Source organism: Haliotis asinina, chromosome 5, assembly GCF_037392515.1.
Source record: "Haliotis asinina isolate JCU_RB_2024 chromosome 5, JCU_Hal_asi_v2, whole genome shotgun sequence".
In the NCBI taxonomy this organism is placed as follows: Eukaryota; Metazoa; Mollusca; class Gastropoda; order Lepetellida; family Haliotidae; genus Haliotis; species Haliotis asinina.
The window spans coordinates 50,004,774-50,075,113 of record NC_090284.1 but is presented as its reverse complement, the minus strand read 5'-3'; the positions used below and the strand labels follow the sequence as shown (position 1 = coordinate 50,075,113).

The 70,340-nt window shown below is 38.5% G+C and overlaps 1 protein-coding gene across 5 annotated transcripts; it reads left to right on the top strand.

The window, feature by feature from the left end:
• The first annotated feature begins 9,622 nt into the window (after positions 1 to 9,622).
• LOC137284302 (diencephalon/mesencephalon homeobox protein 1-A-like) lies at positions 9,623 to 41,899 on the top strand. 5 transcript variants are annotated; one of them, XM_067816062.1, is made up of 6 exons: positions 9,623 to 9,786; positions 34,979 to 35,160; positions 35,841 to 36,016; positions 37,414 to 37,744; positions 38,346 to 38,501; positions 39,835 to 41,899. In XM_067816062.1, the coding sequence occupies exons 2-6, from the start codon at positions 34,983 to 34,985 to the stop codon at positions 40,242 to 40,244; spliced, it is 1,251 nt and encodes a 416-aa protein (XP_067672163.1). In that variant the 5' UTR covers positions 9,623 to 9,786; positions 34,979 to 34,982; the 3' UTR covers positions 40,245 to 41,899. The 5 variants fall into 5 exon arrangements, with proteins under 5 accessions (XP_067672163.1, XP_067672164.1, XP_067672166.1 ...); XM_067816063.1 differs by having other exon boundaries at positions 9,699 to 9,786; positions 34,979 to 35,100; XM_067816065.1 differs by lacking the exon at positions 9,623 to 9,786 and adding an exon at positions 27,713 to 28,413 and having other exon boundaries at positions 34,979 to 35,100.
• The last annotated feature ends 28,441 nt before the right edge of the window (positions 41,900 to 70,340 follow it).

The window sequence follows — 70,340 nt, the reverse complement described above, 5'->3', positions numbered from 1 at the left end:
GGATTTGTAGATCTAACGTTAGGCTCTGTTTGAAAATTGGGCACATAAAACTTTGTGTTTAAGCACGTCGATCTCATCGACTGCAGTGAATTCACACATACAAATGAATTCTCATAAAGTAATAACTCGCGGTTCAAATGTCATTTCATAGTTTCCTTAGCATTACCATAAAGGTTCAAGTAAACTTTTCAACGAAATCTCCAATCTCTAATGATCATGATCATGATCATGATCACGTTGAATCATGTATTTGTCGCTTTTATTGGAGGTACATATGAAATGAGTGAGTTAAATTCGACGTCATATCGGACATATTTCGGCCATATGGTGATGAGAAACATATGAAATTAATTATGTCAAAAATGACACAATAGTGTACCATACTGCGTGCATAAAAGTGTTATGCAGAATTTAACATTCTAAATTAACTTCTAGAGTGTTTTAGAAATATATAAGAATTTTAGCGTTGTAAAAAATAGTGTACACTTCAAAGGAACATTTTCAAACAAATATATTAGCGTAGCTTAGCAGTATTAAGCATCAGGATCATGGTACTTAGGGTGGCGCGAAGGCCTGGGGCTGTGGGCTGGGTTGGGGGTAGGACAGATTGTCGGTAGTGGTTGAAATACTGAATAGTATGTTTTCCGGAAAACAAACCAACAAAAACAAACGTAAACAGGTATGTGTTAACTGTGAAAGTGAATGGACGGTCACATGATACTCAATAGATATGTAATTTGTCTGAGAATGTCTGGGAAAAATTCACGACCCTCATCCAAATGAAACTGATCCACCGTTAGCATATACTATAAACCTCGAGTTAATGGTGTACTATCTTATGTCTATTGCTTCTTGTTTCATTTCAGTAAGATAAAGACACACATGTATGCTGTTGTGAAAAAATAACCTTCTCTATGCTCTGTTGGTGATGATCGTAGGCATTCATTTAGTATCCTTTATTTTAAATTACGAAATGAAAACAAACCCCGTCAATTAAACATTTGGCTCATCATCGCACATCTGCTGCCGATTGTAACATCAGGCTGAGCCCTAACGTGGAACACGACACTCACCTACCAACAGCTTACCAAAGTTTGAAAAGTTTCTTGTATCTTCTGAAGCACATGCAGAAGATATCAGGATACTTGGAAATCTCTGCAACAGCGTCTTTGAACGTCGCTCTGGAACTACGAAAAAATGAAAAGAAAACATTTAAGTGGCGCGGTTGGCCGCCATTGTTTAGTTTACATTATTCTGAGTAGTCTTCACCAGACTTAGGCGTGCTAAGCGCTTCACCAATACCCTTCTAAGCCTGGAAGAAATTAATTCAAAACGAAATTTGCTTCCAAATCATCTTACTGGCCTTTGTAATCGTTTTCATCCCCTGCTGGCGCACTCTCGATCCCTTTATCTAATCGACTATTGTGGAACCATAAATGTTTTCCCATTTCAAAAGAGCCATCTCCAATACACCACACCGACTATGTTTGTTTCTGATGGAAAATGAGTGTGCTTTGTTTAGGAATATCGGAAATTAGCGGCGTGATTTTCCCTAGCAGATCAAATATTTTGCAACCAACGATTTTTAACGTAAGCTGTTGACGTACGAATGTATTTGTGTCTTAAACGTGTCTTAACGTGTTATTAAAGCCTGTGATCATGGAGAATCTTAAATGAGAAAACTGAACCAACTTCATTGAAGTTAGTAAAGTGTGCAGAATCAATGGCGAGCAAAGTTGGTAACGGAAAGCGCAATCAAACGCCGCAGTCTGCCGCTGTAAGCGCCGTTTGTGCGTTATTAAGCGGCCCTAATATCATTAGCTTAAAGATAAACGTTTGTACAGGGCTCGTGTGGGATAAGTCCCGAGTTTGCACATGGCTCGTTAAAGGATTTACCATTACACGAGCAGATTTGTGACGAAAGCGGTTTCGGACTGATCACGGATAATTCTTAGTTTCACTCCATGTTTAGATCCGTTCGCAGGGACAGTGACGTCTAACGTTACATGGAAGCCATAAACTTTATATAGAATGGATTAGACGTTCGATGTTTAGATAATATCTAAGGCAATGGAAAGTTGGTAAGCGGGGAATATGTTAAATTAAGTAATTAATATGTTAAATTAAGTATTGCCTTTTATTTACCTTGCTCCTATGTGAGAGGAATGTGTAGCACCCTGACAGGTCCTGGTATAATTATATGATGTATTGATTCCACGAAATTGATAGCACAGAAAAAAATATTAACTAAAACTGGGTATGCCTGCAGTGTTGAGTTTGGATCGCTTTAATAAAGCAAAACAAGTAATACGAACGCAAGTGTATTAGTGACTTTGACGTTGTTCCACGACAGTGCTTGTAAAATACTCTGGAGTAAAAACCATTAATGAAGTTACAGGTTGAAGCAAAATGTTTATGGAATTGAAACGGGACTCGGGAATATTGGCGTTCAAGTAATTTAAACCCTATTCTTCTCCTCCTCAAAGCCTGTTACGATTCTTTAAACCCAGCATAAACCCGCCGCGCTACGACATTACCGTACTTTGACAAGTGTCCCGTATCACAGAATCTGGACCCGTGTTAAATAAGCTAGCAGTGAAGCAGTGGAGTTATATCGCCATAGCGCTAAGATCGCTTAGTGAAAGGGTGCCTGGGTCTGCTTCACAATGCAAACTTCGCGTTGAACGTCCTCGGTAAATTATTCAGATTTTATACTCCTGCTACTGTCCTGCTACTTACACAGAGTGCTATTGGGCAAAGATCATGCTCAACTATAATGAAAAAATTCAGGTAATCAGACCAGTCGCTCCTTGCCTCGATCTCTGTAGTCCATAAATCTATAATTCTTTAAAAAATGAGCAAAACCTCTTTTACGTTAGAACACTCCTTTCCATTTCGTTAAACGGTGCGATTTAAATCGTATTATACTTCATCGTGGTGAAGCTTTGTCAATATTTCCGTCATTTTCACATACAGAAATATAATTCACAGAGAGAATGTACCATGTTCCTAAATCAGTTAATCTCGCTGCACTATCAAATTCTCAGTTACGAAATCTGTATAGGAAGAATACACGCGGTGTACATTTGGACCCCTACCTACCTTCAGCTCTGTTGAGGGGATGGGAAGTCTAGTGGTTAAAGCGTCGTTCGCTCGTTACGCCGATGATCTGGTTCGATTCCTCACATCTGTGCATGTGTGAAGTCCATCCGTGATACTCCCTGAATATTGCTAAACCCCGCGTGAAGGCAAAGCCCAACTCATTCACTATTCACCAGTTGGGATTTTCTGTCATAACAGGTCCCACTGGTTTTAGTACAAAACTATAAACTGTAAAGAACTAATGAAAATATTCCAACCTACGAACAAATATTTCTAAGTGACCAGTTTGTGGAAGTGGAGTAGCACTTGCGTATGATGACTGAAGGTTATCGTAAGCCTCTCTGATCAATGGCAGCTATGGCTGGTCTGTGAAGCCCAGGCCATTCAGTCCCTCCACCAAGGAACTGTCGCCCCATTATGATAGGTAAGAACACTTCTGCTTGGTAACTAAGATGGTAACATACACGAGATGTATCATTTTTAAAATGCCAGATGCTTAGCTACGTCTTGATGTTAACGATGTATTGTCATTGGGCTATGACATAAATCGACAGATCGATCACAAAGCTGCACGAGAGTTTATAATACTGATTGTACTGGTGCAACTATCTGTTGATATTTCAGTCATTGCCTCAACTTTGCATGTGTTTACGGTGGTATTCCTCAAGATCTCAATTTCTGTGAAAGAGCTGGTATCAGCAATACTTAAAAGGCATTTGTAAATATATAGCGGCTGTGGGGTAGCCTAATGGTTAAAGTGTCTGCTCATCTCACTGACGATTCCCTTAACTATAATGTGAACAGAATGCGAAACCCGTCATATTGCTGAACTATTGCTAAGCCATACTCACACTCGTGTAAACATGTGCTTATGATACACTCGGCTCAACGTTCAGCTTTTTCAGCACAGGCTATTGAGGCTTTTATTTCGAACATTTTACGATACTCTCATATTCGTATGTCCCAGTTATACCTCAGAGGAAATAGTGTTTAATTTGTAAAGATATTGTGACTATTGTGAATGGATTAAACAACATAACTTGATTGTCTAATTTCAGACATTTATGAACCAAGTTAGATTATACGTATTATTATGATAAGCAGGCATTCCCAACTGACGATTAGAATTACTGCAATTCGTGGATGGAAATATCAGCGAGACCTAACGCATATGGCGAAGGGTAGGACGCTAGTAATACCGCTTGAACATCTATTAAGTATTGTCAGTTTCAACATTGTGCAATCTACACGTTTAACCCAACATCAGGTAAAATATTACATAAACATGTCAGGCTGGATGTTGTTTTGGGGTTTTTTTTGTAATAGTGACCAGTTATCAAAAGATATACGCACTGCAATATCTAAAATGTAAATCTAAATACTGTATTCCCACTCACCACTGTGCCACTTTTGGTGAATTTATGAATGAATTAATAAATGCATCTGTTGTCCAAAAATTAGAAACTGCACTAACAGTTTCGTACAGCTTAATCACCAGCCAAGCTATAATCAATCTAATGAATCAGGGATGCAAATTAATCCGGGAAATATTGACGTTACGTTGTTAATAGTCGTCCAGGAACGACATTATGCACATAAAATGTGTATTACAGGTGTCGACTACAAATTGATGCAAGCAGTGTGATGGCTTACACAGAAGTTGAGCAAATGCCTCAAAAAGGAACATCTTTTTCTCCCGCCTGAGAAATGTAAGTAGAAACACTATGCAAGATTTCCGAATTTGAGAGTTCTGGACATTTTAAGAGGGCGTGAAAGCGCCAGTAGGTTCACGTGTTTGGTTTTTTGTCTATTTAAGGATATAAAACATATTCTGACCTTTTTACGAACCTTTATAGAAACACGTGTACAGTCGGTTTGCTTACTGCTTTGATTTGAGTTTCGGTTTGAATATCCATGTAAGTGCTTGAATCAGAGTGTTCCTTTTCTTTAAGTGTGGCTATCTATAGTACAGTTGATAGATGGTATAAACAATATTACCACGTTTATGTTAGTTAAATTGTTTACACCGTAAGAGGAACACAAGATATAACAGTGGGGTGAACATTTGTTGATCACAATTTAAATAGTATATTGGTTGAACATTCTATAAGTATTACATTGGTTAGGATCAAAATATTGCATTGGTTGATCATACAATAAACAATACATTGGTGGATCATGCGATAAATATTACACTGATGGATCATGCTGAAACATTATATTTGTTGATCATACTAAAAACACTACATTCGCAAATCATGCTGTCTTCATTGATTTGGCTGGTCATGCTGTGAACATTACATTGATTGATCATGCTATAAACATTACATTGTCGATCATGCTGTAAACAACACACTGGCGTATTATGTAACGAATATTAACTTCTTTGAGCATTCTATAAACATTACATTGTTTGATTATGTAATTGGCTGATTATGTACCGAATATTAACTTCTTTGAGCATTCTATAAACATTACATTGTTTGATCAAGCTGTAAACAATACATTGTTTTATCATTCTAAGAACGTTACAAAGTGTCATCATACTTCAAACATCAGAATGAGTGACTATGCTTATGGCATAACCTTATAAACATTAAAAGAATATAAAAGACGTCTGAAACATACATTCCTAGAAGGAAACATACATACCTAGAAGTGTTTTTCGAGCATGCTCACTAGTCTGAAATCGCGAACCAAAGATATGACATACTAGTTATGTGAGATACCATCCATTGGCAGAGTTGGAATTACATATTGTTTCATATACATAATGAATTTAATCAAAAGGTAAAATATATTGTGTCATGAAAGGTTTTGGCAAATGTTCAAAGAACAAGAAAAATGTTCAGTTTCTGAGACAAACTGTACATGTCGGTGCGAACAATCACGAAGCTAATACCTCAGTTTTGACTTCACATATAGCGTAAGATCAAATACATTTCTTCAGTAATACGCATAAACTAGAGAAGATTTAACAAAACTCACAGTCCCAAAGCCAAATGATACGTATAACTGGACGAACCTTCGAGAACAATAGCCTTAATGTTGGTTGGAATGCCCAAATATAAAGTCTACAGACCAAGTGTTAACACAAGAGATCACTTGGGTACGTAGAAGCCGGCAAATGTTCTTGGAGGATCACAAAACTTACGAGCTGGGATTGTGGTAATATGGACAATACAAAACAAATGTGGACGTGTCACTGAAATACTTGCCGAGGTTTGAGGTGTCTGGTGATCCGACCCCTAACGGGTTATCGTGTATAATATTCATAACATGGAATCTTTCCAAACAGTTTTAACAAAGACCTCTTTGAGCCGATCATCTCTGCTTAACAATTTGCGCCCTAACAGAAAATTCCACATATTCTTGGAGCAAATACAGGCAGGGATGCCTTGATTTTGAGTAGAAATTATCAATATTACCTTGCAAAGCCTGACAAAGGCGATTTTTTTCTCTGACGGGATCATTGTTTAATGCTTTTGTTTGACAACGGAAGCCTCAACGCCCGTTTTGTACATTGACTTGTCGCTTCTCCAAGTAGAGGACCATGTTTGCCATTTTTCTTCACACCTTTAGCATTTGCCAGAACCCGAGAGACGCAGAGAATGAGAACCTAGAAGGGTTCTGAAGGGGACCCAGTGAACTAAGAACTATTCTATGTTGGGTGTGAAATTGAAACTTTAAAACTAATCCATACCGATAAATCTGATTAAAATTCGGAAACCATTTTCTTCTCGTCTACGAAATTGTTAAAGTGTTGTTGGAATAATCCAACGACTGTCTGCAATATGTGTTTCTGGAGTAATACCTGAATAACCTGACGTCAAAATCAAGACCTTCCTTTGATTAAACAGATTTCGAAAGTTTAAGATATATCTTAAACAATATTCATTCTTCGCATCTTTGAGAAGGACTGCTTTATCACGTTTTATGCCTAAAAAACATGTGTTAAGCGTGAAGGCAAATGAAACTCTAAATAACTTCTAGATTGGAATATATCATTTGTCATATAAGCTGCACATATTCAACTCCCCCTGATTTTTTTATTATCTCTTGTGTTACAGTATAGCAGATGCAAGATTGAAACCATTAACCAAACTCCAAAAAATGCAGAATAAACAACGATTGACTTTCTAATTTGACCACATCGTTGTCTGATCGACTGATCGATACCTCCTTGTGATTGGCAGAGATCGAACCTCATATGATCGAATCTAACACGTGTAATTATCAAAGCTGTATGTCGATCCGAGCACTTGTAATGTCCTGCACTGAACTTGGTGTTTTATCAAGGATTTGAAATGGGGCTTTGACATTATTTCGCTCATATGGCGATGTGCATTCGTGTGTATGTGTTGCTGCTATCCAGTAATTCCGAGCTCCAGACAGAGACTAACAAGTGCCATATTTTAACGTCTTTTGGTATGACGCGGCCGGTCCTTCCTCACCGGGAACCATTCCATCAACGCCCTAACTATTTCATCAAGAACCAGTTGTAATGTTCAGTTTATACTTGTACCTGTGTTGTCCTTCTGGTACTTTCACACAAACTGCATTTAATATCATGCTCTCAATACGTCACTGAAATGTCTACAAAATATTGGTTTGCACAACACCCATCTGAGTCTGAAACCATTTTCTGATTGGGCGCAATGTATTGTAAAAATAATACCATTGTTAAAGTTAAGCATTAAATACACATACAACACAAAGAATTCAAAATTGAATCATAAGTTTTATACTGAAACAAATTTCTCTACATGGGTAAAAATTACACATATTCCTCATGATAATAAATTCATTGTAATACACACCCCTTACGTTTTGCATAACTTATGGATTAAAGGAATAAAATAATAAAACAGCATTAAAAAGGTACTTCTTGGATAAAAATAATAACGGAACCTGGTATTGTGATAAAAAAGTAATGTCTATATATATATATATATATATATATCAGCGTATATTTTAAACGTATTATCTTTACTTAGCTATTTTGCAAAGCACTAGGACGCATAAGCCCATACTGAAGTTGTGTTTTATGACAATATATATTCCTGTCAATTATTCTGTGGTATTTTCGAAATACGACAATACTGGGCATTTTTATATCTTGAAACTTTGAAAATAATACTATGGCGAATGAGCACAAACAATATTTGATTAGGAGGTAAGATTGACCATACTAAAATCAAAACGTCAACAGAATGTCCAGTTACGAATACATGAAAACATCATAGAAACCATGAAAGACGAACTAGGAATATGAATGAAAAGCGGCGATGTTAAGGATAAGCATCCACCACTCACTGAAGTCTGTAAATTGCTGAAAAGAAGCTCACCTCCATGTTCGTCTTGCTTATTGTTTACCTGGGAATTCTGAAGGTAGAAATTCTTTGATTGATACTAGAAAAGTTAGATCATTTCAAGTAATGTATTTTAAACATTTACAGAGTTCATGAATACATATGATGTAATTAAAGCGACATGCTTTTTCATGAGAAGACATCACGTCTCATATATGTGTGAATATAACACGTTCAGAGTTAAGAAAGTGAATTGATATTCACATTGTTCCGACACATTCATGCTCAAAGTTTAGTATATCAACTGGTGTGATTTGTATACATAGTGTGAAATGGAAGATATAAAATGCAGGAAAAAATGTTCCTTTGAGGCCCTGTTTCGGGAAAGATTCCTTTCAGACTAAAGGAGCAACTGAAAAATAAAATATAAAAGAAAAAAGTAAATGAAAAAGGTAATTCCTTCATTCAGCAATAAAAAACACTTGGCAGTCGTTATGACTGCATTTGTTGTTCTTCAGTTGACGGGACGAATAAAGATTCTCAAAATTGTACTCAGCGTTAAACTGGATTAAAACCACACAAGTAGCCTAAAAATTCCTTACCCGATCTGTATTTGTTCACCTTGCGTTGTTTTCGTCTTGCATTCCACTGACAAAAGCGAAGCGAAGAGACGAGGGCCAATATTAGGCTAATAAACGGGAGCGGACGATGTAAAAAGTCTTGTTTAAGAGAGGTGGCAGTTGTGTTGATTCAACTAACAGCCATTGCACACAAGGTACAATAATATGATTTAGTCACTCGACAGGACAGCAAGCAGATTAACTAGAAACAAAACATTCCATCCAACTTAGAAAGCTGACTAGGCCTTCAAGCTAAGAACCGTTTGACGACATTAAACCATCAGCTGACTGAGGGTAAACTAACATGGGAGTCAGTGACACCCCCATTGTGGCGCTCGTGTGGGTGGAAGGAAGCCGGACATTTAAACTAATATAGCGGTTTGGACAGAAAGGCACTTGACCACGATTACTGGACGGGGTTAGATGGACAAGCCTTGTCTTTAATTGAATTAGTTTGTTCCGACGAATCTTCGAACACACAGTCTCCAACCAGACAAAATCGCAGTGAAAAGTTTCAAGTTATAGTTGCCCTCGTCTTCTGATTATGCCTGGGTCTGCGCATGCGCAGCGTTGTTGAAAACTTGAAGCGTGCGCTTCAGGTTTTCGTGAAGTGACACCTCGCTTAACACTCCCTCTAACCTGAAGAGGTAGTATCGAGTTGAAAGAGATTAAAGAAGTTACAAATCGGTCTGCTACAATCCACGGAAGAATCCTTTTGAAACGAGATCAGCTGTCACCCCTAAATACCACAGGTATGTTGTTAATTTTCTCACTATTATCCTTTTATCAAAGCAGATAGGAAATAAAGCCCTATATGAGAAGCCGCCTATAGCATTAACGGTGGCATTTGGATTAATAGCTTTAATCTCAAACTGAGTGTGCTCTGAAATCATGTCATATACAAGGGTCGGGATAACAAGTAATATAACTGATTTTCGTCAAGATATTGGACTATACACATCACTGTTATACATTCATTGCTATGGTTGTTAAAATTATATAATGCACTTTTAATGCATATGCTTGCCTTATGTTTTGTATACTTTTGATGTTCATGTGTCTATTAATGTCTTCTGTGTAACATATTATCCTTCTATGAAATATCAGGAGATCTCTATGCATGGTTATGCATTGTAGTGAGACATGATACACTCCAAGATACACTCAAAACAAAACATTGCAACATTCCACTAGTTCGTTTCAAGAAAGTGGGTGTTGTCAAGGAGTAGGTACACTGGAAAGAAATTATGATGCTTTCTTCCATTTGAGTTCAGTAAGAAAGAAAACATGGTTCATTTAGTTTTGATCCACTGTGTGAACAAAACTCACTACAAAGTCCTTTTTAGAACTAAAAAGATTTGTGCATTTGTGCAAATGTTTGAAGTGTTTATATTCTTCTTGCCTGTTGGTCCGTTTATATTCAGTCACACACGCTGTTGTAAAAGTACACATCGTAGCTGAATAAAATCGTATGTACGTCTTCCAGAAGAGATGATGAATTTAAGCTCTGATAAGAAGTTTATAAGGAACATTTGTCCTTTCACGTTGTCACAAAGCAGTACAATGTATTCAACATGACACTTCAGCGTTCATAGGTCCAGCACATGCCCATATTTTCTAGCTCATTTGTAGCAGGTCTGTTTGACCTGTTTTACATGCATTGTCAACACATTTATAATTTTATTTTATTAAAATGGCTCTTTGATGTTCTCATATCTGTAAATGTAAACACCTTTTCTTGTGTCCATGACAAAATATCAGTGGTCTTCATATCCAGTTGTCATACTCCTTGAAATGTACATATAGGTTTATTAATGGAATCAACTCAGTGTTCCTAATCATACAAACATGTATTGTATTTTCAATGCATTCACCTTAATATCCACTGATCGTGTTAAAAGGGTACACGCGCCCCGCCCCATAGATACACACACACAAACACAAACACACACACACATAAACACAACACACATACATGTACAAGTGTGTAGATGTGTGCACGTGTGTGCGTGTGCGTGTGCGTGTGCGTGTGCGTGTGCGTGTGTGTTAACTCCACATCCAAGGTAAAACCCGCAGTTATGATATGTACGTGTAGTGTCTATGTGATTATGCAAAAGCTGAGGTACAAAAGAGTTTGTTGGTATAACAAATAAATCCAATATTGACTGTTCACAAATTTAGACGACGATATTTAAAAGAACGGCAGTTCCAATTATCAAAAGTAGAAAAAGGATTTGCACTTTATAGTAAGATATTTGATGCACAACACATTCATGTTTTCTTGTGCACATAACTGCGTTAACAAACGTAAGTTATGTAAAATGTAAATAAGTTGACAACGTATGGCATGTTTATACTCTGCTTGACGTGAGTGTTTGTGTCATGAACCAAGACTACAAATATTAATCTAATTAACAAACAATAACCCTTGACTTTCACAAACATCATAAGGTACACGTGGTTCATAAGCATGGTTTTGCAAAATGTCTACTTCGGAAAGAAATGTAAGTTAAAAACACCTAGTCAAACTTCTAATGAAGGACTCAACGAAAGAGCATACAGACTATAGCTAGTGAACAATACGATTCAATGATGGATACGATCAACATTGAAGTTATAGGGAGACTGTTATTTATATGTACATGCATGCATTCAGAAATACATACAAACACACACACACACACACACACACACATATATATATATATATATATATATATATATATATATATATATATATATATATATATATATATATATATATATATATATATATATATATATATATATATATTATATATACATGTCATATAATCAATTATTTATAAATATGTATCAGATTTTAGAATGAGATGTATGCACGCACTCAATAGAGCAATATTAACGAAATCGAGTCAACAAATCGAATGGCGAGCAGTACCCGCGTTTCTGAAGTCGTAAAATTGTTGGAGAAATGCTATAATCTGCAAAAATTCTCAAAAAAGTGAAATGTTGCATTTCGATAAATACTTTTTCATGCGTAAACAATACTTACATTTCGATTCCCTCGTTGTGAAACCGGTATTTTTATTGTATATATGTTTAAATAGAAGCGACAAAGACCAGTTTTCGTTATTGTCTCAGTTCTAACGATAATATTCGCAACGGCACTGATAATACTGTAAGAGCTTTTAATACAGTTCGCTTAGAACTGTCATAATTACCCAAATTCGTTTCGGTCAGTCGTCTTGGATTGTCAATCAAAAGTGACATCGTGGAGGACAACAGAGCAAATGTGAGTATATTTTATCCTAGCTTTAATCTGAAACTGAGTGTGCTCTGAAATCATGTCATATACGGGGGTCGGGATAACAAGTAATATAACTGATTTTCATCAAGGTATTGGACTATACACATCACTTATACATTCATTGCTATGGTTGTTAAAATAATAATAAAAAAAAAAACTCTCACTAAAAGCGAGAACGACTTTCGAGGTTACCAATTTTAAAATAAGGTGTTCAAATCATAGTTTCGTAGTTTTAATTATTGATACTATTATAATAGTTTTGACATAGAAGAAAATGTAACCATAATTTTAAACTTAAATTTAAAAATGTGTCATTACTTTGACCTAAGTATCAATAACATGAAGCAAGAAATTTAACATATGAATTTTCCAGTATCCATTTCCAGTATCTACTTGTTTAAACGCATCATTAAAGTTGTATTTTTAAGTTATAAGTTGAAAATCTATTTTCAAAAGTGAAAGATATTTAGCACACAGAATTTCAACGTGCAGTGAACAGTTAGGTATTTATATCGTTTTTAATGATTCCATACCAAACCCTTCCTACTTGGATGAATTAATTATTAATTATGTTCATACATATAATAGACGTACAAAATAATACTTGTAAACTGTAAATATATTGTGTTTTGTGTTGACTATTTCGCTTAGCGTTATGACTGGGTGGTACAGGTCAGGTTATCATTAGCAATTGGCATTGTCATTGATGGTCCAAACGAAATTGACGTTGGTGGTCCAAATGGCAATCCCATTGTTGGTCCAAATGAAACTGACGCTGGTGGTACAAATACAATTGCCATTATTGGAACAAATGAAATCGTCATTAGTGGTACAAGTGATAGAATGAAGTTACATGCTAAATGGGAATACGGGTCAACCCACGTAAGTATGTTCCACATCTGAATGACATGCACACGACGAGCGTCCATGATAATACAGTACATGTACGTTGAAGATAAGCATGACAATCACTAATGGGTGTGAGTATGTCAATATATATACCCCCTCTCTGACAATGATACCAGCATGCTATATGTTTCATAATGCCATATATCCCTCTATAAACGTGTGTTTTATAACATCCAGTAAATTTAATCGTCCAGCAAAAGCAGTGTGTTTACGGGAATTATTATGTTTGCCGCCTTTGGCCAGTCGTACGCAATCTACGGGCCGAATACTGCAGTTTAGTCATTAAAACTAAAAAGTATGTAAATGTAAAGTGCTTTTTTAAGTATTTCCGAATGCTTTAATAGTTATGGTTATATATGGGATATTTTATCCAACTGATATATTATAGAAGATGTTGAATTCCCCCAATATACAATGTATTTGAAAAACGAAATTAAGCTTTTCACTCTGAATGGTATATGCACTGAAACAAAAACTGAAAACAAAGTCTACACTTAAAGACTGGTCATGAGCGAAAGCTTAAATACGGTAAGTTTTACGAATATGCCCACCCAAGAAAAAACCGTATATCCTAATTACCCTACCATGCCCGCATCGAATACAATACTGTCGACTAACCATGCCCTTTTTCATTTTATGCCACCATCAAACTTATATGTTTACCTTATTCTGCCCATCAATTTAACAAAGCCTTGTGACATTATTTAAAACTTTAAAATTAACCGCTACTTGCTGAATCCGAAATTGCATAAAGTAATCAAAGTCCTGTATGTTTATATATTCACTAACTTAATATGGCAATATCGCAACAATACATTTGATCTGTTGTTTTACTTGTCCAAATTTGATTTTTTATCTATAATGTAAAACGAGCTTGAATTGGTGAATTTTTTATCATTGGATATCATCTTTTGTTATGATAATTGAATACCAGCACCTATCATATAATCTTAGGGATTTGGATATCAATGGTCACGTGTAGACATGTCGCCATCTATCGGCGCTGATCAGACGTCTGATTATCTACTCTTGGAATGGACCCGGATCATCGTCATATAAGCGGCCATTATTATGGTATATAAGGTTACGCATTAATTAAAACTCTCCAACTTAAAACTAATCTCCGGATCAGAAAGGATGCGCGAAGCCTAATCGGGACCTCTCATGTAGAAATAACATGAAATATTCATGAGCAGAAAGAGCTTTCATGGGATAATTTTCAAATTTATTGAATAATCCTATCTTCAATTACTCTGGCACATAATGTTTTTTATCCAACCCAAAGCCTCTTTGGAAAGATTAGAATATCCCGTATTTACTCGTGTGTTAAGTTAATGGTATAGGAATGTTTATTTAAAGGGATTTTATTCTCAAGTAAAAAGTATTCCTGTGTATTTAAATATTTTGTTTAAGACATCAAAAGACTATGGGAATAGATCGGGAATTATTAGGGCATTCGTAAACAATCATCTTATTTAGATCAAGAACTTGAACCTGAACATATTTTACTTAGGGTCCATTACCAATGAATACATCAAACAGAGTTTACTTGTCATGAATTGAGGAGGTAGAATTCGGGAGCGTTTCACTGATTTGTTTTACCTTTTCAGTTTCATATTGCGTTTGTTTGTTTGTGAAAAAAGTCGACTTGTGTGGCAGGAGATTCTTATCGAAGATATCAGTACTTATCAGTGATGTCAAGACACTTCAAAATGTAGTGAAATTCTGTTGGCGGGACAGTGGCGAGTGAAATGCCTTCTGTTGAATGCTATTGACAGGTTAACGAGTTCTGGAAACTTTGACCTGTGGCGTTAACTGTATGTTCCGAAAGCCTTTGTCCAGATTAGTACAGTTTGGATTAAAGGGGTCTGTCTCTGTGTATGATAAACAGCACACATTGTTAGTACAAACGGAATGGGAGTATTATCTTTCTGGTTCATCTCCTAAAGTTGTTTTTTCTCCAGTGGGAACTACCGAAATACAGCCCATCTGGTCTCCGTTAATACATTGTCGCTCAAATATTAACATTTTTACCATGCAATATCTTATTATGATCGCAATGATCGCCAAACACGTAAACTAGGTATAATCACGTTTCCATTTATTGCGAGACATGACATTAATTGATACGTAGAGCGCTGCTTGCCAATCCTTTTCAAGGCCACATAACACCCAATATTGCGATTCATAAAATAATATTTTCATCTTATAATTATCCCAAATACCAATTTTTCAACAGGTCAGAATATTTGACAGTGATATGCTAGATTCATCGTCTTCTTTATTTAAATATTGATTTGTACAAACTCCGCCAAATTGTGAGAAACATGAGAAATATGACGTTTATATTGATTTCCCTCGTTGTCTCATTTCCCTGTATTATTCTCGAGCTAATATTATGAATACCGCATACAGCAAGAGCCTACCAACCACGGAATGATATCATCGCCAATGTCAACTGGTATTGGGGACGGGGGCCACTTAGAACCCAATGCTAAGACAAGTGTTTTCCTTTCATTGTCGACAAGTGGTCTGGCGGTCTCTTAGCGTTTAGCTGACGGTAAAACCACTAATATGGCGTCAAATTGCCCCAAACCGTCACTGCATGGATACCCTGCTTTGTTTTACGAGAGCGTACACAAAATCCCTCAGACGGATTCTAGTGATGTGTAAACAGGATTAGGCATATTAGGGCGAGGCACTCGCTGTTTGGGTCCAATGTCAAAATCTCTTGAATATATAGTGCCACACTGGGCGATCTTCGAACACAAGGTGCCTTTGTACACCTGCAGTTGAAAATTTGAATATACAATCAAACACCGTTGTGTCGAAATTGAAGGCACTTACGAAAATACTTCGAGTTATCCGAAGTTCGACACAATGATATCGAAATATTGGATACGGAAGGGTCAAGCTTTTACTTCGAGAAAACCGTTAGTTCGACATATCAAACTTCGACACAGCGATGTTTAAATATTACTGTACGGGAAAGGATATACAGTGTCATGTGAGTATTACTGGAAGGGGTAACAGTGTTCTATGGGTAAGTAAACCTATGAAGGTCGTCACGTTGTGTTGCAAACACGATTAAAGACAAATGAATAGTTTCGGGTGAATCGTTATTTACATTTGTTGTAATATCAATAGTCCTATGTATTCCAGATTCGCTACTAATCACAGGAAGGCACGATCAAAACTGACCTGTTCGAGACTGGGTGCGTTTTCTGTCTGTCATTGAAACTGATCGTTCTTTCTCTGTTTTCCCATGATGTGAAGTTTCTGTACATTGGTACCTAGGCGGTGAATACCAACACCCTATCCCTACCCCTTTCTATTTAAGTGCACACTGCATCACTGCTTCACCCACCAGCTGTGTCTCTCTCTCGCCCACCAGATGTGTCAGTCAGCCACTCACCCACCTACTGTGTTACTCGATTTCACTCTGCATCACTCACTCACCCACCCATTGCTTCACTTATTTACACACTTCATCACTCACCCACCCACTGTGTCATTCACTCACCCGCCCACTGTATCACCCACTCACTCACTCACTCACCCACTGTGTCACGCACGCACCCACTGTTTCACTTACACAATGCATCACTCACTCACTCACTCACTCACTCACCCATCCACTGTGTCATGCACTCACCCGCCCACTGTGTCACTCACTCACTCACTCACCCGCTGTGTCACGCACACACCCACTGTTTCACTTACGCAATGCATCGCTCACTCACCCACCCACTGTGTCACTCACTCACCCACCCACTGCGTCACTCATTCACCCACCAACTGACACTTACACACTGTAGGACTCACCTACATACCGTGTCACTCACTCAGTTATCTTCTGTGATATATACTTACACACTTCCTCAATGAACTCACCCACCCACAGTGTCACTCATTCACCCACTCACTGTGTCACTCACTCACCCATCCAGTTACGTTCGGCTATATATATTGATGATGAAATTCATTCATAATGCGTGCTTGCACTATCTACCTAATAAAGACAATGCTTCAAAATATACCCTGAATCAAAGTCCCTAGGGACTTGAGATTGATAATACGATATGCCGTTGGAGCTGAATACTGCTAATATTCGAATATTAGCATAATAAGAAAAATAAATTTATAATATAAAAACATCCAAAAACAAATAAAGCCCACTGTCATCTATGCATTAACATCAAGTGTCTGATATTACGTGTTGCACTGTCCGGTTCAGTGACATGCATTTATCCACTCAGCAGCCGGGTACACCATTCAGACAAGGTGTTGTTTCACCCACTGGTCCAGCAACTGACGCTAGGTATAGCGTTTTCGATGACAAAAAAGTTCACCTTAAACCGATATCTCTATAGAATGTGGGATATTTTATTTAAGTGTTCAGATAACTCACAGGTACAAATTCAAAGATTCAAATATATCAGCAGGACCTGTTATTGATTAAAGCATATGATTGTGCAATATAAAAATGTCGTTCGTAACATCAATAAAAAAATAATATATATCCTTTAACATTTGGTCTCCTGGTCGATTTTTACTGGGCCTTAATAATATTATTATTTGAGAAGACATGGAAACAGTTGGCGAAATATATCATGTAAAACGGCGTATCGATTTTTACCGAGAATACCCAGTACCGAACAGTCACCAAAACAGAATAGATTAAGTTGATTGCACATTTTTTGTAAATTCGTATATTCAGCAATGACACCGGATGTTGTGAAATGGGTAAGCACAGCCTGGAAGACCAGTCACTCACACGTGGTCCATGATAAACTACAACCGGCACCACACAGAGCCACACTATAAGTATATTCATTACCATCTTTCAGACATGCACTTTATACAATAAAACTGCTGCTCTGTTGCATGAACTATTTTCGAGCGTTTTATTAGCAGATGAAATTAGCATATAAATCCGCTATATACGACAGAAAAAAATGTAAATTACATTTTTACAGAATCCTATGCTACTACAATGAAAGCGGCATGACAGTAATGTACGTACATAAACATCTGGAAATTTATGACTGTTGCCAGAACAAAGCGTGTTCCTAAATCTAACCTTGTGACAAGTTTTATCATTTATATTTTGAGGGCTAGATTTTACCCTCTTCTACTTTCCTAATGTAGCAATGTTCAGCAATTATATTCAGAATAGATCGTTAAGGATCTACACAGGGAAAATGTTACGTGTAGCTTTTTCCGAACCTTTCCCGTTGAATAAGTTTTCAGTCGTGATGGGCATATTTCTGAAAACGCTTGTGGGGTGACGTTTGTTTGATGTGCTACATCCGGTCTGGTGTAATCCTCGCACTGTACTGTTGCTTAAAATGCATGTCGCATATGCATGCAGCAATTAAAGGATTAGTCTGTCTTAACTTTAATGCATAGCTATCATATAAGCTTAAGATAACGGATTATATTTATTCGCGGTGCGCTGATTCCACTCATAAAATTGCTGTTGTCTTCCCTCGCCATATGCGCCTAAAACATTCAGTGTGGTCCTTCACACTAAGAGAGTGGGTGTGAATCTATGAGTGGAGACAAATAAAAATAACTACACTAATTTGTACTTTTCTGAAATGTGTAACCCCAAATAGTCTGTATGTTACATATGAGTACTTTCTAAACGGTAAAGCCTCAGCCTCAGCCTCAGCCTCCCCTGGTCTGTGGAGAGGCTCTAACATAAACAATACGAGTTGCAGAACATACGGACAAGTAACGAAGGATACAGGCATATGGTCGTAAGTACACACCAGCATAGAAATTACCCATGACTTTTGCAGAATGCAGACAGGGTGTACACCATAGAGGTCTCATTACGGACGGTCTATGCAGTATACCCACATTTGGTGTGTAGATTATGTAATAGTACACAATAGAGACAGCCTATGCACAATACCCACTTGTAATGCATAGATTATCTAATACAGATACGTAATACAGAATACAGATGGTCTGTGCACAATGTCCACATGAAATGGTTAGAGTAAAATATTACAATACATATTCATAGTGCTCAATACAGACAGTGCACAAGAAAAACGTGTCATACGTACAATATGTATGATACAGACTCGTAGCATAGACTACAGTAGCATATTGCACAACAGAAACACACATTACTTAATACAGGTATGTAGCATACAATTCATACAATACACTACACAATACAGACATGCAGAATATAATACATACATATAGCGAACACTGAAGGCACACAGTATACGTTACAGATACATAGCATACAGCACAGACACATAGCATACAACACAGACACATAGCATACAACACACACAAACAATACAGACAAATAGTATGCAATGCAGACACGTGCACAGTATATATTACATGCACATAGCATACAATACAAACACATAACTTGCAATGCAGGCACGCAGTATACAATACAGGCATATCGCATACAATACAGACAAATAGTACAATACATACCCATGGAATACAATACGGACACACTGTGTACAATAGACTCATGGCATACAATGCAGAAACACAGTATACAATATAGACACATAGCTTAGCATACAATACAGGCAAACAGTATACAATGCAGACAAATGGCATACAATACAGTCATGCAGTACAAACATATAGACAGAAGGTGGCGTCAATTCAGTAATCAGGACTGTTTTCACGTCTTTTCGGTTAATTGTGTCCTGATAGTCAAAATAAATAATAACTGAAACGGGGATGTCCGACTACATTTCAATCGAATGAAACATATTCGTGGCATTGTTTCATTAATCTATTAATTCAGTGGAATTAGCTGACGATGATAAAGTAATGGTCTAAGAAAGGAAGTTTTGCTTCAATACTGAATGCCGTTTATTTGTTTACGAACAAATCTAAATATGTCGGACATATTGATTTTCTTACCTTATCTGAGCACGTAGCTCATACAAAAAAAGTCAAAAGCAAGCAATAAGGCGAGTGCTTTTACAGAGGAAATGGATTCCCTACATGAGGAGATCCGGGTTACAACTGACCTGCAGCACCCAATATTTGTAAGAGGAGTCCGATGGTTAGGCTAGAAAATTTGGTTCATGCTTAGATCGATGTTCATGATGTCAAACTTTAGATAGTCCAGACTCGGTCATTTACAGAAAACCCATCGCATGGCTGAAATATATCTGAGTCTGGAGTTAAACACACACGCAGATCATTTATATGTGATCAGTAAGCATTCTGTGGCCATATATGCTTAATTTAAACAGTGCCCTAACCCTACATGAAACTGTCCAAAATATGTGAACCTTTACAAATCACCCCATTTTCGACGAATGCAAATTGAAAGGTCACATACGACGGGACGTTATCCCACACAAATGAAGCGCTCGACCAGTTACTATCATGTTTTAATCCGGGAGACTTTACTGGAATTGATCTTCTGTCGCTGGCAAGTGGTGATGGACCAATACCGATGCTCTCGAGAGTGATGGTATCAAAATACAAGCCATGGGTCATGGTCACTTAATCGGTTGAACCACATAATATTATGTAGGGTCCTTGTCTTGACGCTTAATAATTGGAAAATCTCTCAATTTCTGTTCCATTTTTTCAAAGTAAATTGTCTGTTTCTTCCTTGAAGTTCTCTATTGACAACATGCTGTCTGTTCAATCGCAAATTGGGGTTGTTTGAAAAATGACGAATGTTTTGATTTTGTTGAAGAATTTGTGCATTCCACATTGTCAGAAGTGTCTAAGATTGGGTTGCAATCGCACAGTGGTATGTGCACACTGGAAAAGAGTTTTGTATTATATACATGTATTCTTCTAATCACAGGGAACATCATTTTATTAATGATACGAACGTTAATCTTGAGTTGCAGTGTTCAATCGTTTCTCACAATCAGCTTCAAATAAATATCATTTTGCGTCATATAAATATAATTTTGTACACTTATATGTTTTGCTTTTGTGTTATATTATTACCGTAGCACGTCGAGTTTTTCATGTGTATTTTTCACATTTGTTCTTTTCAGTCAGTCTCTGAAATGTTTCCCTATTGTATGTAAACAATTACCGTTTTGTCGCACTTTGGTGGTTTGAATTTAAAACACGTGGACATACATAATGAAATCAATTATCCATGGCAGTGTGGCTTCACACTAATTACCTCTATAAAGGGTTTACGTGGAGTTCATTTTTCAATGACAAATTTCATAGTAACGACATTCGATAAAATGGACAGGCGTGTGCCAAACGCAATCCTTGCTTATCCTCCACGCATTGATATCGATGTTGGCGAAAGCTTGGTACTGGTGTACCCTTCCTGAAACCCAGATGTATAAATGACGCGGCCCTGTAGACTTGTACCCAAACAGCTACCTCAAGGCAGACATGGTCACTTGAGATATACTCACATAGCCCATGAAACATTACTTAGTGATGACGTTACCTACCTAACTGACACAATTTCATAGATATTAATACAGTACAAATTTTATGGATAGCAACTTCTTGGGTTTATTTTCACGACGTTTCTGGGCTTATCCTAGTCCCCTCATCAGGTTGAGCTGAACTGAACAGTAAGGCTAACTGTTAACACTGCCCATTTACAAAAAATGGATTAGGGCCAAAACGCAAATTAACACGTGTGCACTTTTTAAAAGCAATGGTGTAAATGATGCGCTCTGAAATCATTCTTTGTTCACTTGGTGTCGACAGGAAAACTGGAGGATATTTTTCTCCTGATACTAAAACAGAACATATCTTTGTCACCTATGTGTCCGTTTTCATTTGCTTTGTAAAAGCGTTACCGTTTTCTATCTTTAACGCCATTATTGACTGCATGCATGTCTATAGTGTTAATGCACTGGAACACCTGGTTCTTGCAGAAAATAGTATAAAGTACAAACATCTGAATTCCCCTTCCATACTTATAACAAACCTCTATCCATGATCTCATAATGCAAAACAGTGACGCCACCAGGTGTCCACGAAAAGCAAGCTCACCCGCCACGCCGGTACTGACTACAAACACACGAAAAGGCAAGTAAACTGTTCATCACAAAAGCATGAGGTCATGTGGTACAACTTCAGATCGTTAACATAATTCTGTTACTGGTGCTCTGTATTCTGAAATGTCCTCGACGTGACAACCATAAGTTTCACTGAGGCCTCGAATGCTGAAACCGTGATCAAACGGCTTGGCAAAAAAGGTTTGACGTCAATGACAGAGATAAATCAGCAACGTTTGTCTATAAAACGCAGAAGTGCGCATATAATTGTATGCAAACCATTGATGGCATCAGGTTTTTTGAGCATAGATGTGACAGATTGGAACTAAATCTTTCTTCTTAGGAAAAACAGATCCACATAGGTAATCAGGGTAAGGACATCAGTATCTTAAATCTCGGGGATGGATGTGGAACGGACTTGTGGAACATGCATATGAGTACAACGAACTGTTAAAAAGAGTATGCGATCAAAGTATTCGCGACAGTTTGCACGTACACACAGAAGTGCGTGTTGTGAAATATCGATCCTTTAGTTCTGTACGATGTACATGCAAGTCGTTTAACTCATACATTAAAAAGGGTATCAATGCCCTAACGCTCTGTTGTTCAGTACCGTTCTCTCGCTTTGTGACTGTGATTTGAACTCCAGATTATTATTTCGCCAGTAGATGTATGTATTTGTACGGGCACATTGTACGTTTAATAAGAATGAATAGGTCCATCAGCGCATAACTCCTTAGGTTTTCTCCCGCTATGATTTGTGGCTGCAGTTTCAACATCTGATGAGCTTCAGCCTCAGGTGAAGAATAATATATAAAAGACATATATGCCTAGGTGATAAATGTCCACATAAACACATATTTAGATGGATATGTTTATTCAGGGCCTTTGATCCTTGTCCAGTTTACTTATGTGATGGAGACTCGTGAAGACCCGGGTTAGAACAGATCATCAGCAACCCTCTTGATTGTGGTAAGAGGCCGCTAACGAGATCTGGTGGTCACGCTCACTGACTGGGTTGTCTCGTGTCATGATATCTCAGCTGCGTGTATCGATGCTCATGCTGTTGATGCACGAATTGTCTGGTCCAGACCCGATTATTTACAGACCATTGCTATGTAGCTTACATGCTGCTATGTGAGTCGTAAAACTAAACTCACTCACACACTCTTTCATGTGATGGTAATGTCACCATGTGTTTGATGCTAGACCCAAAGTGTGATATCTGTATCTGTTTGTACAGACATGTGTACGTAAATACATGTTTATGTGTAGGCCTCTCGGCTCTGCAGCATACATAGATAGATTGTTGGTGCATAGAATGCATCAGTTTCTGTGTTGTCCTCTTGTTTTGTGGTTTCAGCTCCAGATTAAGATTACATGTTTATGTATATGGAGGGGTCCTTCTGCACTTCAGACATTGGGTAAGCTCATGCTTAGTGGTTGCAGTTTCAACCTCTGATAAACTCTAACCCCTGATTGCGATGATATCAGGGAAATAATGCGTTGATAAAGTAAACACACGCGCGCACATTCTCAAACGTATTCACTGACACATAGCCCAGTATGGTCTGAAATCTGGATGTTTAGCTTTGTGACTATGATCAGACGCACAAATCCCCAAAGTTCTCACCTGGTTCCATTCCTCCGTACAGATGGTGTCATTTAACATACCGCGAACATCTCCTTAATCTCGTGGTAATGGAAATACAAGTCATCTTTATTCACGCGCGTCCTAAAAAATTGGACACGCTTAAAAAAAAACAAGTTGCGCCGTATCTTCAAGTTCCTACAAATATTAAACACCAACCTGTAGCCGTTTATTGTATGCATGCGATTTGGATTGTCTGTGCCTTCAGCAGGTGTGGTGGTCAAGGGTTGCCTCGCAACGTGCAGTTGTCGGTTTTTAACACTCTAAATCCCTTGTCATTTCCCATTATTCTAGGACAAAACCCTAAGTTGCCCGAAATGCCGCTAAGCTAGGATAGCATCGAATTTTCTTAGTCGTAGAACAATCCCTATGTAAATTTGCCTTTCTCATTGTCCAACTTAGCGTTGTTTTGCGATCTTTTAACTGTAAATTTGCACATATTACTTCTTGGCTGAGCGCGGCGCAGTCAATGTACGGCCAGCCGCACGGATGCGGGATTTGCTGGAATTTGCAAAGCTTACGGCATGGCGATTTTCGTAGTACGGGCAGCGCTGGCGTTCAAACCATTTTACAAACAACCTCGAAGTCGGTCGTTGTTAGGGGACTTGAGTCATTTCATACAGATTACGCCGTCAAAATCCTTGTATGGCACATTTAGTTACTGTGGAAGGTGCAGGCAGTCCCAGGGGAATAGCTACAGTCAACAGTCTGTTTGCCTGCCACCGAGGGCTTTGTTTTCCTCTCGTGTCGACCAGCGACGCTTTCAGTGCCGGCCCAGCCTCTGGCGCCATGAAAACATGAATTAATATTTGTTTTTGTTTGTGACACCTTGAAGGAAACCTTTCGCACCATTTAGAAGTCATGCTTAGGGAGAACTAACAGGGGTGCGGAACATGCGAACACTAGGGACAAGCAGGGCTTGGTCTAGGGTGGGGGAGTGATGGCGGGGCAAGGAGGGCCAACGAGTGACCGGCAGGCGGGCAAGGGGGAGGAGAGGTCGTGGTCAACGACAGCGACACTAATAGGAGCAGAAACATCATACCCTGAATAGTATAGCATGACGATGACAGTTGTTGAGATCCCTATTTCTGAAACAGTGTTTGGTTAGTTAGTGACATTTGGGTGTCGTGATAGAAAGGCCGGTCATTTGAGATCCCTAATTAAAATAGTGAGCTCGTAAATGTTAAACAAATCATGGTGAATATAAATCTCCTTTGAATTACTGGTCATCAAGAACTTAGTAATGAAAGTAGAGGTCAACTGAAAGTACATAAATATATACTGGATTCACACAAAAGTGCATAACCTTATTTTGGCAAAAGAAAAACACAATCGCCTAAACGCTGCACACATCAGATCCAACACAACTATGATACCCCTATCAAGTATATTTCCATTTATTGTCTACTTGATGTTTAGCCGTCATTAGTCACAAGTGTATACTTTCTTTTGTTCGTCAGTGTATTTATGAACATTTAAAGGATGGTGACATATTTCTCAAATATAAACCAATTTTATGTCATCCACGTGAAAATGTATGTGCATCATATTTTAATAAAAAATATTTCAATCTGACCACATTATTCTGGCAACTGTTATGAGCTGTCACAATGAAGACTGTATGAACATTATTGGGTATATTAAGGTTGTGGTACTGATGGGCTCCCGTAGGAAAAACTATGTCCAGTGATTGGTTTAAACACTGAGTTGTACGATAAGACGGTCCTACAATTCCGTACGTTGTTAGCCGTTAGGAGGATTTGCGGTTACAGGTGCTGGGAAATTGTCATTTTTAAATATTGATTACCTTACTAAATCGATTTTAAATGACAAGTATTGTGCATGCTATAACTTTGTTTTGTATACAATTGAAGAATTATAAAAAAATATTGTTGGGAAAATATTATTTGTTTATGTTATTCTAATTTCATATATTTCATTTAGCTTTCTTTTTTGTATTTACTACTTGAGGCACGTGTGTGTCTTGTAGGGAGTTAAATAGAAATTGTATATTTAAAGCGATGTCAATATTCAGGCACTATCTGGAAGACCTCTCATGACCTTGTCGAGATCTACCTTTTAATGATGTTCCGTGGTGTTACAGTTGGGGTGTCATATATTCTCGTGTAATTGCCTTGTTGAGCATCACTCGAGTAATGGGACACCACAACTGCCCTTGGTTTATTTCTGATTTTATGAGTGGCAGTCCACTACAAATGACTCTCCTTCTGTCCGGGTACATGCTTCCATTTTACACAAGGCTTTCGTTTTAGCGACGTCGATAAAACAGTGTAACATATCAATATGTTTACTGTTTTTCCTTAAAGCTAATAATGCTAACATCACAATTACAATTCACATTTTTAAAGCAGTTTTCACAGCTGGAAAATATTTTTATCATTTTCATAATTACAATATTTTTCACACAAAATCTGCCAAAGACAACCCATTACTGGCCGTGACCGGGTTCCTGGTCATTGTTTACCTGTTTAACTGCCTGAATCATCAATACTGTAAATATCATTTATTAGACCGCATTGTGTCCTATTTTCATCATTTTAGTATTATAAATTATACCAAAAAAACCCGTGCAGAATAAAACTAAAATATTTCCCATCTTTTGTTCCATGGTTACACATTATTACAGAAACCTGGCGCATCTGAAAATTGTTTTCTTGCAGTACAAAAATGAATATAATGTAACAAAGAGGTACGCGAATATGCATATATTACACTTGTGACACTTCACTTCAATAAACTGTGCACTTTTTAAAAAACTGTCATTACATCGCCATGGCAACGACACATTTCATATTCAACACACTACCTATATCCTCGTAGGTAAAACCCAATATTACGAAGCTGATTTAAAACAAAGTTCGTTATTTAAACCATTTTTCCACTGAAGTATATATCATAACTCTTAAAGTAATTTTACGTTTGTAATGAGAGATAAGGATAGAACACTTGTAAAAGCAAATGTCTTGTTTCGCTGCTAACGTTATTAGTAAAGATTAATTTTAGTTAATTAACACAGTCATATTTAAAAAATAAATGGAACCGGATATTTCAGTAGTGGTGTATATTTGCAACTTGAGTTTTATTTTCAACTAGATCATACATGAACGGGTTTTTTTGTGATAGCTTCAAGTTTTCACCGCGTTATTAATTATTCAAAATGCACAAATAGATTAATTATTACCATTAATCAAAGTCTGTAATTATTGTATTGTGGTATATGGAAACCAAAGATTACAGTCAGTGTAGTGTTACACATTCTGTCTAATTAAAGCAAAATAATTTATTCCAATATGTTTAGGCAGATCATAACGTTAAGAACGATATTACTCCTGACTGAGCATGGTGTAATTTACTTCCCCATGCAGCGCTGTATTTTTAATTCGAGGTTTCATACGGTATTTCTCATACATAACGCCTTTAGGACTCTGAAGTGTTTGGAGATTAAACTTTTTAAATTCCCTTAATAGTGTCTCCAGCTTATTATTGCATTTGCTTTTACTTAATACCCAGATACCTACTTCGGATACCCTGCTGTAGTTGCTGTACAAAGGCACACTATCATGCTTTTCTGTTGACATCCCTCTTTACACGACCACGACTTGGAGACGGTCTGTCGTGTTTGAGTGGTAATCAACGATCAATTATTGAAGGGAGCGTACCAGCTCTAAGATCACACTGCGAGTCAAAGGTTCTGCAAACCAGATCACAAGTACCTCTTCAATGTTACCTTATCAAGATACTTGTTTTAGCTTTTGAAAATCAGCTTGAGAATGGATCAACCCAATGATTGAGCAGTTTACATAGTGTTTCGCTGCTGGGTACTTCAACCGGCGACACGTGGAAAGAGATATGGGAAGGGGAAAATGTTTTAGACATGCTTCGAGATATCTCTCTAAAACACCTCTTTCCTTCCCAATATGGCGGCCGATCAAGTGTTCACTTGCTCGTTCATCAGCCAATCATATCACACATTGATATTTACTCCCTCTAATCCGGTTGTGTTTTGGGTAAATATTTTGTCATATTAATATACTTACCCTACGTGAAGTACTTAATGGTCTTAGAGTAAACCTGTCATGCCCAACTAATCCGACGTTTAGCATAACAACCTAACGTCTATTTAACCACTTAGAAAAGCTTAAATATCTGATTCTCGAAGCATGGCAGTCAACTCGGGACCAAAACGTTAACAAGTTTGCCAGCAAAAAGTGTTTCAAAAAGCAACACATGTAACCTAAGGTTATATCGTCACACGCTACCTCCACGGCCGTCACGCGTTCATTCTGCAGACTTAACAAAGGTGTAGAGCGACTTTCACCGTGTTCACCGCTGTATGAGGTATACTCCACATAGGTAGACGCACCGAGTCACACTGCTAGGGGTCCAAGGACGATCGCTCACAGAGTTATTAAGTAGGGGGTCAGTTTAAGCATTCCAAAAGGTGCAGCTGCACAGACTTGCAGTGAACTGCGTGAACCAGAACATTTCAGTTGATTCACCCACAAAGGTAAGGATTGCTGTGATAGTGATAATCCTTTCTTATAGCTGTATGTTGTAAAATTAATACAATAATCCTCAATTAATTTAAATAATATATTTTATAAAGGTTTTCATCAAGGCTTTAGACTGAAAAACTTAAAGAAATGATTCGTAACGATGTTGTTTTCTTTTTCATTTTCTGAAAATCGCATTTAGTGTTTTTGTTGGTAAACGTAAATCTGTACTATGTTTTATGATATTTAATCATATGTTATTTATAAGGGTTATCACGTTTTGAATTAAAACACAACTGTATCAGAAAGCATCTTCTCCTTTACAAGACTGTCAGGTTCGTATTAGGTTAGCTCAGACACCCATCATCTGAACATTTTCATAAGTTGACAGTAAACGTTTAATGTTTCCATTTGTTTTAATCAAGTTGGACATGATATTAATCCTGTTTAAGTCATAAAACTCAGCATATGCCTCAGTTTCTGGATGTAGCGCTGACATCGCGTACACGACGGAAACTGAGAGTTTTCTCATAATTCATTTCAACGATTGTCAGCTCAACGCACGAGAACATTAAATATGACTGCTAACAAATGCGTATGCAAAGTTATTGCTGTTATGACATAAGTGGGCGCTTAGTCTGGAATATTCATTTATGTGAAATAATCCCTGCTGTTATAACTGTTTACATGCTACTCATTTACGCTATATATTTCAACCATTCAAACGCATTTCGAAAGAATATTTCATAAAAAACAGTTTCAATGTTTATGATGGCATCGCACCCAGGCTTAGATCATGCGTTCAATCTGGCAAATGATCTGACACTATGGGGTATTATATGTTCTGATAATGTTATTCAACTCAAGGGTTATCATAGTGTAAAGGTTATTTAAATATATGTTGATGCAACTGATACATTGGTAGACAAGAACTTCAAACAAACTGGTGTTAGAATAACAAATGTTCCATACATTTCAGGTTCAGCGACATTAACTGGTTTTGTTCAGTCTATATATTTTAAATATACAAATGTGTGCTTAACTTTATGTTCTATGTTCTATTAATGTCACACTACATGTATGTGTGTAATTCATAATACCTAGAATAGAATTGCTTCACTATAGCATCATTTCCTGAAAAGGTTACCATAACATGAAAATACAGCGAATAATCCATTTGACTGGATGACTGGGTGTATATTGGCAATAATGTACAGGTAATATTAAATTATTATTAAAGTACTACCAAACCATCCACGTGAATGTTAAATAAATAAATAAATAAATAAATAAATAAATAAATAAATGATGTATAGCTATAAAACCGTAATGAGAAAGGCATATGGCATATGTTGCAACATGGGAGCACTGTCACAAAGACCTGCACGTGCAGGCAATTGTTCATCTAGAAACAAGAAACACGCGAAGGAACGCATGCTTGCCCGCAAAATGTTGAGTGCTTATTAAAGCCGTAAATCGTCGAAACCTGTCACAATACCCAACATTGTAAAATATCTTCACATAATCTCACCTTTACTCATCCTTTTGTTTGAATGCGTATAGGTAATATTCTTTAAACTCTAATTCGACAGCGGAATGGTTTGACAATGCAGACAATGGAACGAAACGTTGTTGATTTATATTTTTAAAATTCTAAGTTTGATAGAGGAATGATTGAAAGTTCAGTCACTGGAACGAAACGTCTTTAATTTATATTATTAAACTCTCAATTTGATAGAGGAATGATTTGAAAATTGAAACAATGGAACGAAACGTCCTTGAACTGTTCAAAATTTCACTAATTCACTAATTCACTAATATTGTGGCAACTGTGTGTGGCTTTCTGTTCGACAACCATCTTAGTTAAAATCACGCGTTGGCAAGTGTATAATGACATTCGTATTATAGGATAAACTGTGTGTCCCGTGTCTTCTACAGAGCTTGGCAGCTGAATCTGATTTCACTAGGAAACGATATGTTCCAATTAGAACACGGGTCTTCCTATTCCTATTGTGAGCGGTTAGGGCGGCCAGAATGAGGGGGAACCCGTGAGTCACCCGATTTAATTAGTGCTAACCTATTGAAAAACGTGTTACGGGTCCAACACCCCCTTTTCGCGACTTGTATATGACAGTATTATCAGGAATTTGTGAAAACATGGTCGTGCACGCCTGTTTGGAAGAAGTCAAATATTCCATTGAAACCCGAGCCTTGTTTTGGTGTACTGCAAGGGTGCTACCTTAACCCGGTCCCAATGGTGGACAGGTGTGTGTGACCCTTGTTTGTTGCTAGAGACACTGTGTCTAAAAGTAACCACGAATCTCCTATTTTACAAGTTTACTGTCTGATCGATGAATGCTTTTCATTTGCTGGTCGTTTAGCGCGGGGTGTCTGGTCGTGAGATTAAACATTACGAGCACACAATTATCCAATGAGCTGTGGTCAGGTCTAAGCCCGGGGAGTATGGCGCCAGATGACACCCGCCAACACAAACATATATACAATACTCTGGCAAGTGCAAAACTTTTAATAACATTTTCCTTCCATATCGAATATCCAAATGCGAGCAAAGCTGCTCATCTCGCGTTGGCACGATAGAATTAACTCGAGGTAACGAGTGCAGGTTGTTTCAGAACTGTGAAGGACATTTTACATGGCTCACGACAACATGGCGTTAGGTCAACAGCATAGTGAAATTAATATCATAGTGTAACTATTGTCATAACTGAAACATGTAAACATTATTAATCATATCACAACAGAAATACACCCATCAAACACCATTACCCCAGAATGCAGAGCTCCTATTGGGAGACGCGATATCATCTTGCAAGTAGGAAACATTTGGCAGAGCATATTGCCTCTAATGAACCAATAGCAATGATGTAGTGTGATACAAATCTGGAACGATTTTGTTGGTCAAGGCATGTGAAACATGATCTGATTATCTGTAATGTATGATTTTAGATTCAAGTTTCAGTCTGATGTATAATGTTTTAACTAAGGTGTTTTATAGAATGATTTTGGTACGTTAATGAGAGCAAAGATTTAATATTCCTATTTTTCGATCGGTGTGTTTGAAATAGCTATAATGAGAAGCATTGTTTGACATAACATAACATAACAGATAGATAAGCTGGGATCTTAGGACGTGACACAACATACCAATATTATCTGATCGTATATAGATGCATTCAGTGTAACATAAAAATATGTCTTTTGAGCTGTCATGTGTTCCATTATATTTTTTCATAGGTAGTTGTGAACCATGTACTTGGAGTTCATATTTTTAAATACAACACAATAACTAGCGAATGTTTTAATTTAGTTTGTGACTTGTATTATACGAATTGAAAGACGAAAGCTGTCCACGGGCGGCAAGTGCAAAAACTCAATTATTATTTTTTGTTTAAGAGGTCTCTCAGGGCAAATGGTTTAGGAATCTTGTAAGATGGTTTGTGAAGCCCTGCTTCATGCTCCACGTCCATAATCCGCTAGGTTTTAGAAGACCTCAATAAATCCGTGTTCGCCACCCAAGAATCTACCCGTCCAATAATAGAGAGAGCAGCTTCTCAATTTTCAACTTTTCTTTTGATAATGTCACAACAATAAGCATATAATGATTTGATGAAACCCTAGATGCCATCAAAGTGGAGGATGCCATGTGATACTACAAGACAGGAGTTGTTCATCGAGGGCCGGACAAAAATCCTAACTCTTAATCGTCCAATACCGACTCTGGTCTCATCCGCTGATAGGTGCAACGTCTTAGAGAGAAGATGTACCTAGTCTCATTATAATGGTTTTCGTTCCCACGAACCGACTTAAGATTTGTTGCTTTCAGAATACATGCACGAGACGATACCTGATAGCGGTCGGGGCTCGTCACCGCCATAATGTAGAGGTGGGTGTGGCCCTGTACCCGCTAGCACCACGTCTTAAGAGGTGTTGGTCCACAACCCAAGACCCACAAGCCGCGGTTAACAAAAGCGAAACATTAGACGACCAAATGTAATCAATCAGTACTGAACAGAGGCACGTAAGAAAATTTGTCAAAACGCGCCGTGAATCGGACAAGAGAAACCCAGTTGAGGTATTACTCGGGTAGCATTAGTCGTGTCGCTTGTACGAGTGTAAGGCTGATATTAACACCTTTGCCAAATAGATTACACCACTGAAATGCTTCCTAAGTCTTGTTAAACGCTATTCTGTTCTCTCACGTTCGTCCGCTACACATGACGCTTTTAAGGGGTTAGTAATAAGAGATGTCCCGCATACAAGTTCTAAAGCTGTTGAAAAAACTCTTGCTTTGATAGTGAAAATCAACTCCAGTTTGGCCTAGCCCAATTAGACGTATTAAATCTACACCCTTTCAAATGTCACTGTAGATTCGGTCTTCGTCTAAAAGGGTTTCGGCAGGGGTATTTGCTGAGTCCTTCTCTGTTTTGACCACAATGCTCGCAAAACAGTTCCTTATTTACTTTATCTAATCTAAGAGCTTCGACACGGTTGGAATCGATATTCAACTCAGCTCGGGCAATGTTTTCTGTTTGATTTGACCATAATAGTATTAGATTTTCCCCACTTGACTGGAGTTCATCTGGTACTAACACAATGCCCATATGTATACCCTATCAAAACTAACCTGGAAAGTCGTGATAAAAGACGCATTAGGCGCTTGACATCCCTTTTTGGTAGGATATTGCATGTCGTTCATACAAACATGTATCATAAGTAATACATTTGTCTAATTAGACGCCTTCATATAAGAACATATACAATGGTGCATACCCATACAAACAAGCATCCGTGAATGACCACGGTGGAAAAAGGTGAAAGCATAATGTGCATTTTCATTTATTTACTATGCATGTCATATTCATATTCATATGGTTATAACTCAATGACCCTGAAATAAGAAGCTTTCGCTTCAGCCAATGGGCTTTGTATTATTTCCGTTGTAATTTTGTAAGAGTAAATGTCAATGTTTTGTCTTGAGGACATTACATGCGTCCGACAAAAAGTATATACTTACCAAAATATTTTGGTGCATATTATTATTCTCCTTGTCCGCTATACACACTAATCGGATCTGGATCTGAACCTTTAAATTACAAAAAGTGTGTAAATCGCATAACGCTGAAAGACCTCTGCTACACTACCTGTGAGCAAACTCCCAAAGTCTGTGACAACTATGCTGAGTTCTTACATCATTAAGCAGTTTTCATTGTGCACTGATCGGATGAGATATTTACTCGTGTTCCATTACACCATCGTGCGTAACATTTCCTACGTGATCTCAACAAGACAAACATTCTCAGTAAATTGTTGACCGTTTGATTTAGGTAAGACACGAGTGTTTAACTAGCCACAATCTCTGACTAAAGCGTCATCATTCAATGTCAATCTCATTGAGTTCAAGCCTACGGGCAACACTAATCGCATCATTGTTTTAGCTCTCCTATTTCAATCCCCGATTGGCCTTCCGAAGCATCTGCACCAGACACGCTCGCCAAAGTTTCCTAATCAAAGACTTGAGTTTTCTGCCCATGTTCACTCCTGTTAAGCTAGAGTTGCGCGTGTACAGGACAATAGCTTTGATTATTATTATCTCCCAGTCGACCTGTAGTGGCATGTTGCAAACATTCTAAGCCCTCGCAAATCTGTGCCCGAATCTGTCGCGAGTAGACCGGAGCATGCCTAGCCAGTAAGTGACACTGTCTTGTTGCTATCAAAGTCAATTGGGTTGTGATGAACGTAGCCTAGTGAAGGTTCTAGTCCCTCCCGTCCACCGTCAGTTGTCTCATGAAGCTTGTCGGACACGCAGGGCCGCGCCAGGGCTCTCTACTCAGCCCGTCTCTTTCTTGTTTGTCTGTGGTCAACTGTCTCAACGACTTTGTCTCAGAAACAACTTCAGGATACTGTTGTGCTTGTGACTCTGTTCATGTCGGTTGTTGGATTAGACAATAGGTAGGACAGTGCATCCAGCTTGTTATACGTCTGTGTGTATTTATAACATTAGCCATTGTCATATATTGCATGTGAAACTGCAATGTTATAGGGAAGCTACGGCCAACCACCAATTCTTATGTGGTTCGTCATACTTATTATAATAGACATTATCTCCAGATATGAGTGTCTCTTTCAGTGGAACCATGTGTTTCTGCATCCTCATATATATTAGCAGACGTACAAATGTGTAAAGATGAAACAAATGCACAGTATAAGAAAGTGACAGTTTTAGTATGCTTATTCAACGTCATTCAGTATTTTATGCAGAGAGAGGTTTTGACACAAAAGAGCCTACAAAAGCGCCTTCAAGACATATAACTGCGTTTCGTTTAGTTCCAAAGTGTAATTTATTGTAATATACATGTATTTCATTATTTTTGTGACTCTATTACTCAGAATACGGTGCATAACATAAGCATAAAGACATGTTAGACAATATACGAATACTAATTTGGTCGATGCTCCTTAACGTTGCAGGCTGTCGTTAATTATCTGTTATTAGCCCCCTTATTTTAGTGAAGATGTTGCAAGAAACTTGCATGTCTTAATTGTGTCTGCACGTTTCAGAAGCATGCAGGGATACGGAGGGTTTGGCATGCCGCTGCAGCACCCGCCACCGATGTTTGGTCTACCGACCCATGCGCAGACAGGACTTCCGCAGCCACTATATATCGGAGGCCAGTTTCCGGGTATGCATCCCAACCTTCAGTCATCAGTGCAGACATTAAGTTTAGCAGAGAGGTTGGCGGGTAAGTCAAGCTGGTCTGCTGGCTCCCCATCTCTCGATCTGGGTCTCTCAATCAACTTCGTTGTCGTTCTTTCTGTCACTTCGACTGGCTTTCACTCTTTCAATCTATCTCTCATTTGTTTCGTTCTTAGTACGTGATGTCTCCACTTGAGCTTTCTGTGTTAAAACATGGTTCAAGAACATGGATGAAAACACAGTTGCATGTACATTGCTTATTTATATGCTTTCAAACATGCGAACGCATCGTAAGGGTATGCGCTTTACATACATTGACTCATTTCTTTGTAGCATAATTACATGTGTACCCTTCAATACTTTCTTAAATGGTGTGTATACTAACGTGAACAAACATACTTATTAAATGCAGAACAAATGAAACTAGGTGTTGTAAGATAGCTCAGATCTTGCATTGCAGCTTTGCTACTTACCGTTGTTGAAACGTTTGGCGTCATCATTGAAGAAAGAGTTACCTTGGCGTCACAGGCCTTAATCCACACCGTAATGATCGTATGCCAACAGACCCCATCAGAACAATACATGTTACTGCTTCAAAACTATCGAAAGATTTAATTCTATTGCCAGTAACAAACAAATGTTGAAGGCTGATTTCTCAGTATTTCTTTTTCTCAACATGTATGAATACTACTCACCTTACTCATCGATTGATTTTTTTTATTTCAGATATCATTCTGGAAGCCAGGTATGGCGCCCACAGGAAACAACGGAGAAGCCGGACTGCCTTCACAAACCAGCAGCTCGCAGCACTGGAGAAGACATTTGCCAAAACCCACTATCCAGACGTTGTCATGAGAGAACGTTTGGCAATGATGACCAACTTACCTGAAGCTAGAATACAGGTATGTGCGCAATATATTTTAAGATGGCTTTGCAATGAGTAGTTCAGTACGATTCAGAACACCAAACGTGTATGATTACGATCGACTGCACCATTCATACAGCAATGGTCTAGCTGAACGGGATTGGATCTGGAAGCCAACGGGAACATGACACACAGGCACACATTTACCTTGACAGGCACATCAACCATGCCTGAACGCCATTTTGACTTTCATTGTCCATATTGTTTCATGTATCTATCCTATGAGTAATGTAAATGCATGACGGCGAACACTGTGGACCTTTTGGAGAATTAAATGGCAGTTATCCAGGCATATATGCGCTTTTGAAGTTCACTTGATTAATGGTAGACATTATTTGCAAAATATAAGTTCATTCTGAATTAAACGGACGTTTATTGGATGTATTATTGCAGGCTACGTAATTTATCATTTCAGTGTATCGTACATTGAAATACTAAAGCTCATTGGTCCTATTTGTTGCAGTTGAAATGTTTGTTGGTGTTTCAAGTTGTTAACACTGACTTGTATTTCATATGTTTTGTTGTAATGGTGATAAAAGCACGAAACAGTTTACATTGATTACTTTACTTTCGAAGTATTAGAGAATGGAATAATGATATATTTTATAAATAATTGAAGAAAATCTTTAGAAAACAAAGTTCAACAGAAGAAAATATAGAAGTAAAATACCCTTTAAAAATAGACTTTTAAAAATTACAAAATAATTACAAATAATCTACACAGAATGAAAAACAGATAAACAGATACAACTAATTGGGGTATACGACATTAGTCGTTGATGATATAGTCAAACAAAGACGAGCATTCAAAAGTGCATGTTTGGTTCAATAAAAAGGAATAATGTTTACGAAATGGAAGTTCCCATTTGAAAGACCTTTAGTAATCACAGATAAAAAAAACACAGTAAATGTACCAATTTAAAACAAATTGTGTTTATGTAGCATTAATTCTTAGTTTCGATGCTATTTCTCTCATATTATCTCTCAGTATAAAATGAATGTCAAATAGTGCAACAGATTTATAATTAACAAAAATGCAAAATGGGAGTGCAGCAAGAATGACAGGAACGGCATCGCACTGCAGTTGCTCTGTGTCAACAAGATCATTTGTTTATAATGCCGCGATCAAGTAACTTCTTACGTTGCCGGTGTTTCCACGATCAATAAGATGTCAACAATATCGAGCATAATTCAAACATTATGTGTTAGGAGACTAACACACCGACGCGTTTTAACCAGTGGATGTATTTGTGTGATTATTAACTCATTCTACCTGCCTTGCATGCTTTGCAAGACAGGATAAACACTTGGTTTAAACAATTGATTACTTCATTAGGGTTTTGTTTTACCAATGCGTGTATCGTGTATTTTCAGGTTTGGTTCAAAAACAGACGAGCCAAATATAGGAAAAAACAACGAGCTATTAAAGGTAAAGGGAAGGATCCGTCACAAGGAAACGCAAGCTCTGCATCAGCGTCGGAGTCGAAAGAGGATGCTGGTGAAGATGTTGGAAGAGAAGAGGGGTCCGACAAGGAGGCGAAATCGGCCAATGAAGAGGACGAGGATTCAGACGGAAATGACGTGATTGAGGAGGGGTCTGTGTCTGTAGACGTGGAATCAATGGAGGGGAATGGAGAATGTGAATCTGTGACGGACAATGATACCACTGTGGACAGCATACATAGTGAAGAACCGAAGCTAAACGGTAAGACAAAAATATGTAAGGGATCCTTCTGCTGGGAGCAGTGCGACAGATATGCAGGTACAGAAATTTATGTAAGGGATCCTTCTGCTGGGAGCAATGCTACAGATATGCAAGTACAGAAATTCTGCCAAATGTGTGAAAAGAAACATAAAGGGCTGGGCACAACAAAAGTCGTACGCCCATGTCTCATGGTTCTTTGAAATGATGAGCTTATTGAAAAGCATACAGAAGTTGGTATTCAAATATTAGACAAAATATTATTTTATGTCAACTTCTTCTTCATTGTATGAACTTGAAGTGATCAAGAAAGGTTTGTTTTGCGAAAATCCATTTGAAATTTGTATCACAATCGTGTTTTGTACCTTGCGATTATGGCAATACTTTAGCATTAGTAACGTTTTGATTAAGTTTTTGTCAAAATTCAGTAAGAAATCTAGACAAATTACGCCCCAGGTATTGGCAACCCGTTCATAATAAAACGCAGGCATTTCTAAAAAGATTATCACCTTTTATATGTCTACGTGGATAACAAACCAAAACAACTTTGTTAATTGTCATGTCTTGTGTCTCTGTCCAATAACCACGTCTTATGGCATTTCAGAGAAGAAGCATGCCCACAATGGAGACAATATCAGTGACTATCCATCGGCTCTAGACAAGAAAGTAGACGACACTGAGAAATCCACCACGCCACTCTCCCAGGAATCCACGAGATGTAACGAAGTTGACGTGATTTCCTTCCACGGTCAGCAAAAAAGTAAGCTCATCATAGTCATCAAAATGCTGAAGCCTTCAGGAATAACATTGGGATGTTTCTTAAGCATTTCTCGTTTGCTGCCAAAATCATTGCAAGAGAAATTCCAGATAGTGCAACCATCGTTTATATTTGTTCATGAAGTCCAGTGACGAAATTGGATGTGTTATGTTGTGAATATATCAGATCTACAAATGTTAAACACTCAAGGGAAGAATCACTGGTGCAGGGGTATATTATTACGTATTTATTAGAGTCATAACAGTCAAACTGTATGTCTTAAAAGTATAACTTCGTACTGTATTAGATTATTGAGTGCTAATTGAGTGTATTGAGTGTATTGAAAATATATTTGATCTGATGGAGCTTTCAATAATCTACATTCCTAATCAACATCGTTCACAACATGTGGGCAAGGTCTCTCTGTACTGTAAAGCTAGTAGCAGTGCCTATGAGATATACAACTTCATGACGATATGTTGTTGTGAAATAAGATTGTGAGACCACCTGGGCTTATGCAAACAGAAATGAAAATATGAAAATGCATTCAAAGGCTCTGCATGATCTCAACGTGGGGTTGACCTTCCCGCCCTGTTACGTATATAAGTAGTTCTAGTCGGATTAAACACGATAATGTGAGAAGAATGCCCAACAATACTTCTTTTGGGTTTTATGTTTACCTAAATGCGTAATAAGATTACAGTTGACGGCGATTTCAAGGACAGCTTAATTTAAAGGCCTTTCTAATTGGTAAAACGTCAGGGACCGCAAATATGATTTCGCTAATGCTGTAACCTTGTGATATAAACTTCTCGGCGCAGTGTTTGGCGGGTTAGGGGGTCATTATCAGAGGTAGTAATGACATTGCTGCATCTTATTTCACATCCCAGCATTACATCTTACTCAACCATGCTGGCATTCCCAAGCCAGTGAACGCGTATTCGTAATACTCAGGAACCCTAACAATTTTAACCTTCATGGCAAAAATAAAGACTTAAAGTTACGTTGATATATTCCAGCATTTTAATTAGGAATGCATTTATTTACACATGATAAAGGAACATGCGCTCATCTTAGGTGAGCAAAGTACTGGGGAACTCCTATTAAAGTATCAAGGACATCAGTAATATGCTATGTATCTCTAGAACGTGTAACTGATAACAGACCTCACTGAAGTAATGTGTCTCTATCTTGTAAACATTAGCGCGAAGATTATTGTTTCATTATTCCAACTGTAGTTAACGTTGTGGTAGTTCAATTTATTTTGTTATGTCTCCCCAAAGTATTAATTATCAATTTTGTCTTGGAGGTACATATGCCACTTGTATGTTCACAGGTACGGAGACCAGTTACCATCGAGCGCCAATGCCGTATCAGTACCCCATTCCTCAAATAGGCTTGTTCAACCTCCAACAACACGCTTTTGCCAGCGCCATGTTCCAGAAACAACTACAGATGCAGCAACCGGGTGTTCCCCAAGTGCCCCTCTTCCCTTTTGCCTCAGGAGGAATCAGCCCTCTGAATGGATGGCCTGCTTACTACCCTTCTTCCGGCTTGCCGGATATTCCAGCTCCACCAACCTCGAGACCAGAACCACCAAGACTGCCTCCTCCTGCACATGCGCCACCACCACTTAACAGTTCTTCCAATCAAACAAAAGACGCTCTTCTTACATCAAGTATAGAAAGTTTGAGGTTCAGAGCAAGGCAACATGCTGCCTCGCTTGGATTTTACGACAATGTATAATATGATGTCAATATGTTCAGTGACGTTTAAAGATGCTTCAAACGTTGATGCAATGCGGAATATATGTATCTTAGGTACCAAAGATGCCTATTTCACGGTGAATGCACTAGGTTGTTCCATGAAGATCTTCCACTGTTGCCCCGATTCACGGGGATTGCTATATCTCACTCCACCAAACATCATGTCCTGTTTGCCTGATGTATAGAGAATGCCAGAAACCTGTTCCAAACCGAGATGTTATCCCGTTTGCCAGATGCTCGGTGATGCTTATACCTGTTTCTCATCAAGAGCTTCCACTGTTTGCCTGATGAACAAGGTGTTTTCACAACCGTCTCCACCACACGTTTTGCCAGATGTACAATGAATGCCAAAATACTACTTCCCACCTAGTTCTTCCACTGTTAGTATGATGTACGGCGGCATCCACGGTCAGTTTGCAAACCTTCTCCCTTCCAAGATCTTCCAGTGTTTGATAATCTACTGTACATTTACAAACCTAGGTCCTAGCAAGATCTTCCATTGTTTGATATTCCTTGGTAAATTTAGAAATGTACGCCCTAACAAGATCTTCCAGTGTTTGATAATCCATGGTCAGTTTAGAAACCTACCCCCTACCGAGATCCCCCAGTGTTTAATATTCCACGAAATCAGTTAGAAACCCATTCCCTTCCAAGATCTTCCAGTGTTTAGTAATCCAAAATCAAATTTACAAACCTATTCCTTATCAAGATCTTCCATTATTGGATGAGACACGGTAAATTTAAAAACGTATTCCCTACGAAATCTTCAGTTGCCCGTCAGCTCCATTTATCATGCTCATCAAGCTATTCTGTAGTCCATAACATGGTGACATATATGCGTAGGTCATTCACTTAGGGTTCGTCGTACACTGTGACGTTATTAGTATCATTTCATCAACGAACAAATCCATTGTCACCATTTCTTGCTGTATCTCACAGTAGACTGTTAGAAATGCGTTGTTGTCTGCTGTTCCAGTGCCTAACTACATTGAAAACATCAAAACAGTGTCCCTATACAAATCAGTCACGATCCTAATACTCATGTAGAACCGATTTATTCTGTCCGGTTTACGTCTTTCCGTTCATGGCCTTTGTATCAACCTTTTCAAACCTTAACATAGATACTGTGTGAAAATGGACACCTTTTTGTTTCAATGTTCGTACACTTAGACAGAAGAAGCGGGAGACTGTCACTGAGGACTGACTCGTAGTAAATGTATTCGCAACGCGACCGTAACTTTGATGCAGAAGGTTACTACGATTTGGACGCTAGCTCTTCTGTTACCTAACCATAGATTGTATGGAAAAATGGTTCCACCTACATCATTCCATGTTGATACGCTCTATATCTTCGACTCAGCCAATCTGTGGCCTTGTCATGAAGGAATTGTCAGACAATACCTGTAGTTTGGATTCCAAGGCGACAACAGGTGACTGAAATGTCACTTGAGCAGTATTTCATAATGAATATAAACCTACGTTTAGGCATTGAAATAGATACCCACCCCTCAGGGTAACCTTTATGATTTGTGACATATGTTAGATAATACATTGTAGACGTATTGTTCAGGAAATATCTGCACATAATCATTGTGATATACTGTGAAATAAACTGTTATATGCTGCATATCCACATATAGTTGTGTGTGTTTTTTATGTGTTGGTTAGTTTGTTGTTTAACGCCGCACTCAGCAACAGTCCAGCTTTTTATGGCGGACTGTAGATAATGGCGTCTGGATAGGAAAATCCAGTAATTGAGCAACATGAGCATCGATCTACGCAAATTGGATACGATGTCATTTGCCAACCATTTTAGCGAGCCTGCCCAGCCGATCCTGTTAGTCTCTTCTTACAGAGAGCATAGGTTACTGAAGACCAATAATAACCTGCATCTACGCGAGTATTTTCTACATGCACGGATGGTATATTTTGACAATAGATAATCGCGAAGATGGTGACTAACCCATGTGACCTACCATGTCGGCTAGACGAATGGGCTACAAACGTCAAACGTCTATGAAACTCACTGACGAAGCAATGCATCTTGGACTTTGTTATCACATTAAAGCTATATTGTCCCATGTATATCATTAAAGAATATTATTAACTGATACATTCATAACTTATCCGAATTTAAAAATTAATTGACATCTCCGTAACCTGTAAACAAGAACTAATGTCCGATACTCTTTCAAGCTGTGAAAGGATATAATTATACACTGAGTGGCAAAAGAAACTAAACGCTCACGTGGTATTATAAGAGCTTTTCAGTAGCTTAATAGTCATCATAAACAAAACATTATACTGCAATGTATGTTTGTACTTATTTATACTTTATAAATAAGTTTCTATTTTTAAGTATCTTTTGTTAAAAGAACATTTGGCTAAGCCGATTTCTCACCCCAATCTCCTTTAACCAGTATTGTGTACTTTTATAAAGAATTACCAATCCATAGCTGAATATTGGGCTTTCCGTTACATGAATGGGTTATATCTAAACAGACATGATCACAGTTTACATTTGTCCTCTCTATTCTATTGCATTAAAAACATAATCACTATACGTTCCTTCGACCCTCAGTTTACATATTTTCCGTACAATAATGTAATTGTTCATAAGTATTTGAGTAAACATGACGATACGATCTGGGTAGAAAAAATATGGGTTCACAGTATGTTTCAGTCAACACTTGTCAGGTTGAGAATGTTTATTTTCTACCGTAAACATATCGCAGAGTACAAGACTACAGTCGTATTTCCCTAAAAAAATCTTCGTCACTTATCTTGACGGAATACCGTATGCACAAATATGACGTGCTGCAATCTTTCAACGCTTCATGATTCTATCGTTAGAATTCAGGATCATTGTTCGTGCATGAAGATATGAACATCAGTTATCTGAGTATACGTAATAGCGTATTCCCTGCTCATTTAAACAGACCATAATCACACAAAGGCTGTTAAACAATAGAGTATCTATATACGTCTGAGCACCTGGAGGTTCTTAATATGAAATTAATGGAAAGTTATTGCATCTGATCCCACATTTCATCATGCCCTACTGCATGTGTGAGCTGTTGTCTACAGGACATGAAGTGTCCTACCCAGTTCATCAACTCCATACCTTTAAAATGTATTTTCAAATCATTTTACGACGCTTTAGTGAGTGTTGAGACAGCTGACGTGATCATCATCTTTCCGAGGATTCAAGAGTAATATGAACCAAGTAGGATCACAGACGAATCGAAAGACGATACCCATAAGGTGAACAAGTGTGACAGCAGCGTTCACAACAAAGGCGTATCTGCGCGGTATTAAGGTGTTCTTAGATTGAGTGTAAAGTATGCCATTGCGTGTAAAGTGTGGGGCAAGAGCGAGTGATTCGTCCAGACTGAGTGAGTGACTAATGTTTAATGTCGCACAAGCAAAGCTGGAAATAACCTGCACCCATGACTCATGAATCCTGCCCAGCCGGGGGCGTTACTCTTGAATAATTCTTGTAAGATGAGAGTAGATTTGTTGAAAGGCCACAGACCGTTACTAATTATGTACCCACAACAGTGAAACAAACACGATTATATAAAAATGCCCCATGTATAAATCATTCGTAATTCGAATCTTGAAACTTAAAACAGCATGCATTCCATAACATTTAAAGTAAGATTTAAACAAACGACATTCGTTGCAAATTCAGGCTGAAATGTCACCAGACAAACGTTTGGTGTTTTTTTTTCAACAGAGCTAATAAACAAATCTAGCATACTTCACACCCCTTTCAACACACTGCACAAACACCATTACTGAGAACTGATAAGCAATATACGATCAAATTGTTTTGCAATATAAAAAGTACAGCAACGTCCCCCTAATCTCGCCTAGACGTAAACGTCATTGAGCGAAACGAGCTCGTGCTACGTTGCCTTCGTTTATCCTGGTGTAAAGCTCTTACAAGGACTGCCCCTAGTGCAGGCAACATGGCGATAGACTCATCTACCTTCTGTTGATGAACACTTAATACCTCTATGCCGGCTACCTTAACAACGGTAAAGAATCCGTTGTAATGCCCGATGATTCTAAACTTCAACACCCTCCTTGAGGAGGTCTCGAGAGGTGTATTGAGTTGCCCATGCACGGATTTGACCTGTTGGATAACAGAAGTGAGAAAACGACTGCTTATGATGAAATTACTCATTGAGATTTCTTGGTAGTTAGTGCGGATGGTATAGGTGTCACAAAGGACGTGCGGATTGTCACGAACAAATAATATTTTAAGTTGTGAGTAGTAATTACGTGATATACTTGATTCTGATTAATTCTGATTTGTTTGAGTCTTACATATGTGCACATACCGGAAAAATTACTATATTTTCAAATATACTTTTTGCTCATCGTTCTCGGTGTATTATGGTCAACAGTGTGTGTGACTTGACGTGTAAAGACTTGATAAGTCTTTCGTTTGTTGTTTTACGCCGCACTCAGACATAATGCAGCTATATGGTAGCTGTCTGCAATTATCAAGTCAGGTCGAGACGAGCCATGAAGCATCCATCTGCGCATTTGGGAGCCGGTGACTGGTGTCAAACAAGTCAGCGAGCCCGTTAGCCGCCTCTTACGGCAAACATGGGCTATTGAAGATCAGTTCCCACCAGGATCTTCACGGATGGTCACTACGAGTTTGTGACACAAGGTGGTGTCTAGCAGTAGTATATGTGTGGTGGCGAACACGAACCAGCTGGGTATATCGACCTGGTGTTAGTGTCTGTCCATCTTCTTTGAGTGTCTGGGCATCTATTATGATGGTTGTCTGGGTGTCAACAGTACGACCCCAACAGTATTCTAGCTATATGGCGACAGTCTGTAAACAATTGAGTCTGGACCAGGCAATCCAGTGATCAACACCATGAGCATCTAAGCAATTGGGATACGGCGAAATGTGTCAATCAAGCCAGCAAGCCTGACCATCGAACCCTTTAGTTACCCTTTGCGGCAAGCATGTGTTGCTGAACATCAGTTCTAACCCCGATCTTCACGGGTCTCATCTGTTGTGAGTGCCTATCCATGTCCTTGTTAGTTTGCATGATTCGATACACGATTCGTTTTTTTAGTATAAACTCATATCATGACATATTGCCACTATTTATATATTGCATCGAGATTTCAAACGAAACATGTGTCATTAAATACAAACAAGGCACTGCTGAAAGTGAACTGAAGATCTTTTCTCTTATAAGTTTGTAATACAGAAATTCAGATATGACAAGACTTGGTGGGTGTGGTTGATGGATACCTGGCTGATAGTTCCCTCCTAATCTCTGCCAGTATGTTTGGTGACTGGTGAGCTTGGGTGTAAGTATACATACCATCTAGGTAATCCGTGTTTGGCAATGGCCCTGAACATCTCCAGGCCCTAAGGACCCAGAACCATAAAATGTTGTGGGTCCTGATCAGAATGTGTAGGTCCTCTATTTTAACTGCAACATAAGTTTTCCCCAGCAAATAAACAATTTGACAACCACAAACAGAGTAAAGTGTTTACTTAACTATGGTAACTGACTAGACTTTATTCACAAAAAAATCAAGATCGGTGTCAAGATTTATGTCTTCTGAATCAGACTTTTCAGACGAGGATATAAGACAGCAGTCAGACCCAGAGTCATTGCGGTGGAAAAGCTGTCGGCCATAAGGACCAGGACCAGGACCAGGACCAGGACCAGGAAAAAACAAAAGCTGTGGGTCCGAGTGGATTTCAGTTTGCCTCGGACCGTAGGACCGGCGTTAATTTCGAACACTGCTGGTAATGGTTGTTACTCGCAAAGTGTTGGAAACGTGGTATTGCGACTTCAGTATTGAGAAACGTATCGTATCGTGATTTAAGCATCGTCTCGTCACCTGTATCACGACTTCCCTAATCATGTCTGCTTTATCTTTATCTCAAACATGTTCTCCGGCTGTACGACAGAGGCCTGTACGTATTCGAACCTCCTCCAGACTAACCGGTCACTGACGGAATGAGCACCGATAGTAGTGGCGGTCGTGGCCTAGTGGTTAAAGCGTTCTCTCGTCCAGTCGTAGACCCTTCGATTCCCCTCATGGCTACATGTAAACCGTCCTGGTGTGATGTTGCTATGTTATTGCTAAAAGCGGCATAAAACGTTACTCACCCACGGGTTATCCAGTATCGTGACCGTGACAAATCGACGGCAGCAGTCAAGATTCCCCGATGTGCGTTAGCCTTTGAGAAATTCATGAAACTGAATTGTCACTTTCGGAATGGCTACTGAGAAGTCGCCGTTGAGCGTTTGCTTGCCAGGACCCCTAGTGTGAGTAAGTCCGTGTTGTGCCTACATTAGCGCTGATTCTGTAAGGAGTTCGGAGCATAATCTCACAATTTGGTGGCATGTTTGAGATGAGTGATTGCATGTACGCTTCAATCAACGATTTCCTTTCAAACAAAGTTCACATTCGAATGGGTGAGTGAATAAGCGAGGAAATGAGTGAATGAGTCTTCTCTCGCATGTTTAGAACTTTTCCAGCAGTATCACTGCGGGGTACAATAGAAAATGGCTTCACACATGCGTGGAATCGATCTCGTGTCTTTGACGATTCGAGCGAACGTATTAACCACTAGGCTACCCCGCCGTCCGGTCAGTGCATGTGGTTTAAGGCTTTATTGGAACAATGTACCAGTATACAACGTCACGTCAGGCTCACGTAGGGGAAGCCTGGGTGAGTGAGTGAGTTTTAGTTTTACGCTGCACTCAGCAATATTCCTACTATATGGCAGCGGTCTGTAAATAATCGAGTCTGGAGCAGACGATCCAGTGGTCAACAGCATGAGCATCAATTTGCGCAATTGGGATCCGATCAACCAAGTCACCCGATCCCGTTAGTTGCCTCTTACGACAAGCATAGTCGCCTTTCATGGCAAGCTTGGGTTGCTCAAGGCCTATTCTCCCAGACTCGATTGTTTACAGGCTGCCATAAAACTGGAATATTGCTGAGTGCGGCATAAAACTGAACTCACTGTTTCACTGTGCTCGTGACCGGACTGTGTAGATGTTTGATCCCGATGTTAGTTCCTGGACTGTCTGGAGCACATTCGGCTACTTACAGACCGCCATCATAGAGGTGGAATATTATTGGTATGGTTACAACGTGTGACAGTGTATACCAACAGCCTGGAGGTCGCTTCTGTATGCTTGTACCTGGCCTCCACTACACACCATAAGATTAACAGCGAGGCAACGGAAATCGATGCATGGAGTTGTCTCCCTTATGTCTATCACGCTTCTATCTCCTTCTGATCCCACATTCTAGATACCGAAATGTGATTCCTGGTACGATTTTAATTTTCACCGCAGTGCAGTCGTCTACTTGACTCTACGGGTTAGAACTGGTCAATCCATGCCTGTCGAGTGATTAGGCTCAGGCTGACTAGGTTGATACGTGTCACCGTATCCAAGTAACACGGATTGATGCTCATGGTGTTGATCATTGGATTGCCTAGTCCAGACTCGGTTATTTACAGACCACCGCCGTATAGGTAGAAATACCTCTGAGTACCACTTAAAACTAAACTCATTCACTCAATCTACAACCTGACTTAAGCTGCAGTTAACGATCCCATTCCGAAGAACAAAATTCTAAATGGAGAATTTCTCTATTTTCCGTAACGAAATGAATTTGTTTTAGGTTTGTCGTCAAGGGTTGATACTGTTAACACGGAAGACCGGGTAACACTTACAAACTGGTATTTGCGTGTTTGCATAAGAGAGCTGTGCTCATGAAGCAGGCGTAAAAGGTCAGATTACCCTCAATACCGCCAGGTAAAGTCAGCCATAGAACATATATCATGTTAGGGATTACTCGTTCTCAGCGAAGTACACATTATGGTACTATCGGGGCTTTTCGGAGCCTTGGGCACTGGATGTCATACTAGTTTACACTTGTCAGATGTCAAAATGTCATAGATCAAGGCTAAAAGCTGTCAGATTTCCATTTTTGTGTGTAATCCGCTGTGGGTGACTAAGAAAAATCGCTGACCTTGTGTGTTCGCAGTCGAGTAAGTGCTTCAGCACTCAAATTTCGGACTCAGCATCAGTACAACAGTAAAAGCAAGCAAGTACAAATAATGAAAAGGTTGACTCCCAAGTGAGTGACTTTAGTTTTGTGCCGTACTAAGCTATTTTCCAGCTACATGGCGGCGGTCTGTAACTAATCGAGCCTGGGAGACCAGGCAATCCAGTGATCAACAGCATGAATATCGATCTACGCAAATGGGACACGATACCTTGTCAGTCTAGTCAGTGAGCCTGACCACCCGATCCCGTTAGTCACCTCTTACGACAACCATGGGTTACTAAAGATTATCAGGGGGCATTTTGTTACAATCAGACCAAAACAAAATGTCAATGGGAAACGGTACCCTCCTGATATCCTACACAGAGTTGTTGTACCAGGTTTTGATGACCATCCTCTGAACTTAAGGCCAGTCTTTATGGACGACAATGCTAGGTCACGCCGGTTTGGGATGTAGTGCAATAGATCTTGGGTGCACCGGAGATATCCTCCAGCACAAAACCGTGATGCATTGGAAAACAAAACCATTCAACCCCTCATTATTTCTCTCCAGCAAAGACTCGGTGTTTTCTGAAACAGAATTATGTCCGTATGACTGCCATATGTCTTGTTTGTGTGTGTCTAAGTGTGTGAGTGTTTTAGGTGTTTTTGTTTGTTGTTTTGTTTGTTTGTTCGTTTGCTGTTTTGGTTGTTGTGTACGGGATTCTTTTCTAATGAATAAGTGTGGCTTTCTGTCCATACATGTATATGTGTGGTTGTGTATGACTGTCTCAGTGGGTGTATCCGTCTCTCCTTTCGCACAGTTGCGTGTGTCTGTAAGGTTGACGCAACAGGGACAATAAAGATGTTCCGACTTATATGTACAATTAGTGTCCGATTAATTTGCTTTTATCCTCTTCCGTTTGAGTGTTTGGGTTCGGGTGAACAACGTGATAACCTGAGACTAGTATGACGACTCCACGGTATGCAGGGGCGTAATCCACCATGATGCAATGATGAATGATGGTTTCCAGAACATCTCGAGCTGGACGGGGTACATGGAAGCAAACAACTTCAAATCTGACTTCGAAACAAAAGTAAAACATGATAGCATTGATAACACATTCATGTCGTGAGCCAAATGGTCATTATTGTCTCCTAAAACATGATTCCATATTTAACTAACGTATTTTCAGCACCATCACCCATTCACAGTACCCGTTCATTAACTTTTGGATCGACATGTGTTGGGTTAGCTTAATGGTTGAGGCGTCCGCTCGTCCAAGCTGCAGAAGATCCAGGTTCGATTTCCCAAAGGGTACAATTTGTGAAGTCCATTTCATGTCTTCCCCGACGTGATATTGCTGGAATATTGCTGAAAAACGGCGTAACACCATACTCACTCACTGACAGTAAATGAGTACTTTCCTTCTTCACACCCAATGCTCGAGTGCGAGTGGGTACACTGTGTAAATTGGCGTTATTCGTAAACGTGATATTTGTAAAATACTGATAAAGCGACGTAAAATCCACATAAAAATTCCACCCTACCACGCCTTTATGCCTAAGGGCCTCATTCGAGGGTTTATTTCAGGAAATGTCATTTCAACCGAGCCGTAGGGCACAAAGGGACACAACTCGTCTCATCCTCCTGCAAGTCTGGACCTGCTTCAGCTGTTCTCACAATATCGATTAATCCGAGACAGACTGAGAAACTTGGATCATTGTGGAGAAGGTTCGCAGTTCTCAGCAGGAGCTGTGCCCCCTAGTTGAAACAGCGGTTACTTTTAAATAGAAGCTCTGCTAAAAGAATTCCCTGTCCCCATAACAAAGACTCTTGTATTTCAAACCATTATGATGACGTCACACTACAGTATCCTAGTTGTTGATTCAGAAAGAGGATTTCGCTATGCGAGTTTACAGGTCCACTTCCTGTACGTGTATATAGAGGTTGCTAGTGAGTGAGTTTGGTTTAACGCCGCTTTCAGCAATGTTCCATCAATATCATGGCGGGGGATACCGGAAAGAGGCTTCACACATTGTACCCAAATGGGGAAATCGAACCCGGGTTTTCGGTGTGACGAGGGAGAGAATTAACCACAAGACAAGGCTACCCCACTGCTCGAACTGACCAGCCTAACGATGGAGTATAGGCAATCATAGGTGCCTGGCGTTCCAAGGGGACCTAACTCTCAACAGCAAATTACAGCTGCTTACCCACATAATGATGACCCGAATCTTAACGAGCGAATAAATCCGTAACAACATGTCTACTTTGCAGCAGTAATGCGCAATTTTAGAGAGACGTTTCCAGGTCATGACATATTTTATTGCTAGTATTACTGATGTGGTTCTGTTATGTTTCCAGGGATTCGTGGCATATTGGTTGGTTGGTTGTTTGGTTGGTTGGTTGGTTGGTTGGTTGGTTGGTTGGTTGGTCGGTTGGTTGGTTTCTTTCTTTGTTGGTTGGTTGGTTGCTTGGTTGGTTGGTTGATCAACGGTAATGCCATAATGTGCGGTAAAACCATGTATGATTATATGTCGATAACTGAGTCTGAACCAGACGCTCTAGAGATTGAAATCACGAGTAAAGCCTACGATGTGGGATACCATGGCATGCATCATTCACACCAGCGACCCGTTAAACTCCCGATTGTTATCATACCCCCCATACTTTAATACAAGCTTACGACCAACGTTGTGCTTAGATCGATTCCGGGAATAAGGCCCGTTCGAGATGTGTAGGTTTTCATAGGAAATCTCTATCGAGGAGAGAGTGGTCTTCTTTTATCACCGAAGGTTTTCATGGATTTTATCATTATCCATAAAATGGTGTACGATTCTAAAGTCTTGAGGCAGATGCCGTAGAAATACTGAAATGCAGCTAAAACTATGTTCTGTCCTTCATTCACTCGGTTTTCACCAAGTGCCCGGAACGATCTTAAGGCTTAGAGTGAGTGTATATGGTTTTGGGCCGTTTTTTTATCAATGTGCCCCAATATCACGGCTGTTAACACCAGAATTTTAACCAAGTGGGGAATCGAACCCGAGTCTTCGGCGTCCTCCACCCTCATAATCTTAGGATATTGTGGACCCACAGTGACAACGGTAGTAGCGAGGAAATACATTTATGCAAAAGTGTACTTGCATTTATTGTTGAGATGGAAAGCGTCTAAATCTGACACTGGCTGCTTTCTTGACTGCACATGGCACGTGTGGTCAAAACTGTGCAAGTCGCCTTGCACATTTGCAAACCTCTGGTGAATGAGTGAGTTTAGTTTTACTTTCAGCAATATTCAAGCAATATCACGGCGGGGTACACCAGCCATGGGCTTCACACATTGTACCCAGGTAGGAAATAGAACACGGATTTTCAGCGTGACGAGCTAAAGCTTTAACAACTTGGCTACTCCACCGACCTGTGATCACTGGGAATGTCAGAAACCCAAGAATGTCGATTCCTGCCGATTATGGGTTTATCGTCACCACACCCGCGTTCGTAGTTTCACCGAAGATGTAAACGTCTGAGTCACTCCCATATTTTCCTAACACGTCGTCTAGTCTCGACATCAGAGTCTTTTCCCATACGCACATAATATTCTAATAATACACACGCCCGTGAAAGCCCGTGTTAGAATTTTTTCATCAACCCATGCTTGTCGTAAGAGTTGACTTCAGAAATCATGTTTCAGAGCCCGTGGCTTGACCAATGAATGTAACATTTCCCTATTGCGTAGATTGATGCTCATAATATAAATCACTGGATTGTCTGCTCCAAGCATGATTATGTTTACTGACGAATGGCAGAAATATTTATGTGTTTTGTATAAAAAGCAAATAAGCAAACATTATACACAGCTATCTCAGTATATCACATCGTGATGGAGAGCTCGGGAAGTGACTTAAAATCATACACTTCTCTCGTATTCTTCTGTCTCTTCACTGAAGAGAAGATCAATCATTTTATGTGATTTTAACGATTTCAGGGATTTCTCTTTGATCATCTTTACAGACTTTTGTGTTAATTGCAAAAGTGTAAGCATCATGACAAAAAACATCATTCACGTTTACTATCGGTTCTGACCAGCGAAGATCCCAGTTAGAATTGATCTTCAACAACAAATGTTTGTCGGAAGATACGACTAACGAGATCGGACGGTCAGACATATATGTATGCCCATGCTGTTGATCACTGGATGTTTTGGTCCAGACTTGATTTTTTACAGACATCCGACATACAAGTGAAATAGTGATCTGTGTGACGTTAAATACCAAACAAATACATACAATAGTCCTTATCTGTGCTCCGTTGTTCAAAGCAACCTTATCCTTTAAGGTCAACCTTATCTCTAAGATTACAACCTTAAACCTTTACTAAGGTTAGCCTCCCGGGGCACGAAACAACCTTAACTAAGTTTAACCTTAAGTTAAGGTTGATAACTAAGGTTGGTCCGACCCAACCTTAGCGTCTCTAAGGTTGGTAAGGGAATATGGCAGCTGCTTTTATTTTATACAACGAGACTGAGAGAATTTGAGGAAGCAGAGTGTTTCCAGAGACAGAGTGAGTCAACTGGACACGTTGAATTCACGTGGTAACTAGGGACGCCTCCATTACTCCTGCGCTGAAGAGTTCAGCCTCAGTTGAGGTTACCGTTAAGGTTTGCGTCTGAGTTAAGGTTGCCCTAAGGTTGTTTTGTGCAACGGGCGTATCTTTTTCTTAAGATGATCATAACTCCAACCTTAGTGTTTAAGGTTGATCTTAGGTAAATTTGTTTTTAACAACGCAACACTGACTGATAAGGTTCTGAAAAACAATGAGAAGCATTCTGAGGCTTTTGTTATTCTATAAGAGCAATGTCAGGTCGAGGGTAATGAATTCAGGGGAAAAAACTAGAGAAAGGTCGACGGCTTACTATCGTTAAGTTTTACTACCAGGTGACTTAACCTTTCAGAATTTTTAACACATACCTTCAATATCTGTGGCAACATAAGATAAATGGTGAACAATGTTATTTGAAAAGTTTTAACTTACACGCAAGGCGTATGAGTATGTACAACTTTAGTATGACATTAATTAACTGACGGTTGAAATAGGATACCAAGGCGACCTCTATGTCTTAGATATTTACGGTGGTAGCCGTTTTAGATGAGGGAGAGCTCACTGTGTTGTATGCTAATACATTGCTTATTAAATTACTTATTACTTATATATGAGACTTCACATGATGTGCTGGAAGTGTGGGGTCCTGCAAGAAAGTGAAAGCGTTACAAATCAGTTACCCTTAAGCACAGGCAAACTGTAGCGCAAATGGGTTGCGCAGCATGGAGAAAATGCGAGCGAAGCGAGCAAAGGTTGGCAACGTACTTACCTCGCTTCGGTTCGACAAAACATTTTTCATGTCAAAATAAAATATCGCCTAAGGTACACTCCCATTTCCTCACTTGGCTCTGCTCTCACATTTCTTAGCCCATGTTTAGTAATTACTCACGAGAAATATGTTTAATTCAACATTTCAAGCGCCACTCATGGTATTCAAGTCGTTCTTCGCCTCCATTACCCGTGCCAGCTTAAACGGGGTGACGGAACTTGAATAAGCAGAAATTAAAAAGAAGTACCATATTGCCTAATTTGATCGTGAACCTGTTGGAGTTTATTTGTCTTATCTGTCGTCGCTATTGTTAGAATTTTCGTAACATTTATTTACAAAGAAACACTTCTAGCGTATTTGGCGAATGAGGTAACCGTAAGTATTCCATATAGAATTACACCCTCTTGTTCATTCACTCCGTTGACCCGGAAGCTGGAAGGGGGAATGGAGGCGAAGGACGATCTGATATACGCTTAAAATGTTGAATAAAACATATTTCACGTGAGTATTTCAGCATGGGGTTGGAAATGTGAGAGCACACCCCAGTGAAGAAATGGGTGTATACTTTTGATAGTGGCGATATTTTATTTTGACATGAAAAACATTTTGTCCGACGGAAGCGAGGAAAGAACATTGCCAACCTTTGCTCTCTTCGCCCGCATATAAGAAGACTGGTCATTTTCTCTATGATGCGCAACCCATTTGCGCTACAGCTTGCCTCTGCCTTCAGCAGCAGAGGTCGCGACAGTCACGGATGGCCTTGTTTTTCAGCTTGGATTTCTGGACCTGGGTCCCGTTCCACTAACCGATTTTAGCTAAGACCAATCTTAGCTACTTACGCCTGTTTTACAATCGTCTCAGCTAAAAGTTACACCCGTTCCACTAACCGATCTTAGGCCGATCGTAGCCGGTTCCGATCTTACGACCCGATCCCAGCTAAGATCCAAACTCTTTCGTGCGAGAGTTAGAAAAATGCTGGCATGAGTTATGTCCCCTCTGCATATCGTCTGGTACCGTGTCTAGACTCTGTGACCGGTCTTGAAAAATACGTCCATGGTTTAATGCTCGCTGTTCTTCTTCACATAGAATAAGGAAAGTCGCCATTTTTGTTTCTCTACGGTTGATTTTAGCGATGCTAAGTTGGTCATGAGCAACTTAGAGTTTGGATCTTAACTTTACGATTGGCTTCGGTAAGATTAGTGGAACGGTATGCCGATCATAACGTCACGCTGAGATTGGGATTTTAGAGGTTTACGATTGGCGTAGGGCTAGGATCGGTTAGTGGAACGAGACCCTGACCCACAACTAAGCACATTTAACATTGTGATGCCACCTTAGACAAGTGACTCTGTTACTTATAATATCCATCTGTTGACTCAGCCGTGAATGGGTACCCGTTGAGATGAAATGGCTATATGACTGTTGACCTTCTGACGCCTCATTGTCAGCTCTGGTTGTAGTACACACTGATCCACCGACCTGATGATAATGTGAGCGTTTTGAGCATATACATTCTGTGTTAAATACGTGTTCTACAATTATCCGTGGTAAATATTCTGAAACATGAAAGAGGTGTTTCACAACACACCAGATCCAACCTCCACCAACTGAAACCTTGGACAACATTAATTATATATACATTCAGTACGTACAATCTCCACCGTATTAGAACTAAGAAATATACCCACCATTAAATAACTGATTTTGACTTTCAGTTCTCACGATATATTTATCATGTACGCATTATATTAAACAAATTCCTCTCCACGTGATCAAAACTATGAAATTAACCTATAATTTCGAAATAATAATCATTTTGAATTTCAAACTTCACCATATATCCAGCACGTATGTGTTATCTACATTCACATTTGGTTTATATTGTGGACCAATGGCCTGCTATATTGAAATATTATGTCTATGTGTCTGTCTGTGTTGTGTGCACATTATAAGTACACACATTAATCATTTACTTCACACGTGTCACGTTATCCATCATTTGTGTAAGACATTTTCTATCAACTATATACCCACCCAACAAGATCTCAACCTTCAAAGTACAAAGTAAGCGAAGTGTCCTAAAATCTCCACAGACACAGCCACAACTTGTCGTCAAGACAACCCACATGGCGGGACTGTAAGCATAAATTATGGTGAAAGTAACATTTCAAATAGTAAATTTGAGTCCTTAGTTCAAATTTTAAGAATGAGACAAACATAAACAAAAATATCCAATAGCGGTTGTTATATAGTGCTGAAAATTCACAGTTTTCCTTCTAATAATGGGTTGATACGGATCGCGTGGGACGTATTGATCAATATATTTTTAAAGTTTATACTTTTGTTTTACAAATAATTGAAAGAATTCCAGTTTGAAAAGTGGGAGACCAACTAGCGATCAGTTCGAACTTCTTATGTAGTTACTTCTACAGTATATAAGAATGAAGATTTTTATGGATATCAACTTCTTTATGAGAGAACACAACGTTTCACCTGATGAAGGAGTAAGCATTAACTCCGAAACGTTGTGTTCTCTCATAAAGAAGTTGATATCCATAAAAATCTTCATTCTTATGTATTTTCACTTCTAAATGACATTCAAAGACTTCTACAGTATAAACTTATACTTCCAGTGACACTGTAAACAGTGGATTTTCCCATTGATTAATTGGTAGATATGATACAGAATTGAAAACCTCTTTAACCTTTCATTTCCAATTCTGTATTTCGTCTTGAAGTATCTGTATCTTTACATGACCACATTTACTGTAAAGTTGTTATTCGTTGTCATACTCGATGCAGATACTACACATCCTACAGTACCGTGCAATCCTCAGTGCACTCTTCCGGACTACCAAGTGTCCGGATAATCCACTCATGGACCGACAGGTCAGATATGCTCTTTTTGCAAACAGTCTGATCAGTATTCGACAATCGTTAACACATGACAAAATCTGAATTTTTCAACAGAGTGTAATTATAGGTATTCAAAAATAGTTGTAATAATTTAGAACATCGTTTTATTTTTAGTTTCTGAAAATACGGGGTTTTTTCGCTGTGTTTTCAAAATACACGAATCATCACTAATCGGCCAGAAAGCGGCAAAAGAGGTTCATACTATCGCCTTACGCCATGAAAGTTATCCAGTTTATCCCATTGCAAGAGTACAGCATTTCAAATACGACCAGTATCTGTATCAGACCTCTACCTGTAGTAGGAGATTACGTATCCTGTGAAATAGTTTGAAATTCGTAGTTCAGTCGTTTTGAAGGTTGTCGTGTTCGTCTTTTACGAATACGGCACGTGAGAAATCTTTCCTTTTTGCGTTCATGATAAGTAGTTGAAACATAAAAATATCATATGCATAAATGTTTGAAAAGTGAGTGGTAAATATACGAGAACATTCGCCCTGGCACTGGAATATGTTGCCAGATAAGTACCGACGCCCTGATGTCTGTTTGCAACTATATCTTATCTGTCATGTTGAAGTCAACATTCTTGCGGCTGCTGAACTGTGACATACCTGTGGTTTCTATTTCTAGAAAAACACCTCACAATAATTATTCATCATATCGATGCCTTTGAAAAAATTCGTCAACACAAATTTATTCAACCCGATAGTTACAAGAAAGGGTAAAATATATACTAATTTTTCACGCTTATCGTGCTGGTAAATGTATCGTGTAAATTGACTTAAAGCATCAACACAAATGTGTTAACAAACATTGCTACCTAAATCGATGAAAGTTAAGCGAATATTGTTTTAATATCATATTCCATTTATTTAACTAGCACTGGGCGTAGTGTTCAAATATGTTTTAAAATATAAATGAAACTAGCATATATTAATAGAGAATGCATTACGAAGTATGACCAACATTGCTATGATGCAGCCTCTATAGCCTGCTAGAACGGTAGGAGATACGGCAGGAATAGGTTTATGTCATCCCAATCGGTTGATCATTACTCACTTTCGAACGCAATAGCATCGGCCTTATTTCTGAATGTCCAAATTTTCGAAAGTAATATATCCACGTAATTCCTGTTCTATCGTCAACAAACTTGTTTCAAATTTATGCAAATTGTTCGTATATTCATATAATTACGGAGAGTGTCCATGAATTATCACGCACGCAAACGTTTTGTTACAAACACACTTGTGCTTCATCTATACAAATATTGTTATCTGTTACAAATAATGATTCAGTACCACGACTGGTGACAGTAACATAGAATTATCAGCTACGAGCCAATATGCCAGTTAACCTCCACACTACTTTTCATCCTTGTAGTCTCATTCATATACATGTATATCTACGTCTCTAAATAATCTATCTGAATGACAGGCATACTAAGTCTTGTAGTATGTCACTATATTAGATAAAAAGTGTCCAATTCAGGAACAATGTTCTGTAAAGACATGAATCCGTTTGATGAATGTTTGATTTTTTAAACATATATTTTTACTGTTAAGATGACTTGTTACATGGTTTGAGAAATAACTTGTCGTCTCATTTACCGGAAACATAACTGGTGTTGGCCCCAAGGTGACAAGCGTACACCCGAGGGGCTTTGAGGAGTTATGTTATTTCTATAACATGATTGATTGTGATTGATTTATGCGTTACGGTATCGGTGACAAGGCCATTTACACCTCAGACGTGACTGTAGATAATAATACTATATGAAGTTTTCCCCCCCAAAAAAGGTTCTGTATATTCAGAATTCATGTTTTTCAATCATACAGGCAGTTCATTCAAAATGTTGGTGTTAATAACCTATTCTGTACCCCGCTGATATTGCTGCGATATTGCTAAGAGCGGCGTAAACGTAAACTCACTCATTTACTCATTCATTTTCAAGGCCTTTTAGTTAATTATTTTCTCACTGACAAAATGCTTTTGTGACTGAATATACACAAGCTTATTTTAACGCATTGTATTAGTCGGAATTTGCAGGCTGAGCCTTTTTTAGGAAGCGGAAGGTGTAAACACGTATGACTGTATGATCCTTTATTATTCTAATCACCTTTCAACATAACTGCACCAGTATCACTATGTAAATTGGCCGATAACCGGTGCCTGGAATCCAGCACCATGCGTTGAATATGTGATACTCCATGTCACGACAATATTAAGGAAATGCCATCTGTCCATTCTGCACAAAAATATCTAGCAGCCCTTATATTTTGAGCATTGCCTAGCAAAATACCAAAATGTGATGGATAGTCCAGTGCTTTCTACACTAAAGATTATCTGAACATGCCTTAGTATGTCAGGTAGTTGAACAGTATTTTTTAATTATTTTTGCTGAGTTAAAGTTTATTTGGAGGGAAGGAATATGCTAACTGCAAACACCTTAACTCATCAAAGAATGGAAAACACTTTGGTTGAGTTTTGTACATGAATATAGAGCCCTGTTTGGTGGTGGACTGAAATTATATAAAACAGTAACGGTTTTTCGATCGTTATGAATTTGGTATGCGCATTGTTACTATGCTTTTGATCTCAGATTTGTTGTGACCCTGAGGGTGTTTTTAGCCTGAAAACATACTAGTAAAGTCCACTTTACAAGTAGAGATTGTATATCTTGTACAGTCACATATTACAGGCATTTAAATCTACATTACAAGGTTAGAATGTTGCCATTAAATCTATTGCTTTATCATTTAATGTGGCTTTTTCATTAATATAGATCTTCAATAACCTATACTGGTCCTTCTAGGAGACCATATGCATCGGTGTTCGATATGTCAATCATTGGATTAACTGAAACATTATTTATCATATACAGTAACAGTATATTGCATAAGCTGGACAACAAACAACAAAACCAGTAGTTTTCTTAAGAATTTATCGCTTTCAGTTTTCTGTTTACCCTTCAAGTTGCATTAAACTTTGTTATGGTGACAACATTGCATTTCAAAAAGCAAAGTTGAATAACTATGTAATCTCAGAAAGGAGCTAAAAAGCGCAAACATTAGTCATCTAAACAGTTATGACACTGACGCAATACAGCGAGCAGGAGGCGTAAGGATTAGCTAGCGATGGTTTATAATATGTCATGCCTCATGTCGAATATTGTCAGTGAAGATCCGGTGTACAATTAACATTCAGCAACCCATGTTTGACGTAAGTGACGTTTTATGGGATAGAGTGGCCGGTCTCAATGACCCAGCAACCACAAATAGCGCTTTCTGAAAAGCATCATAATGCGTGTCATATTCGGTGACGGGTGTTGAACATTGTCTCAAATATCGTATCGTTTTTCTTATGGCCAACATCATATGTAGGAAAACTCTGTCGATGCCTGTGGTGGTCAGAGAAAGAGACAAACAGCCCATTTTGTCCTAGGATATATTAACAGCACTGGCGGTGGTCATGACTTGACTGATGCATCGTAGATACTCATGATATCCATCACAGGATTGTCTAACTCTTAATAGATCATTTACAGACCGCTGAGCTACAGATTGAGTATTTCTGAGTGTGGCATTAAATGGCATTTCTCTCATGAAAATTACCTGGACTCGTCTTCGAGCAAGTGTAGCCTTACGCTGCTCTCAGCAATATATTAGCAATATCATTGAGGGTGACACAACCAATGGGCGTCACATATTGTACCTGTGGGCAGAATTGAACCGGGGCCTTTGGCGTGACGAGTCATTCCCAGTGAACTATCCCTCATACTACATCTGTGCAGTCGGCTTCTTTTTATTGGATTGTACAGTATTTATAGCATACTGTCGCTATCCTGATGACATGATCTTCACGGTGTCCTACTGGTGGAAGATTTGTACCTAAAAACCGACTAAACGCCCTCTAATAATTATAATAATCACAATCATCAGCTGAACAATTGGGCTACTACGCGATTCTGACTGTATCACATACAAGAATCTTTAAGCACAACCAAACAGCTCCGAAACCAGTTGTCCGCGAAACATTTTCACATCGACACCTTTTGTAAGGATATAACGTCACCACAACTCGCTGTCTAGCCTTGTAGCCGTATACTGCACAATCCGACGACCAGGCTTCCATACTCCGCTTGATAATAATCCATCGTCACCACATCCTCGGATGTGATGAATGCGATCGATCCCCTTGTCTGTGTTGTATTGTTTAAAGAAGTAACACTCTTCTGACTGTAATGCCAATAATAAATAAACTGAAACATTTCCTCAACTGGTTCTTACATTTATATATTATAGTGTTCAAAAGGGGACTGGATCGGTTGGAAAGCCTTGTGGTTAAGGCGTTCACTTATCACACTGAAGACCTGGGTTAGATTCGCAACATGAGTACAATGTTGGAAGCCAATTTCTAGAGTAAGTGGATATAGGTACCAGATGGGTAATGGTACTCTTATACATGAACCTGACGCTCGTGTAGATGGACGTTGGTAAACCTATCGATGAACAGTGGTACTGTTTCAGACGTATGCCGGCTCTGGTGTACATGGATACTGGAACTGCTATAGAAGGAGACTGGTAATGGTGCAGATTGATACTGGTGCTGGTGTAAGCTGACACTGGTACTAGGGTAGATGGATGCTGGTACTGTGGTAGATGGATACTAGTACTGATATAGATGGAGACTGATGCTGGTGTAGGTAGACACTTCTACTTGTGTAGGTGGACACTGGTACTGTTGTTGATGGACACTGGTAATGGTGTATATGGACACTGATACTGATGTATTTGGACAGTGATTTTGGTGTACATGGATACTCATTTCCAGTATCCATCTACAGCAGAATCACTGTCCAAATACATCAGTATCAGTCTCCATACACCATTACCAGTGTCCATCAACATTACTGAAAAATGGATAGTGGTACACATCTGGGCGAATTCTGGTACCGATGTAAATGAACATTTTATTGATACAAATGGACACTGGTCTTTCTGTAGTTTTAACCTGGACCTGTTACAGATTGACACTTGTGCTAGCATTGATAGACACTGGTACTTTAATAGATGGACACTGGTACTCCGGTTTCATAAGCCATTACATCATTTACATCACCTACGTGATGAACAGAACACACACACACACACATGTAACCTTTCATATTGTGTTACTGAATATCATATGTAGTATACATAGTCTACTTGTCGTAAAGTACATAATAAAAGGTTTAGAATGAAATGAATAAAATTACAGCTCTGCTGCACATCATTTTCATCATTTTCTCAAGTTGACGGTGAATAATATGTTTATTCATTTTGCTAATCACCGTGTTTAGTAAAATTGCGGGGAAGGGAACTGACAGCGATGTATAAACAAAATCAAACAATGTGTCTATGACAATGGGATTCCATAGGCATATATCCACCAGATCTGTGAGCCTGACCACCATATTCAGTTAGTGGCCTTGTTGTCAATCGCAGACACGGTTAATAAATAGCTTAACATTGCATCATCAACAAATCCGGATGTTTTACGTAAGACAGGCAAAGTGACGATTTATTCGATGTTAGACTTAAGATACCTTTCGACGCCTAACCTCAGGTACTCTTTTCGGTTATTCATACATAGTGTTATGTGAACCAGTTAATAAAACACACGCACGCACGCACGCACGCACGCACACACATACACACACACACACAAACACACACACACACACTCAATCAAAAATATTATTTATACATATACACAATTATGTTATAAAGTTGCTACGTTTATTATAACAGATTTCAAATGCTTTCATACGAAAGTTACTTGCATGTGGATTGACTTGCTCATGCTTGATTTGACTGAGTCAAACGACAAAGCGAACGTTATCCAAATGCTATTTCAAAGATACAAAACACCTTATATTTAATGTTTATTTACACATTGTACAAGTATGAACACGCATAGATCATATAATATGTCTAAAATCATGTGAAACATTGATCAACATACATGAATGATTAATATCCAGGAACTTGTCATTGATCAACACATAAAGGTTATATAATATTACAGAAACATGTGAAACGTTGATCGACATACAAATGCAGTAATATATACCAAGAAACATGTGAAACGTTGATCGACATACAAAGGTTATATAATATATCCAGAATCATGTGGAACATTGATCATTTCACAAGTACATGTCTGTTGTATTAGCACCGTGTCTAGTTGAGTTATCCTTGACAAATAATCCCTACACTTTGAGAGCGTAAGAATGAACCAATTCTGATGAAATCATTTTTTCTGAAGGTTTTGCTTATATTGATACAGTAATTTATTAACAACCTGAATCTTTTGCTCATGTTTCGTGCCATTGCTGATTACATGGTACATTCATATTAGTTCCAGCAGTATTCTCAACTTTAGCCACGAGTGGTTCTGTGCTTATTCACTTTCCATCAGCGGTGTATATTCTATTAATTTATTCACAGTTAATAACTTAAGTCTGTTTTACTATCTTAAATCCCCCATAATTAATTTGTCATAATCTAAACTGAGTTATTAGACTGTACATCTGTCTGTGAATATATCATGTCAAAAGGTTACAATGAACTCAAGTCAGTTAACGTCCACTTCACGTCCCAGCGTACTATTAATTCTTCTTGTCTTTCTGTCAACTGTCAGTTTCCCAGACTCACATGACTAAATATATGCCGCATGTACACTGTATAGATATATACCAATGAAATATTTAGTAGGTGTTGACGTGTCTATACATTGAATCAGAGAGTAACGATATGTCCAGCACTAAACAAGGTTGTAATTCACATAAATGACCACTAATTTGTATGCATACCACCAAGGTAAAATATCATACAGGAAGTCTAGTGCATGCATGTAGAGTTGATAAGTTCATACAGTATCGGTGAAGTCGCATTCATTGATTACTTTACTGGTTTAATGCATTTTTAAACCAGGAAATATCAATCTTAAACATTTCAAACGAATTACGTGTACTTCATTTTGTTCACCGTCTTATATACTCATGGAAGCGAATGAGGGAACATCTGCAAGTACAAGTGTTCCTTTATTCTTTTCCAGGTTGCTTCACAAGGTATGCATTGCACTGTGAGTGAAAGTCTGGAATATGTAAATGGACACTTGCTGTTTCATGTATTCCTTTATTTGTTTCCATTAGTATATTTTATTTATAAGAAGCCCAGGGGCCTATTCGTTGATACGAATCAAACAGTCAGTTTCGTTGCATCGTCACACACATTGGTATGTTGTAAATTACAAATACAGGACATTGTATTAGATTTGACTTCTGTGAAACACAAACCATGTGGCGTAAGTTTTTAACCACAGTTGTTTTCTTCGTTTGTCAAGTGATCTGGACAAAGTACTATCTTCAGTGCTAGCAGGATACCATGCATTACGACAGAGTAATGAAGCGGGGAATCGGATGCTCCATGGGGAGTAACAACGTATTGTTTAACTACAGCAGAAGTTCTGCTGTAAGATCAGTAGCTACTTAAGTTTCCAGAAACGCTTGATTTCAAGAAACTATGCTCTCACACGATGTCCAACTCTGATCGGAAGGGCACGTGTTCCCAACATAACCGAAGTGAGACATAACAAATGGATCATAAAGTGAGTTAGAGAGTGAATTTACTTTTACGCCGCTTTTAGCAATATTCCAGCAATATCACGGCGGGGGACACCAGAAAATGGGTTGATCATAAAAGCATGCACTAGCATCCGTATGTATGTATGTATCAGAGAGAGGAGAAATTTGCTTGCATGCGTGGAAAATTGTACACATTAATTAAGACAGAAATGTCACGATGTGCACATCTTAATCATGCTAACGTTTTTGAGAGGTATGTTGGAGCCGTGGTGAAGGATAACAATTTCATTATAACCAAGTTCTTACCTCACTTATTTGATAACGTAATAAAGAAGTTGTTCACCCATATTTTTTATCCTTCCTTATTATATGTTCTACACGTAAAACAAATGTGACAAACTGTTCACTGATAAAATACATAACACAACAAGAGAGATAAATAAATAGCTATCATCGTCAGTAAATACTGGAATAAGAAATGTTTTAACATACTTGTGTAAGTATACTTTATGCATACATTCAGAAATATGAAAGATGAATGAGTGAGCATAAAATATGCTTTTCTTTGCAAAATGTGTTTAACCGCGATATACTTGTCACCTATGAACGATAGCTTTGAAAAAATCCGAGTAAATAACGAATGTTTGACATCATTCTTTCTCTGTTAATTTTTTTTCTGTCAGTCGACAGTTTTAGACATTGTCAGGGTTACAGCATAAAACAGTGCAAATACTACAGACAAATGCATTCTGAGACTGTTTGTTTTTAATCTGTAAAATAAATGAAACATAAAAAGAATAAACATATATTTCATATCTACCGTCTAGTAACTTAAGTTTCGCCTTCAAGAAACTTACAATCATCACACATTCGGAGCATGAAAGATTTCAGCTATTTTTACATGAAGATTTTCTTCAAACATGGGAAAAAGTGAATCTCAGCTAATTAGTTAGGTTCCCAGTGAAACATGCATATGAAGTGATAAAAGCTTTCACATTTTCTACATTTGCGATAATGTTTCATCCTGTGTGTTTGCATACGAAGAACTGAATTGATACCCATAACATGATCAAATGAAGCGCTACTCCCCTACGTGTTGAGCGAATTACAGACTGTTTTCTCAAAGATATAAACTACTTTTCTTATCTCACTTCTTTGTCCAAGAAAAGTCCTTCTAGTTTATTTCTAATTTCTATCTCGGCTTAAGAGATATGGAGTGCAAATGGGATTTACGACAAGTTGCTTCTTTTAGAGATTGGCAAATACTTCGAAATTAGACAGCAAACGGAGCGTTCAAATTACAATCAGGGGCAAGTTATTGATCTTCAATTACTGAATAAATACAAATACGAGCGGAGCTCGGGCGTGATCTAACGACCAAATTGTGAAGTCTCGGGAGATCTCGCGGCCGGGGAGGTCAGGCCGGTTTCCGACATGTCGTAACAGATGTGCTGTTGAGAGGAGCTTTGAAGACGGACAATGATTGTCGTGAATAGACGGGCTTCGTAAACAAATGGCTGACGGCAAGCCCTATGCAAGACTGTGCGGTTGACATCAAACATGGACTAGAAAAATGTAAACAATATTTTCCAAGATACAAGTTTTTCACAGATGGTACAAAGAATCTGTCAATCAACCCTGGCAATTAATTGGAAATTTATTCCTTTGTTTCAGGCTCTAATATCCCTACGTTGCGGGATTTATTGAATAGCAAACACCGTGGGGTCACTTATGGTCAGCTTGGGTCAGATAGAGAAGTGTTTGCCATGCAATGAATGACACATTGTACGAATCAAGTGGTATATTGTTGATGTTACTACTTCTGCATGAAGTGCATGTGACAGAAAATAAACGTCTTGTGTTATATGAGGGGATTGAAGAGTTTGTTTAAGACTGTGGTTTCACAAAGGCAATAATTCACTCATCGCTGCCAGACACCGACCGAAAGAAGCACTTCTAAGCTATACTTGCGGCCAAAGGATTACAAACTCGGATCATCTAAGGTCCTGATTATGAATGAAATCATGAATACTAATGGCACTTTTAACCGCTCTGTCAGATAATAATTAGCATCAACGGTAATCCGACTAGGATAACATCTCCACGGCTATAGGAAATAGGCTTTGATCTTATGTATTGTTAGATGGAACAACAGTTAGCATGTGACTATTTGGCATTAGCATAAAACCTGCTTCAGGTACTTAACACACAAACATGCACATCTGTGAGAATGCATTCGTTCTTCGTGGTTTTGTTTATTTTGACGTGTTGAAGGAGTTATTTGATCTGCAGTGTGCCAATAAAAATGCATTTGTACAGAGCGTTGTCGTTTTAAATCACTTTCATTATGGTTTAGGTTTCCAAAGTCAGTAACAAATGCGGTTAAAAGAATTAGTCATCTATTAAATCCTGATATCTTTTTTTTATCTCTGTTTACGCCTTTTGGAACTCACAAACACCAATTAATTGATTACAACGAAGGATGGAAAATACGAAACCCCATCGCAGCTGTTTTGCCGATATAGTTTTACATGACAACAATCATAATACTTCTAGTTTATACATATAACATGTTTCTATCAGTACGTACAAGCCCGCTGTGTAAACGCGATTTATCATTCCAGATAGCAATAGTAATGTACGGTTTCAGAATGACAAACATTTACGTGATTGGCATAATGACACTCAGGAAAGACTAATATTTGCATCCAGAATTTGGAACATTTCATATGGGGACTTTTCTTGGTAAACATCAGCCAAAGATTATAAGGTATGGAATTTCTCTCTCCCAATCAAGCGGAACTGATAAGGTGATGTGCGTTGTCGATGACAACAAAATCAATGCATGAGCTTTGAGGAAAAAGTTGTTTTAACACAGGGCCCATGAGCTAGCTGGCAAGCCGATACAAAGAGGGCATGGGAGACATGTTCGTTTTCCTAAGACTTAGATGGAATTAGGCTCTGAGACTTGCAACTAAACTGTATGCAGAACTACACAGAAATTCCAGTTAGAGTAAATAGGCTTATTATCAGTACGGAATGGGCCATGTATACGCTTCGCATCGCTCGCCTTCCATTCACTAACACATTTCAAAGAAAACAACTCGTGTAGTGGTCTTGTAAACACACCTCGAGGACAACACAGTGGTGAGTGCCCATTCCTGTTTTTTAATTCATTTTTATGGGATACTTTGAATTTATTTGTATCAATTTTTAGGATGGGCGTAACCATCTTTACGTCATGACATAAACTGACCCCCAAACGACCATGTCACTATGCATGTCGTTAGGATAGTGTTGTTTCAGAAGCGTCACATTTTCTTATTGTGTGTCAAGAACCATGGAATGTTATGAATGAAATAATTTCGCATCCGTTCACAACATGCTATCACAACAGTTACTGTTATCATTGAATGGATTGTTCTACTTAAAATACTGATTCATTCTCGTAGTTTTTATGTGACCGGGACATGTTTCCCATTCGTTCATATCCAAAATTCCAGTATAGCCATCATGCTGAATAGCTGGATTACGGCCTCTGGTATCTGTTTATCAACTTTAACAATCCTGTACAATTATCATGTCTGAAAATCTTAACATAAATTCAGGAATTGCAATAGCTTGTCATTATTATTGTATGAACGAACGTCTGTATTGACAGGAGTTGTCTACCTTTGTGCATTGACCGCTTGGCGGATGATGTGCATGTTTGTTTCCGAAATGGGTTGATGGACCAATCATTAGGGCACAATAAAAATGTTAAACTGGATGGAACGAAGTTTAAAATCCGGCTGAACAGTTTCAACAAACATGTACAAAAAGGGCCCTGGAAATTTGATCTCATTACCAGAGCCTATGGGAATGAGCGGTTAAAATTTCAGAAATTTAGTTTGCGTAGATGTCGTTGAACGAAAGTTGATTCATTTGTAATTAAAGATGACTCAACAACAAATTAAATGTGAAGTCTATATTAACAATCCCATATAACAGAATATTTTCACACCTTTAAACAATCGTCAAAATTGCATGAAGTAATAATTGTTGAACACTCACAAAAATAAGGATACATGATCAAAATCCATGTCTGAAACACGAGCTTTCTAAAACTGGAGTTTGCCTACTCTTAAGATAGGTTGCACTTAGAATTATAACTGAAAAATCACTGAAATATGCTAAAGTACGTAAAACTAAATCATGCGAGTGTGTTGAGTGGCTTAAACAGGTCCGCGGTAAATATGTCTAAACTATCCTATCCTAGTATCCAATCTGGATGTAGGTATAAAACATCAACGGAAAAAGCAGAGACTTAGTTAATCATGACATTGGTTATGTTTTGAAAATGTTTCCAACGGTTGTGTATTTTCTAAACTGTTCTCATGGGCAAGTTATTGATAGATTGTATCTAATTCTCATGTAAGCTTCATGGCAATCCGTATTAATTTTCCACAAATACTGGTATCTTTCTGTTGAAAACCCTACCCTAAAATGGATTCATGGATGGATGAAATGGATAATTATATAAGAAAGAGCTTGAAAATATTCCAATCTAACAGCAATTGGGCATGAATTCTAAGATAATTTAAAATTCAATTGCTAGGAGTCTTTAATGGAACTAAAATATATTGCGCTATTTCTTAAAATATAAAACAATTTCTACGGCTCATCATTTCTCTTTAAAATGACCGTAAAACAATAACATCTTGTAAATGTTTTCATTGTCAAACATGATATATCTGAATTTTATTTGTTATGTGAATGAAAATGAAAAGAGTAAGTGAAAACAGTCAGTGAAAACAGGCAGTCAGTGCCGCTTAACATATCACCAGTCTTCAGAGGAGCCAAATGCTGCCTGTTAATAATAGTTATGATTGAGATTGTGGAATAAGATAAATTTCTACTGTTGAAAATGAACTACAAAACAATTTCAAACATCACTGTTATCGCTGCTGTATAAATGTAATAATTACAAGTATGGGACATAAAAATACAGCAGTTTAACACGACATGTTTGACATAACTTTACTCTTTTACACGCCAATCAGTGTTTGAAGAGTGTGATGTAAGTTGGATAAATGACAGTCCGTTAATACGCAAGGATTAATTCGCCACGTTTAATTGCGCAAATTGATCTCTTCACACAAACACACAAAGCTCTCGAAAATAGCCCAGATTTTCACACTGAAGCACGTGCAGGTAGCTGTCTGCATAGGTCACACACGGCTTTGAGGGGTGAAAGTCAAGCCAGGGAGACATGGAGTCGACGGGGGAATAAGCAGGGGGGGTGAGAGGACATGCAAGTACACGGATACAGGGATATTGGGGGAGGGAGTAATTGCGTATGGAAACAGAAACAGTCGTGTGCGGGGCAACGTTACGCACGTACTCTGTCCTCGATCACGTCGACGTATTTGAGAGTATCGTATAACTTGTTTCATACAAAAACTCAAAGGTATGATTTCTTTATAACGCGTTAGTGAATTATGACCACAGGCGTCTCATAATAGGAATTATTCGGAATTATTATTCCATCCCTAATTTTGAAATTGTATATTTGTTTTCAGGGAACACAATTAATTTGAAAGGTGTTTTAAAGTGGGATATTAAGATTACGGATGTAATGTTACGTTTTAGAAATTCGTTGATGTGTCACATTTATGATTCAGTCAAAACTGCCTTTGATTTTATCAATTTCATTATAACTGACCTTTCCGATAAAAGTATATTCAGGATTAGTAACGTTATATGGTGCAGCATAACCGTTATGATTGTGAACCATAAAAATTGAATTGATTATTTTATTAGAACTACAGTTCCACAGATCCTATAGTTTTTTGTCCGCGCTTTTAGTTTGATAACGATGTAAGAATCTACACCGAAACGTCGCTCTATGCTTATGAATGACTTGTCATTCATAAAGTTGTTTGTTGCGTAAGACTGAACGCTTCGGTAATCAAATAGTGTAAAACATTATAACAATTTTTATATATACTCCACTACTATAAACAAATCAGTTTTTGTGTCATTGCATGGCTACACTTGGACAAAACAACATTTTAATCCTTTCAAATGCGACACCATATAATTATACTTTCATTATTTGTTCATTAAAA

Excerpts from the sequence above, each read along its gene's own strand:
- LOC137284302 (XM_067816060.1), top strand. The coding sequence starts at position 34,344 with ATGTCGGTTGTTGGATTAGACAATAG. Across the intron at positions 34,370-34,978 it reads GTTGTTGGATTAGACAATAG|AAGCATGCAGGGATACGGAG; the intron begins GTAGGACAGTGC and ends TGCACGTTTCAG. Across the intron at positions 37,745-38,345 it reads TGAAGAACCGAAGCTAAACG|AGAAGAAGCATGCCCACAAT; the intron begins GTAAGACAAAAA and ends ATGGCATTTCAG.